The sequence below is a fragment of the Bubalus kerabau genome, chromosome 6 (genome assembly GCF_029407905.1).
Source record: "Bubalus kerabau isolate K-KA32 ecotype Philippines breed swamp buffalo chromosome 6, PCC_UOA_SB_1v2, whole genome shotgun sequence".
In the NCBI taxonomy this organism is placed as follows: domain Eukaryota; kingdom Metazoa; phylum Chordata; class Mammalia; order Artiodactyla; family Bovidae; genus Bubalus; species Bubalus kerabau.
In genome coordinates this window covers 103,911,965-103,983,377 of record NC_073629.1, presented here as the reverse complement: position 1 = coordinate 103,983,377, position 71,413 = coordinate 103,911,965, and the positions used below count along the sequence as shown (strand labels likewise).

Below are 71,413 nucleotides of genomic sequence, written 5' to 3'. Positions count from 1 at the left end.
TCCATGGGGATGGTCTTGATCCCTGTCTCCTGTACAATGTCACAAACCTCATTCCATAGTTCATCAGGCACTCTATCTATCAGATCTAGGCCCTTAAATCTATTTCTCACTTCCACTGTATAATCATAAGGGATTTGATTTAGGTCATACCTGAATGGTCTAGTGGTTTTCCCTACTTTCTTCAATTTAAGTCTGAATTTGGTAATAAGGAGTTCATGATCTGAGCCACAGTCAGCTCCTGGTCTTGTTTTTGTTGACTGTATAGAGCTTCTTCATCTTTGGCTGCAAAGAATATAATCAATCTGATTTCAGTGTTGACTATCTGGTGTGTCCATGTGTAGGGTCTTCTCTTGTGTTGTTGGAAGAGAGTGTTTGCTATGACCAGTGCATTTTCTTGGCAAAACTCTATTAATCTTTGCCCTGCTTCATTCCATATTCCAAGGCCAAATTTGCCTGTTACTCCAGGTGTTTCTTGACTTCCTACTTTTTCATTCCAGTCCCCTATAATGAAAAGGACATCTTTTCTGGGTGTTAGTTCTAAAAGGTTTTGTAGGTCTTCATAGAACCGTTCAACTTCAGCTTCTTCAGCATTACTGGTTGGGGCATAGACTTGGATTACTGTGATATTGAATGGTTTGCCTTGGAAACAAACTGATATCATTTTGTCTTTTTTGAGATTGCATCCAAGTACTGCATTTCAGACTCTTTTGTTGACCATGAGGGCTACTCCATTTCTTCTGAGGGATTCCTGCCCACAGTAGTAGATATAATGGTCATCTGAGTTAAATTCACCCATTCCAGTCCATTTTAGTTGGCTGATTCCTAGAATGTCAATGTTCACTCTTTCCATGTCTTGTTTGACCACTTCCAATTTGCCTTGATTCATGGACCTGACATTCCAGGTTCCTATGCGATATTGCTCTTTATGGCATCGGACCTTGCTTCTATCACCAGTCACATCCACAGCTGGGTTTTTTTCTTCTTTGTCTCTATCCCTTCGTTCTTTCTGGAGTTATTTCTCCACTGATCTCTAGTAGCATATTAGGCACCTACTAACCTGGGGAGTTCCTCTTTCAGTATCCTATCATTTTGCCTTTTCATACTGTTCATGGGGTTCTCAAGGCTAGAATACTGAAGTGGTTTGCCATTCCCTTCTCCAGTGGACCACATTCTGTCAGATCTCTCCACCATGACCCGCCCGTCTTGGGTTGCCCCACAGGCATGACTTAGTTTCATTGAGTTAGACAAGGCTGTGGTCCTAGTGTGATTAGATTGACTAGTTTTCTGTGAGTATGGTTTCAGTGTGTCTGCCCTCTGATGCCCTCTTGCAACACCTACCGTCTTACTTGGGTTTCTCTTACCTTGGGCGTGGGGTATCTCTTCACAGCTGCTCCAGCAAAGCGCAACCACTGCTCCTTACTTTGGATGAGGGGTATCTCCTCACTGCCACCCTTCCTGACCTTCAATGTGGGATAGCTCCTCTAGGCCCTCCTGCGCTCGCACAGCCACTGCTCCTTAGACATGGGGTACCCAAGTCCGATGTCAGGGGCGGCGGCCAGGAGGAGCTACCCCGCATCCAAGGTCAGGGGCGGTGGCCAGGAGGAGCAACCCCATGCCCAAGGCCAGGGGCAGCGGCTGGGAGGACCAACCCCATGTCTATTACCTCATACCAGTCCAAATGGCCACCATCAAAAAGGCTACAAGTAATAAATGTTGAAGAGAATATGGAGAAAAGGAAAGCCTCCTTCAGTGTTGGTGGGAATGTAAATCGTGCAGCCACTATGGAGAACAGTATGCTAAGTCGCTTCAGTCGTGTCCGACTCTGTGCAACCCCATAGATGGCAGCCCACCAGGCTCCCCTGTCCCTGGGATTCTCCAGGCAAGAATACTGGAGTGGGTTGCCATTTTCTTCTCCAATGTATGAAGGTGAAAAGTGAAAGTGAAGTCGCTCAGTCCTGTCTGACTCCGAGCGACCCCATGGACTGCAGCCTACCGGGCTCCTCTGTCCATGGGATTTTCCAGGCAAGAGTACTGGAGTGGGGTGCCATCACCTTCTCTGATGGAGAACAGTATGGAGGTTCCTTAAAAAGCTAAAAATAGAGTTATCATATGACCTGGCAATCCTATTACTGGGTATGTATCTGGAAAGGACAAAAACTAATTTGAAGAGATACATGCATCCCAATGCTCATAGCAGTACTATTATTATATACTTGGTGTATTATTATATACCAAGACATGGAAGCAACCTAATGTCCACAACAGATGAATGGATAGAGAAGATGTGATATATATATACATGATGGAATATCACTCAGCCATAAAAAATGAAATATTGCCATTACAGTAATATCAATGGACCTAGAGATCATCACACTAAGTGAAATGTCAGACAAATATCATATATCACTTATATGTGGAATCTAAAAGAATGATACAAATGAACTTATTTATAAAACAGAAATAGACTCACAGACATTGATGACAAAGGCATGGTTACCAAAGGGGAAAGGGCAGGAGGAGGGAGGGGTGAAGTAGGAGTTTGAGATTAATGCTATACCCTACTATATATAAAAGAGATATACAAGGTCCTACCGTATTGCACAGGGAACTATGTTTAATATCTTGTAATAACCTATAATGGGAAAAATCTGAAAAAGAATATGATATAAATACATATATGAATCACTTTGCTGTACACCTGAAACTAACAACACTGTAAGTCAACTCTATGTCAATAATAATAATAAAAAGAGAGAGAGCCAAGAATACACAGGGGCAAGGATAGTTTCCTCAACAAATGGTTTTGGAAAACTGGGTATCCACATATAAAAATAATGAAATTGAACCCTTATGAATTGAAGACTCAAATATAACACCTGATAAACTCCTAAAATAAAAAATACGGGAAAAGTTTCTTGGCATAGGTCTTGGTAATTTCTTGGATATGACACAAAATCATAGGTAACAAAAGCAAAAATAGACAACTGTAACCACATAAAACTAAAAAGCTTCGGGACAGTAAAGGACACAATCAACAAAATAAAAGGTAACCTACCTCTTACTGGTAGGAAGAAAATATTGCGAACATTATACTTAAGGGGCTAATATCCACAATGTATAAATAAGAAAGCCATACAACCCGGTTAAAAAAATAAAAATTTGATTAAAAAATGGGTAAGACTTGAATAGATATTTCTACAAAGAAGACATGCAAGTGGCCAACAGGTATATGAAAAGGTGCTCAAGAGCACAAATCATCAGGGAAATGCAAATCAAAACTATAACGAAACGTTACCTCACATCTGTTAAAATGGCCACTATAAAAAAAGAAAACAAGTGTTGATGAGATACAGAGAAATTGGATCCTTGTACACTGCTGGTAGAAATATAAATTGGTGCAGGCGCTATGGAAAGTACAATGGAGATTCCTCAAAAAACTAAAAATTGAACTACCATATGATTAACAATCCCATCTCTGGGCGTACGTCTAAAATAATTGAAAGAATGATCTCAAAGAGACTCTACACTTCCATGTTCATTGCAGCATTATTCATAATAGCCAAGATGCAGAAACCACTTATAAATATACATCAGACTACAGAAAGAAAATGCAATATATAATACAATGACTATTGATCACCCTTAAAAAAGAAGAAAGTCTTGCCATGTGCAATAATATGGATGAACCTTGAAGCCATGCTAGGTGAAATAAATCAGTCACAGTAGGACAAATATTGCATAACTCCACTTATCTAAAATAGCCATGCTCATAGAAACAGAGAGTAGAATGATGGTTGCTAGGTGCAAGGGAAATGGGAGGTATTGTTCAGTGAGTATAAAGTTTCAGTCCTGCAAGATGAACAAGTTCTAAAGACAACAAGTGCCCGTAGTAAAAATAGTACAACCTAGTGTTACCTGTAAAACACAGTGCTTAAAGGAACAACACTGTACACTTAAAATTTAAGAGGGTAAAGCTCACATTAAATGTTCTTACCACAATAAAAAATGCATAAATAAGATTTAAGAACACAGAAAGAAAGTAAAGGAATTTAAAAGATATCCCAGGCAATTACTTATCAAAAGTAAGTCAGTGTGTAGCTACCCTCATATGAGAAATCAGACTCTAAGGGAAAATGTGTTGCTAGGGTTAAAAAGGGTCACATAATGATGAATTGTAACTCATCGGTAACGTATAATGATCCTGAAGCTATAAGAATGTAGTAAAACCTCAGAAGTTGGGTGTGGCCTTGTTACTCCTGAGTGGAAGCTCTAAGAATTAGCATGTGCTTTGCCACATGCTCGTTCCCTCCACCATGGCAATCAGGACTGTCCAGATGGTAGCTTCTCCATCAGCCTGGGACCCAGAGTGAGGAAAATGAAAATACGACACGCGATTCACGATGCACATGGAGCATGAGTTAAGAAACAAACCTTTACTGTGCTTTGTGTTTCTTCTGTTGTTGTTTTTGGCTGCATCGGGTATCTGTCGCTACCTGTGGGTTTTCTCTAGTTGCAGCAGGTGGAGACTACGCTCTGGCTGTCGTGCGTAGGCTTCTCACTCTGCTGGCTTCTCTCATGGAGTACGGGCCCTCGGGTGCGCAGGCTTCAGAAGTTGCCACTTGCGGGCTCTAGCTGTTGTTGTTCAGTCGCTGAGTTGTGTCAGACTCTTTGTGACCCCATGGACTGCGGCATGCCAGGCTTCCCTATCCTTCACTATCTCCCAGAGCTTGCTCAAACATACGTCCATTGAGTCAGTGATGCCATCTAACCATCTCATCCTCTGTCACCCCGCCCCCGCCCCCTCCTGCCCTCAGTCTTTCCCAGCATCAGGGTCTTCTCCAATGAGTCAGCTCTTCACATCAGGTGGCCAAAACAGTTGTGGTGCATGGGCTTAGTTGCTCCATGGCATGTAGAATCTTCCTGTATCAGGGACTGAACATTGGCATGTGGATTCTTAACCACTGGACCACCAGGGAAGTCCCTGGGCTGTTTGTTTTTGACAGCTTTACTGAGGGATAGTCAACATGCAATGGCGCTGCAGCTAAGACCTGGAACAATCATATAAATAAATAAAAATAAATATTAAAAAAGGAAATATTAAAAAATGCAATGAATTACACATAGTTAAGTCTATAGTTTGCACCTGTAAAGCCATCACCACAATCGAGATACTGAATGCATATATCATCCCCAAATTTCTTCATGTCCCGTATGATCCTCCCTCTCATCTTCTCCCTCTACTTGTTTCAGGCGACCACTGGATTTGCTTTGGTCATTGTAGATCACTTGCATTTTTCTGGAATTTTATATACATGGAATTACATAGTATGTACTCTTGTTTTGTTTGCCTTTCACTTGGCATAATTATTTTGAAATTCATGTATGATGAAGAGTTCATAAATAGTTCATCTATTCTTATTGTTGAGTTGTATCCCATCATATAGCTGTACATTTATATATTTATCCATTCACCTCAGTTCAGTTCAGTCACTCAGTCATGTCTAACTCTTTGAGACCCCATGGACTGCAGCAGAACAGGCCTCCCTGTCCATCACTAACTCCCAGAGCTTACTCATGTCCATTGAGTCGGTGATGCCATCCAACCATCTCATCCTCTGTCATCCCTTTCTCCTCCTGCCTTCAATCTTTCCCAGCATCAGGGTCTTTTCAAATGAGTCAGTTCTTCACATCAGGAGGCCAAAGTTTGGAGTTTCAGCTTCAGCATCTGTCCTTCCAATGAATATTCAGGACTGATTTCCTTTAGGATGGACTGGTTGGATCTCCTTGCAGTCCAAGGGACTCTCAAGAGTCTTCTCCAACACCACAGTTCAAAAGCATCTGTTCTTTGGCGTTCAGCTTTCTTTATAGTCCAACTCTCACATCCATACATGACCACTAGAAAAACCATAGCTTTGACTAGACGAACCTTTGTTGGCAAAGTAATGTCTCTGCTTTTTAATTTGCTATCTAGGTTGGTCATAGCTTTTCTTCCAAGGAGCAAGTGTCTTTTAATTTCATGGCTGCAGTCACCATCTGCAGTGATTTTGGAGCCCCAAAAGATAAAGTCTGTCACTGTTTCCACTGTTTCCCCATCTATTTGCCATGAAGTAATGGGATCAGATGCCATGATCTTAGTTTTCTGGATGTTGAGTTTTAAGCCAATTTTTTCACTCTCACTTTCATCAAGAGGCTCTTTAGTTCTTCTTCGCTTTCTGCCGTAAGGGTCCATTCACCTATTAATGGACATTTTGATTGTTTCCAGTTTTTGCCTGTTACAGATGAAGCTACTATGAACATTCCTGTAGAATTCTTTGTGTAGACACATGCTTTTCATTTCTCCCTAGGAATGGCTGGATCAGATGATAGACATATATTTATTTACCTTTTGAAGAAACTGCTGAACTGTTTTACAAAGTGTACTATTGTGGTCTTAATTTTCGTTTCCACAATAACTAATAAAAATCTTTTTATGAGCTTATTCGTCACCCATTTATCATCTTTGGTGAAGTGTCTCTTCAAATATTTGCCCATTTTTCATTGGGTTTTTTGTTTTCTTTTTCAACCCCCAACTTCTAACCTTTGGAAGACACTGTTAAGAGAATAAAAACACCAGTGAGGGTGGGTTGTGTGACTATAAACAGTAGAACAAGGGAGATCTTTGTGGTAATAAAATAGTTTTGTATCTTCATAGTGGTGTGGTAACACAAATATGCACATATTATAAATAATACATAACACAGTATCAATGTTATATTCCTGGTTTTGATAGTATATCATAATTATATATACAGCAGCTGCTGCTGCTGCTGCTAAGTTGCTTCAGTCGTGTCTGACTCTGTGCGATCCCACAGATGGCAGCCCACCAGACTCCCCGTCCCTGGGATTCTCCAGGCAAGAACACTGTATAATGAACTATATAATAACTATATAATATATAATGCTAGATAATAGAAAATATATATATTAGTTTCTGCCCCTGGTTCCTGGCACAGAGCTCCTAAAACCTTTGCTATTTCCTAAGAGATAAGAGTACTTGGAACATCTTTTGTTTCAGTATTTGGCCTTTGACACCATCCCTGATACAGGGTGCTAAGTCCCTTGGAATTTCCTAGGTGATAGAAGCATCTTTTATTTTAATGAAGTGACTCCAGGGGGACTCCTGGATAGCTCTTAGGTAGGGGCTGGTCATCAGAAGGACCAAGCCATGATTAGAAGCTTGGAATCCTCCCTTCCACTCGGCATAACCCCTCCCCCATCAGAGAGGTTGAAAATGGAGTTAATAACTGATCATCCCCACCTGAGGAAGCCTCCATAAAAATCTCAGCAGAAGGGGTCTGTGGCGCTTCCAGGTTGGTGAACATGTCCACATTCTGGGAGGGTGATGCAACCTGACTCCACAGGGTCAGAAGCTCCAGTAATTGGGACCCTCCCAGACCTCACCCTCTGTATCTATCCGCTCATCTGGCTATTCATTTATGTCATTCATCATATCTTTTCCTAAACTGTTAAACATCAGTCAGTGTTTCCCTGAGTTCTATGAGCTGTTCTAGCAAATAACTGGAGGGAGAGGAGCTCATGGGAACCAAGTTGGACAGAAGTTGCAGCTAATCTGGGGTCCTGCTATTTGCTATTGGCCTGTAACTGTGTGTGTGTTGGGGGGAAGTGTTGTGGGACTGAGCCCTTAACCTGTGGGATCTGATATTTTCTCCGGGAAGATTGTATTAAAACGGAGTTAGGTTGTAGGACACTAGCTGGTGCAGAGAACTGCTTGTGAGGAACCTCCTTACTCCCACATTTGGTGTCGGAAGTATTGTGAGTGTGAGATGGCGTGTGTGACGGTGGTGTGAGAGTAAAGGAGAAACACAGGAGGAAGACTGGGTTTTTCTAACTCAATAACCATTCAGGGAAACGGGGTGAAGGGTATAGGGGGCCTCTGTACTATTTTTGCAACTATCTGTGAATCCAAAATTATTTAAAAAAAAACCCCACAGACATTGTAAAATAAATGGTGCTTCAACAACTGATCATATATTAGGGAGAAAATAAAATTGGATCCCTATCTTACAGTATACATAAAAGTCAATTCCTAGAATATGAAAGGCCTTAATCTGAATAGAAAATTATTAGAGAAGAAATATGGAAATTGTCTTTGTGACTGCAAGATAGGAAAATATTTCCTAATGTTCAAAAAGAAAAAACCTGATGTTCAAAATAAAAAATGTTCAAAAGGAAGAAAATCAATAAACTTGACTACATTTATATTAAGCATTTAGAGTCACATAAAGTGAAAAGCTAAGCTACAAACTGAAAGAATAAGGGCAACACATAAAACTGAGTAAGATTTAATATCTAGACTATATAAATTACGTCTATACGTCAATAAGAAAAGACAACTCAATCAGTAAAATGGACAAAGAAATGAATGGTATTTTCACTTAGGAGAAAGCATAAATAATCCATAAACATGAAAAAATTTTCTGGTTCATTTGAAATCAGTTCAGTTCAGTTCAGTCACTCAGTCGTGTCCCACTCTTTGCGACCCCATGAATCACAGCACGCCAGGCCTCCCTGAACATTAACAACTCCCGGAGTTCACTCAGACTCATGTCCATCGAGTCGGTGATGCCATCCAGCCATCTCATCCTCTGTCGTCCCCTTCTCCTCCTGCCCCCAATCCCTCCCAGCATCAGAGTCTTTTCCAATGAGTCAATTCTTCACATGAGATGGCCAAATTATTGGAGTTTCAGCTTTAGCATCAGTCCTTCCAAAGAAATTCCAGGGCTGATCTCCTTCAGAATGGACTCGTTGGATCTCCTTGCAGTCCAAGGGACTCTCAAGAGTCTTCTCCAACACCACAGTTCAAAAGCATCAACTCTTCGGCGCTCAGCTTTCTTCACAGTCCAACTCTCACATCCATACATAACCACTGGCCTTGACTAGATGGACCTTCGTGGGCAAAGTAATGTCTCTGCTTTTCAATATGCTATCTAGGTTGGTCATAACTTTCCTTCCAAAGAGTAAGCGTCTTTTAATTTCATGGCTGTAATCACCATCTGCAGTGATTTTGGAGCCCTCAAAAGTAAAGTCTGTCACTGTTTCCACTGTTTCCCCATCTATTTCCCATGAAGTGATGGGACCAGATGCCATGATCTTCGTTTTCTGAATGTTGAGCTTTAAGCCAACTCTTCTCTTTCACTTTCATCAAGAGGCTTTTTAGTTCCTCTTCACTTTCTGCCATAAAGGTGATGTTATCTGCATATCTGAGGTTATTGATATTTCTCCCGGCAATCTTGATTCTGTGCAATCTGTGCTTCTTCCAAGCCCAGCGTTTTGTAAGTTGAAATCATAATAAAATCCAATTACACAGCCACTAAATGCAAAAGTTAGAAATACCAAATTTTAGCTAGAATATGGAGTAATGGGAACTTTTACATATTGCTGATAATGGTGTAAACTGGAGAAATTCCCTAGGGAAACAGTATGTTATTACCTTAATAAGCTGAACCATGCATATCCTCTGCAAGTTAGGAATTCTACTATGAGGTATATTTCCTAGAGAAGCTCTTGCAGCTTGGCACCAAGAGACACGTACAGGAATGTTGATAGCTGCATTGCCTATAATAACAAAACTGATGGCTTCATAGTTTTAAGATTTTTCTGTTATTTCATGAAGATGTATTTGATTTTCACCACTCTGTTGTATGAATATTATTGTATTAGGGAACACCACAACTTATTTAACTACTCTCTTCATTAAAAGCACTAAAGCCAGACAGTTTTACTGGTGAATCTTTACTAAGCTTTCAAAGGAACAGATAATTCTTATCTTATACTTGTTATTCCATGTGAAATCATCCAGCTTATTGGGAGAAATTATCCAACTCATTTTTAAGAGGTTAATATAATACTGATACTAAGACCACTTTAAGGGCAACCTCATTTGTGAACATGAGTGTGAAATTTAAAATAAAATATTAAAATTTAAATCCAGCAGTAAATTTCAAAATAATGTATTAGAATCAGAGTACAGCATAATCTAGAAATATAAGGATTTTTGAAAATTAGAGACTCTCAGTGCTTTTGACTCCCTAACCTAGTCCTATGACTTTGTAGGCAAGAAATGGCACAAGCAAGGAGAACAATCCAAGCCGTACGTCACTACAGTTACTGTGATCCAGACCAAATTATACGGGGGATGACAAAGTGAATGTCTGGGGTTCATTCATACAGCAAGGCTACTGATTCCAACATACAGATAAAACAGATGTGCAACTGCACGATTTGTTAGCTTAAACAGACTAGATTCAAGTTGACAGGAAAGACACCTGCTTGATGGATCCAGAACCCAGAAGCTCTCCTGAGTGTAAAGGCTCAAGATTGTTTTCTTTCAGGACCTCCTGTCTTTATCTTCTACATAAATCCCCTGTAGGTGCCTCCCCAGATCTTCCCCCAAGGTAGAGTTAACACCTCTAACTTATTCCATCTCCTCTAATAACATCGCCACTTATTTCATTTGCAGCTGGTATTATTGCCTTAGAAGATCACTCTTCTATAGCCATAATGTAATGAGCAGATTCAGGTAGGGATCATCAATGGATGCTAAAACCATTGGGCGAAAGACTGCTTCAGAGCAGAATATTTACATGGTTTCAAAGTATCATTCCATAAGTTACTTGGTTAACTACAAAGAGGAAAACGTGCCTTTAAAATGGAATTCTGATGGATATCACTTGAAACAAATGACCAAACTTACCATCACCAATAACAAGACAAATTGACATTAGGTACCTTTTGATGGGATATAAGGTACACAACATCACACATATAGTATTTTTGCCAAAAAATGTTTAACCTAAATCTAATTGTGGGAGGAAGGTGACCAAATCCAAATTGTGAGACATTCTAAAAGAACTTCCCTGGACTCTTCAAAAACAGTAGATTCATGGAAGACCATGCATGTCTGTGTGTACTGTTCTTGATTAAAGATAAAGAGTAAAGAATATGCAAAAGGCTTGACAACCAAATGCACTGTTGGATCTTTCACTGGATCCTAGATCAAATAAGAAAAAAGTTCTAAAGGAAACTCGTGGTAATGATGAAATTTTACTATGTTATTGTATATTAAATATATTAATGTTAAATTCCTTGGATGTGATAATGGTTTTGCAGATATTTAGAAGAATGTTCTGTAAAAAGCTATAGGTTGAAGTATTCAGGCATAAAGTCTCATCATGTCTGGAACTTTTAAATGGCTCAGTAAAAAAAAGAAAAAAAAATACACAGATGTATCTTAGATAAATAAAATGTGGCCAAATGTTAATAATTGATGAATCTAGGTAATGGATCAACTATTAATTCATTATATTAATACCATAATTCACCTTTTCTGGGGATTATTTTTCAAAAAAAATTTGGGGTAAAAGAAAACATAAAAAAAAAGGGCACCTACTACTGTTGGAAAAAGGCAAGGGCCGCAAGGGAGAAAAGATGTGCAGTGCTAAATTACAGAAACTTGAATCTTTCTTGGTTAATCATCCACTGTGTTCTTAAAACCTTCACTTTTGTGGTCACAAAAGTGGAAACATTCCATACTTGTTGTTTCTCTCCTCTCCCCTCATAAGGTCTGACTCATACGAATAGCTTCTCCTGAATTTACTTAGTGAATTTATTACTTCTGAGTTAAACTTGCCTTTCCCACCTCTTATATAAAACATTCCCCTCTTCAGTTCCCCTCGTTAATCAATGTTGTCCTTTCAAAAAGTGGAATTCACCTTAATAGCTTCAGCTCAGTTCAGTTGCTCAGTCGTGTCCGACTCTTTGTGACCCCATGAATTGCAGCACACCAGGCCTCCCTGTCCATCACCAACTCCCAGAGTTTACCCAATCTTATGTCCATCGAATCGGTGATGCCATGCAGCCATCTCATCCTCTGTCGTCCCCTTTTCCTCCTGCCCCCAATCCCTCCCAGCATCAGGGTCTTTTCCAATGAGTCAACTCTTCACATGAGGTGGCCAAAGTATTGGAGTTTCAGCTTAGCATCATTCCTTCCAAAGAACACCCAGGACTGAGCTCCTTCAGAATGGACTCGTTGGATCTCCTTGCAGTCCAAGGGACTCTCAAGAGTCTTCTCCAACACCACAGCTCAAAAGCATCAATTCTTTGGCACTCAGCTTTCTTCAGAGTCCAACTCACATCCATACATGACCACTGGAAAAAACCATGGCCTTGACTAGATGGACCTTTGTTGGCAAAGTAATGTCTCTGCTTTTGAATATGCTATCTAGGTTGGTCATAGCTTTCCTTCCAAGGAGTAAGCGTCTTTTAATTTCATGGCTGCAATCACCATCTGCAGTGATTTTGGAGCCCCAAAAAATAAAGTCTGACACTGTTTCCACTGTTTCCCCATCTATTTCCCATGAAGTGATGGGACCGGATGCCATGATCTTCGTTTTCTGAATGTTGAGGTTTAAGCCAACTTATTCACTCTCCTCTTTCATCAAGAAGCTTTTGAGTTCCTCTTCACTTTCTGCCATAAGGGTGGTGTCATCTGCATATCTGAGGTTATTGATATTTCTCCTGGCAATCTTGATTCCAACTTGTGCTTCTTCCAGTCCAGCGTTTCTCATGATGTACTCTGCATATAAGTTAAATAAGCAGGGTGACAATATACAGCCTTGACGTACTCCTTTTCCTATTTGGAACCAGTCTGTTGTTCCATGTCCAGTTCTAACTGTTGCTTCCTGACCTGCATATAGGTTTCTCAAGAGGCAGGTGAGGTGGTCTGGTATTCCCATCTCTTTCAGAATTTTCCACAGTTTATTGTGATCCACATAGTCAAAGGCTTTGGAGTAGTCAATAAAGCAGAAATAGATGTTTTTCTGGAACTCTCTTGTTTTTTCCATGATCCAGCAGATGTTGGCAATTTGATCTCTGGTTCCTCTGCCTTTTCTAAAAGCAGCTTGAACAACAGGAAGTTCACAGTTCACGTATTGCTGAAGCCTGGCTTGGAGAATTTTGAGCATTACTTTACTAGCGTGTGAGATGAGTGCAATTGTGTGGTAGTCTGAGCATTCTTTGGCATTGCCTTTCTTTGGGATTGGAATGAAAATTGACCTTTTCCAGTCTTATGGCCACTGCTGAATTTTCCAAATTTGCTGGCATATTGAGTGCAGCACTTTCACAGCATCATCTTTCAGGATTTGAAACAGCTCAACTGGAATTCTATCACCTCCACTAGCTTTGTTCATAGTGATGCTTTCTAAGGCCCACTTGACTTCACATTCCAGAATGTCTGGCTCTGGGTGAGTGATCACACCATCGTGATTATCTGGGTCATGAAGATCTTTTTTGTACAGTTCTTCTGTGTATTCTTGCCATCTCTTCTTAATATCTTCTGCTTCTGTTAGGTCCATACCATTTCTGTCCTTTATCAAGCCCATCTTTGCATGAAGTGTTCTTGGTATCTCTAATTTCCTTGAAGAGATCTCTAGTCTTTCCCATTCTGTTGTTTTCCTCTATTTCTTTGCATTGATCGCTGAGGAAGGCTTTCTTATGTCTCCTTGCTATTCTTTGGAACTCTGCATTCAGATGCTTATATCTTTCCTTTTCTCCTTTGCTTTTCACTTCTCTTCTTTTCACAGCTATTTGTAAGGCCTCCTCAGACAGCCATTTTGCTTTTTTGCCTTTCTTTTCCATGGGGATGGTCTTGATCCCTGTCTCCTGTACAATGTCACAAATCTCATTCCATAGTTCATCAGATACTCTGTCTATCAGATCTAGTCCCTTAAATCTATTTCTCACTTCCACTGTATAATCATAAGGGATTTGATTTAGGTCATATTTGAATGGCCTAGTGGTTTCCCCTACTTTCTTCAATTTCAGTCTGAATTTGGCAATAAGGAGTTCATGATCTGAGCCACAGTCAGCTCCCGGTCTTGTTTTTGCTGACTGTATAGAGCTTCTCCATCTTTGGCTGCAAAGAATATAATCAATCTGATTTCAGTGTTGACCATCTAGTGGTGTCCATGTGTAGAGTCTTCTCTTGTGTTGTTGGAAGAAGGTGTTTGCTATGATCAGTGTGTTTTATGAGCAAAACTCTATTAGCCTTAGCCCTGCTTCATTCCGTATTCCAAGGCCAAATTTGCCTGTGACTCCAGGTGTTTCTTGACTTCCTACTTTTTCATTCCAGTCTCCTATAATGAAAAGGACATCTTTTTTGGGTGTTAGTTCTAAAAGGTCTTGTAGGTCTTCATAGAACCATTCAACTTCAGCTTCTTCAGCATTACTGGTTAGGGCATAGGCTTGGATTACCGTGATATTGAATGGTTTGCCTTGGAAACGAAGAGAGATCATTCTGTCGTTTTTGAGATTGCATCCAAGTACTGCATTTCATAGACTCTTTTGTTGACCATGATGGCTACTCCATTTCTTCTAAGGGATTCCTGCCCACAGTAGTATATATAATGGTCATCTGAGTTAAATTCACCCATTCCAGTCTATTTTAGTTTGCTGATTCCTAGAATGTCAACATTCACTCTTGCCATCTCCTGTTTGACCACTTCCAGTTTGCCTTGATTCATAGACCTAACCTTCCAGGTTCCTATGCAATATTGCTCTCTACAGCATTGGACCTTGCTTCTATCACCAGTCACATCCACAACTGGGTATTGTTTTTGCTTTGGCTCCATCCCTTCATTCTTTCTGGAGTTATTTTTCCACTGATCTCCTGTAGCATATTGGGCACCTACTGACCTGGGGAGTTCTTCTTTCAGTATCCTATCATTTTGCCTTTTCATACTGTTCATGGGGTTCTCAAGGCAAGAATACTGAAGTGGTTTGCCATTCCCTTCTCCAGTGGACCACATGGACTATACAGTCCATGGAATTCTTCAGGCCAGAATACTGGAGAGGGTAGCTGTTCCCTTCTCCAGGGGATCTTCCCAACCCAGGGATCAAACCCAGGCCTCCTGCATTGCAGGTGGATTCTTTACCAGCTGAGCCACCAGGGAAGCCCTTAATAGCTTAAGGGAGGAAAATTATATGATTGTTACCCTCCATGCAAGGAAAGCATGCAATAAACTTCCATGCCTTCTCAAAAGTAAGAAACTAACTTCCTTAATGTGAGAAACAGCATTACAGTACAACCTCTATCAAACCTCATATGTTTAAGTACGAGTATCCTTATGGACCTCAGAGGCATTTCCTTTAACACTGGTAATGCAGGAGACCAATAAGATGGGGGGGTACCTCTATCACCACTAATGCATGATGTTGGAGGCCCTGACTGATATAATAAGACCAGAAAATGAAGGAGTAACTATAAGGACTGGAAAGAGAGAGATATATTTGCAGATTATATGATTATTTGTATAAAAATAATGATAAGAATAGCTAACATGCATTGAGCACTTAATATATGCAGAAGCTGTTCAGTAAGCATTACATGTATAAATGCCACTTCATCCTATTTTAAAACAACCCTAGGAGATAGGTATAACTATTATCCCCATCACTGCAGATGGTGACTGCGGCCATGAAATTAAAAGACGCTTACTCCTTGGAAGGAAAGTTATGACCAACCTAGATAGCATATTCAAAAGCAGAGACATTACTTTGCCCACAAAGGTTCATCTAGTCAAGGCTATGGTTTTTCCTGTGGTCATGTATGGATGTGAGAGTTGGACTGTGAAGAAGGCTGAGCACTGAAGAATTGATGCTTTTGAACTGTGGTGTTGGAGAAGACTCTTGAGAGTCCCTTGGACTGCAAGGAGATCCAACCAATCCATTCTGAAGGAGATCAGCCCTGGGATTTCTTTGGAAGGAATGATGCTAAGCTGAAACTCCAATACTTTGGCCACCTCATGTGAAGAGTTGACTCATTGGAAAAGACTCTGATGCTGGGAGGGATTGGGGGCAAGAGGAGAAGGGGACGACAGAGGATGAGATGGCTGGATGGCATCACTGACTCGATGGATGTTGAGTCTCAGTGAACTCCAGGAGTTGGTGATGGACAAGGAGGCCTGGTGTGCTGCGATTCATGGGGTCGCAAAGAGTCGGACACGACTGAGCGACTGATCTGATCTGATTATCCCCATTTTACAGATAGTGATACTAAGGCATAGAGAAGGTAAGAAATTTGCTCAAGGTCAACCTAAGCAGTCTAATTTTAGAGCTTTAAGTTTTAACCACTCTTTGATAACTTTACTGTGATCAACACAACTTGCGACAGACAGAGGTATTCAAGAGCCAATGTGATAAAATTAACATATAGTCTTCCAGTCTTTACAGCTGGAAGAGAAGGTGCAACAGTGATTTTCAATGTTGGCTGCATATTAGAATCATTCCGAGAGCTTTGAAAAATCCTAATGCCCAGGCTGCACCCAGAGCAATTACAACTGAATCTTGAAAGAATGGTGAAGTCTCAGGAGTTTTAAGGAACAGTTGCACTAACATGTCTTAAGAGAACTCAAGAATCCACTCAAATTGTGGTGTAAATTTCCTTTCTTGCACCCTTGCACCTTTCACCTTGGGTGAAGCTGCTTACTCCAAGCAGATGAATTACAGAGGGGTGTAATTTGAATCCAGGAGAAGGACAGGGACTTGAAGTGCCCCGATGTAGTGGAGACTATAAAAAGGGCTCACTGTATCCATATGTGGCTCAGGTGGAGTCATCCTGGAAGGAGGTGAATTTGGGTTGTAGTCCCTAGGGTCAAATCTCAGACTGATAATGACCTTATTGGGCTAATAAATTGTCAACCCAATAGCATTGACTTCTTTAAGGTATCAACCTCAGCCAGATCCTAAGAAAGTAACTATATCATGGCCTGGATTGTTGAGCCAGTCACCTCAATGTTGCCCTGCTAGATGCTAACTCTATCATGATTGTGAATTGTTGACTCAGTAATCTGAACTCCCTAGAGATGTTAGAACTTCTTTCTTGGTGAGTAAGTGGCTTTTCAAGTCTGAAAAGGTTTAGAATTAAATTTAGACATGATAAATAAATCAAACCCATCATTTAAATACTTCTGTGTTTAAAATAATTTTGAGTGTCTGGTACTTAAAATGTAATTTTGAAATAATGTGACATATTGAAAAATCGGAGAGGTTAACCTAATTTGATAGATTAGATTTATTAAATGCAAGGGAATTTAATTGTTTGTAAATAATATTATTAAAAATATTTTTTTTGGCCACTCCACATGGCTTGTGGAATCTTAGTTCCCTGACCAGGGAATGAACCTGGGCCCTTGGCAGTGAGAGTACAGAGTCCTAACCACTGGACAACCAGGGAGCTCCCATGTAAATAATGTTAGAATACTAGATTATTTAAAGAGCCTCTTGATGAAAGTGAAAGAGGAGAGTGAAAAAGTTGGCTTAACATTCAGAAAACGAAGATCATGGCATCTGGTCCCATCACTTCATGGGAAGTAGATGGGGAAACAGTGGAAACAGTGGCAGACTTTATTTTGGGGGGCTCCAAAATCACTGCAGATGGTGACTGCAGCCATGAAATTAAAAGACGCTTACTTCTTGGAAGGAAAGCTATGACCAACCTAGATAGCATATTCAAAAGCAGAGACATTACTTTGCCCACAAAGGTCCATCTAGTCAAGGCTACGGTTTTTCCAGTGGTCATGTATGGATGCGAGAGTTGGACTATGAAGAAAGCTGAGCGCCGAAGAATTGATGGTTTTGAACTGTGGTGTTGGAGAAGACTCTTGAGAGTCCCTTGGACTGCAAGGAGATCCAACCAGTCCATTCTGAAGGAGATCAGCCCTGGGACTACTTTGGAAGGAATGATGCTAAAGCTGAAACTCCAGTACTTTGGCCACCTCATGTGAAGAGTTGACTCATTGGAAAAGACTCTGATGCTGAGAGGGATTGGGGGCAGGAGGAGAAGGGGACGACAGAGGATGAGCTGGCTGGATGGCATCACTGACTCGATGGATGTGAGTCTGAGTGAACTCCGGGAGTTGGTGATGGACAGGAAGGCTTGGCGTGCTGCGATTCATGGGGTTGCAAAGAGTCGGACATGACTGAGCGACTTAACTGAACTGAACAAATTTTTGTTAAGTACTTGGGAAGAATTTGCTTATTAGAAATGAAACTTGATTAAGCATGCATATGATAGGTATAAAATGAAAAGAGAATATATGAAATTTATATTTGGTTTACAATACTTAATGAAATTACATTTTATAAATTTTAAAATGGGATTAATTGTTTAACAGAGTTTATATTGTTCTGCCTGAGTACTCTGAACAATAAGATCCTCTTAGGTCTAATCATTAGTTTTATATAAATATAATCAATTTATAAGTAGAATAATACATTTATAAGTTGAACTTTCAAGTCTTAAACAAAACCAAAGTTTTGAGTTTATAGATGAAAAATTTAATATTGATTTAAATTCAAGATGCTGTCATCTTTTGTGGCTCACAAAATCTGCCTTTAGACATGGAAAAAAATATACCAACACTATTATTATCTGCATTTAAGTGATGCAGAAATGGAAGCTCAGAAAGGTTAAGAAACAAGGGATCCACTCCATGCATGTGTGTGTTTAAAAACCTGTGCTCTTAACCAGTATGCATGTGGTTTCCTGATGGACCAACCTCCTAAAAAATCAAGTGACTTCAGAATAATTAAATATTTTGAAGTGACTTAATCAGTGTCTGCTTACGTACATTTTAGGTCGACTTCACAACTAAGAGTCAGGTCAAGGAAAGAGACTTTACTGGCTCATATGACAGAAAATTCTGGCTTCAGGCAGGGCTGCTACAGACTCAAACCCTGCTTCTCTCTGTCCATCTGTCTGTGTTGGCTCCTTTCAGACACAGGCTCTCTTTTTCCTCATTGTGCAAGATGACTGGCACTGTACCTCTGGGCTCAAGGATAACTAGAAAATGTGGCTGCCTCTCTTCCAATGTTCCCACAAAGGAACCAGGGCATCTCACTGACTCCGATTAGCTCATAACTATTTTGGAACTAATTACTGTGACTGAAGAAATGTGATGGTTTAACTGACTATGCCTGAGGTCTCAGGTTGACCACAAGAGTTGGAGGTGGAGTCAGATCCACCACAAATATGTGGGCTAAGAGTAGGGAAGGGGCAGTCCTCCTCAAGAAGGCTGAATGGATGACAGGCAGCAAAAACAGATGTCCACGGTGGCATCTTCTTAGTTAAGTACTTCACTATATCATTCAGAGGTACTGCTGACATAGACTCTTCCTTTCAACCAGGAATCATGATACAACATTATAACTAAAATGGGCATCCTTTATTCTGCCCATTATTTCAGTTTTCAGGCAGGGATCTCTGTCTTGCTTTTCTTCAGTGACTGACATAAAAGTTGTCCAGGGACTCGTCTAAATGAATGAAACCCAGATTACAGAAGCCTGGGTTTGTTACCCCAGAAAAGAAATAAGGAAGATGGTAACATGTTTTTATGGTATTGTGGGGTGGCTTCCATGGTGGGTCAGATAGTGTAAGGAGGTAAGTACAATTCACCAGACACTTACGATAACCTCTTTGTGTTAGGCTGATCCCTACTGGGGACAGTGTTCCAGTGGCCCTCAAGGAGCAACCAGTCTAGAGGAAGAGACACGTGGAAGGTGTTGGTTACTGTGATTTGGTTTTGGCCCAGATCCAGGTTAGAATGGGCCACCACAGAGCCCTTGGTAATGGGTTGGGGTTATCATGTGTAATGTTGGTTGGGTTTAGGGTTTTTAGTTTCCATTTATTTGAGCCCCCCCTATTAAGTTCCTGCTATCCAAGGCCTGGCACTTGGGGGTAGGCAGGTCAGAATCTCCCAGAATAGGCCCAGATCCTGGCTTAGGGTTAAAACAACCACTTCAGAGTGTGAAGAACCTAGCCACAAATGGACCCAGATGCCCACGAAACCACAGACATGGGGGGCAAATTGGGCAAAGCAGAGACCATGCTTCCAGACACCCATGGGAATGGAGCATTGTCCCAGAGATGGCATGTCTAAAGATATGGAAATGGTACTGACTAGTTCCAGAGGGAGGGTGTGCAGGGTGCCTGAGCTTGAGACTCTGTGAAATGCAGTTGGTTACACTTTTCACCTTGGCTGTTCAGAGGAAGGACATCTTTGCTAAACTGCGCCCATTCAGAAAACCTGACTGTGGTCTTTCAGAAGCCAAGGCTTGTTTAGGAAGTGTGGGAAAACGGGAGCAGAGCTGGAGAAGGAGTCATTAGGCTCTATGAGAGTGTAGCTCATTCCTTTGCCCTCTTACTTTCCTGGAGGGAGAGGCTAGTGATAAAAGGCCTACCATGATACTCATTTCTCAGTGTCTGTGGGTCTGAAATAAACACGGAGGGCTTCTTGAGAAGAGGGAGTAGCCTGTCCTCCAGGTCAAATGGAAACCCTGCTGTTGCTACACATGAGCCCAGGACAGCTACCCAACACTCATCACTCGTTGCCAGACACTCCCTTGATCCAGATGCCCCAGACAGAGGATAGAAGAGACCCTGGATAGGGAGCTGGCACCCTGTTGGCAAAACAGAGGCAGAGTTAGAAAACAAAACAAGGGAAGCAGGGGAATACTAATCTGGACCCTCCAGAAAAGTGGTCTTCAGACTTGGTATGCATACTCCTGGCGGTTCACAAAAACTTTCCATGAGGATGTGAGCATATTTAGTTTAAAGGGAATCAGTGTAAAGATCCTCAGCTTCCAAGTGTACTCTTTACAAAAATGGATCTAACAGGAGTTATGTTAGCAAGATGGTATAATTGGAAGCCCATTCTTTCTTCCCCAACAGAGACACTGACTTAAAAACAGTATTCAGTCCAAAAAGCCTTTATGAGAATTCTAGAAACCAGTTAAGAAGTCACAGTACCCAGGCAAACTAAAAGCCAAGAACAGCTGCATTGAAACAGATAAGAGGAACCATTTCATTTCATTCACAATAGCCCTTCTCCCAAGCTGGCACGGCTTAGGACACTCAGGAGCAGAATAGAAATCATGGAGTGGGTGCTCTCAGACCACAGTGGAATTAAACTAGAAATCAACAGAAAAGTAGCTAGACAATCCCCAAATACATGGAAGTTAAAGTATTAAATAAACTTTAAATAACACAAAACTTCTAATGTGGGCCAAAGAAGAAATATCAAGAAAAACTTAAAAAATATTTTGAAGTAAGTGAAAAACACAACTAATCACAATTTGTGAGATGTAGCAAAAGCAATGCTTTGATGGCATTGAAAAGAGGAAAGATCTAAACTCAATAGTCTAAGCTCCACCTTTGGAAATTAGAAAAGGAAGAGAAAATTAAATCCAAAGTAAGCAGAAAAATTAGAGCATGAATTTGAAAATGGGATATCAACAGAAAAAAATTAACAGAGCCAAAAGCTGGTTCTTTGAAAAGATGAATAAAATTGATTAACCTCTAGCTAGTAATAAATAATGATAACTAATAAAATAGAAGACATAAATTACTAATATCAGAAGTGAAAATAGGGACATCTGATCCCATGGACATTAAAGGATAATAAAGGAATATCATGAGCAACTCCATGCCCACAAATTAACAGATGAAATGGACCAATTCTCTGAAGGACATAAGCTATCAAAACTCATGTAAGAAAAAACAGACAATGTGAGTAGGTTTATAGTTATTAAAGAATTCAATAAATATTTAATAGCTTCCCCAAACAGAAAGCATTAGATCCAGATGGCTTCACCGGTGAAGTCTATCAAATATTTAAGGAAGAAATTATATCAATTTTCTACAATTTCTTCCAGAAGATAGAGTCAAGAAAGACTATTTCCTAACTCATTCTATGATGTCATCATTAAACTAATACCAAAACTATACAAAGGCCTTACAAACAGAGAAAACTACTGAAAAATATCTCATGAACACAGATGCGAAAATTCTCAAGAAAATATTAGTAAATAGAATCCAACGATGTATAAAAAGAATTACAGAAGGAGGATTCTGGGAAGATGGCAGAATAGGAAGCACCTGGGATCTGTATCCCCACCAAGACAACAATCAAACTGGCAGAATTGGTCTGATGTAACTTTATATTGGGGAGATCTGGAGTCTACTGAAGGCTTGCAACTTCCTTGGGAAGGCTTAGGTGATAAATAGTTAATTTCAGTCAGTTTCAGCTCTCATACAGCAGTAGGTTCTCATCCTCCACTCTAGCCTCATGGCAGGCAACACACACATTTCTTGAGTAACCTACACACAGCGAGTGGGAGCCATGGTGATCAAAAAGGACACTGTCCTCCAAATACTGGGGATCTGTGCTCTGATTGCTGCTGCTTCTTTTCATTTTTATTATAGTTGGTTTACAGTGTTGTGTTAGTTTCAAGTATACAGCAAAGTGAATCAGTTATACATATCTATCTATCTCGATATATATCGCTCTTTTTTAGATGCTTTTCCCATATAGGTCATTACATAGTACTGAGTAGAGTTTCCTGTGTTATACAGTAGGTCCTGTTTTATATCACTAGTGTGTATATGTCAATTCCAATCTCCCAACATATCCCTCCTCCTCCTTTACCCCCAGTAACCATAAATTTGTTTTCTATGCCTGTGACTCTATTTCTGTTTTGTGAATAAAATCATTTGTATCATTTTTATTTTTTAGATTCCACCTATAGCAATGTCATGATATTTGTCTTTGTCTGACTTACTTCATTCAGTATGACAGTCTTTAGGGCCATCTATGTTGCTGCAAATGGCATTGGATTGCAGTTTCTGCTCACAGAGGTGCAAAGAGGAGGGCAGCTTTTGTTGCTTCTTCCCTTACTATTATAAGCCATTCTCCCTCTGGCTCAAATGACTCCCAGGGGATTTAAAGGACCAGTACTCTTTTTCACACCATTTTTCTCTCTCTCCTTTTGGGGCCAAAACATTAAAGATTAGGACACTCAAAAACAACTGCATATATGGGGAAAATTAGAATGTGACTGCACATACCCAGGGAAAGATGAAGGCCCAGAAAAGACCTAAGGAGACCTTAGATTTATATCTCAGGCTGATGTTTGGTAGAAAGATAGCCCATAACAATAAAACAAACAAAGAAAGGAGCAAGTCCTGGGCAGGGGGAGAATATAATTTCCAAAGTTAAGACATTATTAGATTCAAATGTTTGGTTTTCAACAACAACAACAAATCACAAAGCATACAAAGAAACAGGAAACTATGGCCCATTTAAATAAAGTAAATAAATAAACTAACAGAAACTATCCCTGAAAAAAGTCTGATGACAACTCTGCCAGAAAACCCTTACAACAACTGTTTTAAAGATGCTTAAAGGAAGATGCGGAGAAAGTCAAGAAAATAATGTATGAACAAAACAGAAATATCAGTAAAGGGACAGAAAACCTATAAAGAAGCCAAAAAGAAATTCTGGAGCCAGAAGGTACAATAACTGAAATGAAAAATTCACTAGAGGATTCAAAGGCAGATTGGAGCAGGTGGAAAGAACCAGTGAACTTGAAGATAGGACAATAGAAATTATTAAGTCTGAGGAATAGAAAGAAAAAAGATGAAAGAAAAGTGAACAGAGCTTAAGGAACCTGTGAGACAACATCAAGCAGACAACATGGAGTATGCATTGTGAGCAATGCATACTCTCAAGTCCCAGAATGAGAAAAGAGAGAGAAAGGGGCAGAAAGAATTATCTGAAGAATGTTAGAGTACTTTCCAAATTTGGTGAAAAATACGAATATAAACATCTAGGAAGCTTGATGAATTTCAGGTAAGATGGACTCAAAGAGGCTCATGTTGAGATACAAAAGCAGTGGGACAGAAGCAAATTATTACACACAAGGGATCCTCAATAAGATTTTTGACATATTTCTCATGAAAAACTTTGGAGGCCAGAAGGCAGTGGGCCAACATATTCAAAGAGTTCAAGGAAAAATATTGTGAACCAGAACCTTATAGCTGGCAAACCTATCCATCAAAAGTGAGGGGGAAATCAAGATATTCTCCAACAAACAAAAGCTGAAGGAATTTGTGATCTATAGACTTGACCTGCAAGAAAGTCTCCAGGGAGTCCTGCAATATGAAATGAAACAACATTAGACAATAACTTGGAGCACAACACATGGGCAATTACAAAAGCTAGCATTATTGTAACAATGGTTTGTAACTGCATATTTAGTTATCAACATGATTTGAGAGACTAACACATTTAAAGGAAAAAAAACCCATTTATTAGTCTAAAAGCTAGTACTGTTCTAACTTTGGTTTGTAACTCCAAATTTTGTTTTTGACATCATTTGAGAGACTAATGAACTTAGTTTATGGTTTTTCCAGTGGTCATGTATGGACGTGAGAGTTGGACTATAAAGAAAGCTGAGTGCTAAAGAACTGATGCTTTTGAACTGTGGTGTTGGAGAAGACTCTTGAGAGTCCCTTGGACTGCAAGGAGATCCAACCAGTCCATCCTAAAGGAGATCAGTCCTGGGTGTTCATTGGAAGGACTGATGTTGAAGCTGAAACTCCAGTACTTTGGCCACCTGATGCAAAGAGCTGACTCATCTGAAAAGACCCTGATGCTGGGAAAGATTGAGGGCAGGAGGAAAAGAGGACAACGGTGGATGAGATGGTTGGATGGCATCACCAACTCAATGGATATAAGTTTGGGTAAACTCTGGGAGTTGGTAATGGACACAGAGGCCTGGGGTGGTGCAGTCCATGGGGTTACAAAGAGTCAGACACGACTGAGTGACTGAACTGAACTGAGGTATTCTTTCTGAAGTGTGCAGTCACTAAGGTCATCCAACCAGGGAGGGGTTTAATCCCCGACCTGAGTGTGAAGAATGAAATGGGAAGAGCACTGAGAAAGTGAATTTGGTTGAGATATTTTAGTTTACCTAGAGAACAATACACCTTTTCCCATAAATGTCTTGATATAAAATATTCCTAAATAGGGCCTGCCTCTGAAAATATGTCTCAGAGTTAGACATGATTTTTGAAAGTATATGATGAAAGGCTAAAGTTTGCCTAAGTTCCAGAACCTATTGGTCCAAAATAAAAAAAAAAACAAATTTATAGATTTTGACCAAGTTGCTTTGAATCTAATTGGTTTTTAAGAGAACCAGCATAGTTTGGCTGTGTGACAATATAATAATCATAAAACTAATACAACACTATAAATCAACCATACCTCCATTTACAAAAAGAATTAAAAACAAATAAAGTGAAAAAGTCGCTTAGTCATGTCTGACTCTTTGCGCCCCCATGGACTATACAGTCCATGGAATTCTCCAGGCCAGAATACTGGAGTGGGTAGCCTTTCCCTTCTCCAGGGGATCTTCCCAACCCAGGAATTGAAACCAGGTCTCCCACATTGCAAGCAGATTCTTTACCAGCTGAGCCACAAGGAAAGCAAAAACAAATAAACAACAAAAAAATTATAGTAACCACTGAATGAGCGCTTGCTATGAGCCAGGTACCATAAGTCTTTCCTCTTTCAATACTCACAGCAACCCAGTGACAAAGATTCGCTTATTATCCTCATTTCATAGATAAGGAAACCAAGTCTAAGATAGGCCTGAGTCAATACACAGCATCACTTGGATTAAAATGCTGTGCTTATTTCAAAATCACGTCTTTACCCACTGCGGTTCATGTACCTAAGCACTTGTGCTTGGCAGGAGCATATAGCACTACCCCCAAGGATGATGACGTGACAAAAAAGAACTGCTTGACTTCTCTATGTTTGATTTGTTCAGCAATAAGTGCAAATAATAACTGCCTCTTTAACAGGCAGAGTAATGGGAGATAAGACTGGTTTTCCCTCTTGGTTTGATTGCAAAGAAGGCAGCTAGGCCATGTCAGTTCATAGCTGTGAATGGAAATTAGAGGCCACTTACAGAGTGTGGTTTATGTTGGTGGCCCAACTGAAGTTGCCTCATCTATACAATGGGTATAATAATAATAGTACCTACCTCCTAGGGTGTTGCTAAGGATCTAGTGTACTAATATATGTCATAGATTTAGGACAGTGCTTGACAAATAGCACTCACTATCTAAATATTAGCCATTGTTGGTATCAAAAATAGAAACTTGGCTACCAGGGATCCCTGTGGCCATAAATATACGTAACCACCAAGCAGAGATAGGGGAGAAGTCCCCTCTCACCCTGGCTTTTTCTCAGTAAGCATTTAGTCAGGATGATTGGCTAGCTATAATCTTGGCCAATGGTAAGCAGAGCTCAAAGAATATGACAGGGATGGAGAAATAAGGTTATCAGAAAATAATAATAGCTCTTAATCTTTACCATTTTTATAATCAAGCATCACATTAAGAGTATCCCAACTTGGGGAAACGGAGAAGGCAATGGCACCCCACTCCAGTACTCTTGCTTGGAAAATCCCATGGATGGAGGAGCCTGGAAGGCTGCAGTCCATGGAGTCGCTGAGGGTCAGACATGACTGAGTGACTGCACTTTCACTTTTCACTTTCATGCATTGGAGAAGGAAATGGCAACCCACTCCAGTGTTCTTGCCTGGAGAATCCCAGGGACGGGAGAGCCTGGTAGGCTGCCGTCTATGGGGTCGCACAGAGTTGGACACGACTGAAGCGACTTAGCAGCAGCAGCAGCAACTTGGGGAAAAAAAAGAGTATCCCAACTTGGTCTTGCCTAATCCTCACAGTTCTGTTAGGGTAGGTTTTCGTAGCTTTTCCTTGTCAATTTCCACTTCTACCTCTGTGAAAAGACAATAGGAAGTGATGGGAGAGGTGGGGGGTGGGGGGTGGGGTGGGGTTCCTGCGGGGTTCCTGGCTGCACTGCTTTTCTACACTCCCAGGCAGTAAGTGCCTTTTCCAAGGACATCAATGCAAGCCTGAATAAGAAAAATAATTTCTCCCTCCTAAGCCCTGGCACATCAGCTGTAGAAAAATACCAGTATGGGAAGCAGTCTTTGGAAGAGCCTCAATGAGCTCATACTGTCTAGACACATTACCCCCCAACTTGCCCTTCAAGTTCTACTTCAGTTTGATAAAGCTGTAAATTCAACACTGGCACAAAAGGTCAGAGTCAAGTTTCAGGCCTATGTATGTTTGGCTACCTTCCCTGAAGAGTTACTGAGATTTCAAACATCTGAGACATTATCTGCAGGACTGAAGGGCTCTCTAAATACACACAGATTCTGCAATAATGTGTAGACTTTTGAATTGAATGATGTTGAATTCAGAGAGGTGACAGAATTTATTAAATTGGATAAAGTGAAAATTGTAGCCTGTAATGGTAAAAACACTGGCTCCAGTACTACAGAATGAATAGGGAGAAATGGCTTTTTAATGACATCCTGTTACCATTCATGGCTTTTTGAAGAAAAGCATAGAAAACATTTTAAAAAATGTATCCTAGCATTGAGGAAATGACTATACTGTGCCGTACTATCAGATAATTCCAGTAGAAAGAAGCTTATCACTCTGTACCCTCTTATATTACCTTTATTATATAGCACAAAGAAGTAGAATTTTTGTTAAAATGACAAATCAAACATTGTTGCCTTCCTAAGACCATTCTTTAATAAATTCATTTTAAAACTCAAAAAAAAAAAAAAAAAAAGTGATGAGGATTCCTGCCTGGGCAATATGACACATCATAATTACATCACAGGTTTGTGGAAATAGATTATAGGCCCCCCAAATACTTTGAGTTCCCTCCTTTAAAATTAGATTTTAAACCCTAGGCCACAAGAATCAATGGTACTCTGAGAAACTCTGAGTGAAGCCTGTTGACACAAGTGCATTTGAAAGTTCAAACACCAACAGATTTGTACTCTCTGTTTAGAAAGAAAGGAGGGAGGAGGAAAAATACCTACCTCCCAGTTTTTATAAAGTTTAGGTTAAATTTATACTTATTTTTTTGCTGTTGCTGTTTTTTAATTGCTTTATTAACTTTACATTTTTCCATGCAAATGGTGAAACTCTACTGTTGACAGAAACTTAATCTCTAATTATAAGCTGGTAACACAGAACCCACCTGACACTTAGAAATTACATAAGGTTCACAGCCAATGTATCAGTAAAGGTGTATCAGGAAAATGCAAGGAAAAAGAGGACAATAATGGGAATCACATTATTAATCTCATGGAACATGGCAGGAGTCAAGGCATAAGGCAAAATTCCTCATGGTGGTCAGGGTGATTAGAGAGCTTCCCCATAAGAATACGCAGACAATTCCTCAGCTGCAGCTGCCTTAGTTTTCTCATCTCTGCTATGAATATTTCCATATCATCTCTATCTCCATCATCACTGGGTATGGTCTGTTGGAAATTAGGGGCAAGATGGCAAGCCTGTCCTCCTCTATTATTTCCTGCTGGCTGGTGGCCCTAGCCCCTGCCCAAAGGAGAGTCTTCCTCTCCAATCTGCATGGGCTGTTCCATTCCTTTGTTTTCCTGGGCCTGTCCTCATTGTCTCCTGCTCCTCTGATTCTCACCACAAGTGCGCTGCCACACCACTTAATCCTGCAGACCTGATCCTCTGCCCCTGGCCTGATGCCAGCCCACCGTGCACAGAGCAGTAGGGAGTTGGTACCCAGGTAGGAGTCTGTGCTTATTTTTTATACTTATTTCTATCTTGGAGAGCTAAGATAAAAAATTAATTGAAATTTCTAACACTTGTTACTGGAAATGCCAATGAATTTTCTGTAAGAGTCAGAAGTTTGTTTTCATAATTATCTTTATGGGTTGTTTTCACCTTACAACTATATTTTTGTTATAGAAAACTAAATGTGTTACAATGTAGGTCCTCTCCAAAGTTGTAAAGTAGGTCATAGGAAGATGGATTTGCTCACTAACCCTATGATAACTAACCTGCTGAGCATAACTGCATATTATAATGCATGCAAACAAAATATCAAAACTGGGAAGTTTCTTCTTATATTAAAAAAACCCCAAAACGAAACCCAAAGTCCCCAAGTGACATATGAGGCCCCATAGGGTCTAGTGTCCTGCCACCTCTTCGCCCTTATCTCCCTGTTGCCCTGGTCCAGTTGTCCTGACCTCCCTGCTGGTCCTTTAACACATCAGACATGGTCCTGCCTTTGTACCTTTGGACTTGCTGTTCTATTGGCTTAGAAAAGCCTCTCCCCCAAATTAAGGGTCTGATTTGCTCCCTTACTTCATTCAAGTTTGTTATCACTTCTTACTTCATTCAAATTTATTATCACTTAACACTCCTTCAGGGCGACCTTCAAATGATCTCATCTAAAATTGACCCACCCACCCCATGCTCACATCTATCATCTTCCATTCTTCGGTTTGCCTTTTCTTCCCCATAACACAAATCACCATCTGATACTTTATTATATACCTGTGGATTGTTGATTGCTGGTTTCCCCTACCAGAATGTAAGCTCCATGAAAGCAAATCTTGGTTTTGTTTACTGCTGTATCCCCAGCACTAGAACAATGCCCGGTGCCCAGCAGGTACTCAGTAAATGAATGAAGTGAAACTAATCAAAAGATCTGGGTTCCATGACAGGAAAGAGCTTGCTCTGGGAACTCTGCACCAGGTAGTTTAGGGGCTGCAGATCATAGAGCCAGACATGACCTTGAAATCCCTGGGGATTCACAGAAACCTTGGGGTGAGTACCAGACTTTATGAAAGGAGTGGAAGGGGAAATATGGAGTAACTCTAACGGACATCTGTCTCATACATACATTGTCTTATTTCATCTTAGTATCACAACAGATGAGGAAACTGAAGATCAGAAAGGTGAGGTGACTTACCCAAAGATTTTCAGCTAAGTAGCAGGGCTGGAATCTGAAATCAGCTCTATCTGACTCTAGAAACCATGTTCTTTCCAAGACACCACACAGCTGAGGAGAAAGTTTGGCAGAGTATTTGTTCAGTTAAGTAACTGTTGAATAAATGAAAAAATGCTTCATAGAGAAAGTGATTGTTCATTTGGTCTTTTTTGATATCAAACAGACTTATGGAGAGACCAAAAGCAGACCAAGAGAAAGAAGAAGCTTGGACAGAACATTTTAAGATTAGGCAGTGAGGTGAGGGGCTGTCCAGGTAACACTGAGTATCTCAGCTTAGCTGGGTCTTAAAGTGTTGAAGGAGCATTTGGGAAGATCAGGTCTCCAAAGACCTGAATGTGAAAGATCTTGACAGCTTGGTTAAGGAATTTGAGCTTTACCACAAGACAACAGGGAGCATTAAGCTGTAATGTGGTCAGACACTGCTCTAGGAAGTCACTCTGGGGTGCTGGGGACAGGTGAAAAAGCATCTTTTGTAATTGTCCCTGTGAAGGGTTATTGCCAAAGAAATCAATTCTCTCAATCCATGAGAAGTTGAGGTTAAAACCAGCCCCCACCTACACATTCACACAATAGCCACTAGTTGGCAGCAATGTTCCAAGAAATCAGTGAGCCAACCCCTGCAAGTAGCAGCTTCCTCAGCCAACTCCTTGGGCTGTCCTGGGATATGGTGGAACACAGTTAACTGGAGGATCAGTCTTTGTGGAGGGAACCCCAAAGGTACATAGGGGAAGGAGTATGTGGAGGTCAGAGGACAGACTGATCAATGCCTGAAGGATGGTTGCGGTGGGGCGGGGGTAGGGGGTGGGGGCTGGAGGCAGTGGAGAGAGAGGAGGCTACATCTGAGAGCTAGAAACACTGAAAACGGCCTTGAGTTCCCAGGCTAAGAAAGCTGAATGTTACCCTGAGGGAAATGGGAGCCCAGGAAGGGTTTTAAGTAGAAGAGAAACATGCCGAGATTTGCCTTTTAGAAAGATCACAAAGATTGCTGTGTGGAGAATGAAGGGAAAGAGACAGGAAGTAAAGAGAGCAGTGAGGAGGTGCCGCAGCGATCTCTGTAGAGAAAAGTGGTCTGAACCAGGGCCAGCAATGGCAGTGGACAGAACAGGTCAGCTTTGTAAGAGACTTACATAAAAACCATAGAATGAGAAAGAGGGCATCAAAATGTAGTTTTCACAGAAGAGAATGAATATTCTCTCCCTATTATTAAGAACACATTATGAATTGTTGGATTTTCTCCCTAAAACTGCATTGGGAGAACTCAGATCGTGGAACGTTTAAATTCACTCAGCTATCCTGATCAGTCTGTGGTGGGAACTGGCAACAAAGGAATGATTTAGCAGTTGCCTCCCCAGTCTGGGGGAATAAGTCAACTCCTGTACAGCGTGGAGGGGGCTTTGCTGAAGGAAATACAAGACGCTGTGAGGTCCAGCGGGGGAACCTGATACAGGGATCCAGGGAGAATAGACTTTTGAGCCTGAGACATCAGATAAAGGTTCTCACAAAACTGTAAGCTAAGCACTGGAAAAGAAGGGAGTTTGGGAGGAGCCCCGTTACCTATTTACCCCTTTTCGTCACAAGGCGTCACCTCTTGTGCTATAAGGTATCCCAGGTGAGCTACATTCCTCAGGATGCCAGCGCTAACCCAGCCACGGTCGCCAGCTCTTAGAGCAAACGCACCTCCCTGAATACATAGCACCATAGAGTCCCTAACGTGATCCTGGACCACCGCCCGGAGCAGCCAGGCTGTGATTGGTGGGAGCCTGGGGCCCGACCCTCACCAGCCCAACATTGCTGTTTTGATTGGTGAAGACACTGCGTAGCCCCGCCCTCCCCGCGTAGACAATGGAGGCTAACCACGTGGGTGCGCGAGTGCCCAGCCGGCCTTGAAGCACCAGTGTTAGGGGTCTATGGGGAAGATGAAAGATCGCCCTGGCACCAAATCTTCTACACTCGCGATGGATTGCGGCCTCTAGAGAACAGGCGTCAAGGGACTGGAAACTGTGCCTCCTTAAGAATTGTGGACCCAGGCTGGGGCGGGCCGGGACTCCAGGCGCCTACGTGCACCTCGCAGTTTGGGAAATGGTGGCATCCAGCACGTTGGTGCAAGCCTTGTGAAGGGCGGGAACCCGGGAGTGGATTCACGGACCTTTTCAAACCAAGGTCTGGAGCCCTGGGCTGTGGCGGGGCTAGAGTGTTTCCGGGCTCTGCCCTATTTCGGCGCCATCTGCTTTGCATCCCTAAGTTCTGGCCGCTCGTGCCTCTTCGGCCCTAACCCCACCCCTAGTCCGTTTCCTTCCATCCAGTGGGACAGCCAGTGTCACCATAGGTTTTTAAGAGCCCTGAGTGCACACCTGGCAGCAGGGGTCTCTGACTCTGCACTAACCCTCGTAGGGCCCCTGCGAACTAACTCCTTTCAACAGAAGACTTTTGAGGACATGGGTATGTGATAACGTCCTCCTTCATGGCACCTGGCCCCTGCCCTTCATTGGTTCACCACCCTGCCCCCCTGCTCAGGCAAAGCACACCCCTTCTCTGAACTTCTCTTTGTGAGATGATGCCTAACTCTTCAGATTCTTTATACCTAATGATAATACAGATAGGCACTGCCAACTAGCATGTACTTTCTTTCCCTTCTTGCCCTCTCCTTACAACCCCTCTTCATGCCAAGCAGATTTTACAGTTTCACCTGTGTGCAGTTATGAAAGCTTCCACAGCTATAGCGCCCCCCCCAACCCCCCCCCCCCAAGATTTTGTCAGATGAACCTCTAGGGACAAATATCTTTGGTGCTTCTATTTCATCAACTGGAGACCCAGAAGAATCAAATTGACTTCTTTCTGTGAAATTGAGGCTAGTGGAAGAAATAGGAACTTGTGATAAAGATATAGTGCCACAGGAGAGAAACAAAGTGCTCTTGAAATTCAGGGATTGGGAGAAGGGCATGAGAAATCTTTCCAGAGTGTGCAGTAGCCTATAAGCTGTATCATACAGGGCATTCTGAATTAAATAGATGGAAAAAGGCAGCTTAACAGCTCACTTGGCCCATGCAGTGAACATGGTTCTTTGAAGGGGATGGGAGTTTGAGGGGAGGACTGAGGTATAGAGTAGGGGGTGTGCAGTATAATTTTTTTTTTTTTTTGGCCACACCATGTGCCTAGCAGGATCTTAGTTCCCCTGACCGAGGACTGAACCTGGGCCACCACAGTGAAAGCATCAGGGAATTCCTGCAGTATAACTTAAAAGCAGGGGTTTTAGCATATTTGCTGTGAAACTTCAGGCACGTTAACTTCTTTGAGCCTGTCAAACGTAGAGAGATAGTACCTACCTCACTTTCAAGATAATACATATCAAGGCCTGAGCATCAAGGTCAGCACATAGCTGTCATTCTTTTGAACACCAGCTATCATTTGTGAAGAAAAATGGGAATGCCGCAAATGCCACAATTGTTAGGTAATCTCTAGGTAATAGAGATCAAACAGATTTTTAAGCAGTAGAGGGTGTTGACCAATGGTGCTTGGAAATAACTGGATCTTGGAGTCAGAAAGTCTGAAGCTGTTCTAAGAGTGGCTTCTCTCCCATTCCCATCCAAATCTGCCTACCCTCAATCCACACGCATTTCAAAACCATGTTTCTAAAAACCAGCCATTTATATCTGCTTAGGTAAGTTACAGAGGGAGTAAGGCGGTGTATTTACAAGTTGGTTTGTCCAGATATACTATAACTTAGTGTCTGTATTTAATATTGACAACCAAAAAATATATATAAATATCTTCCAACTATACACAGCAGGGCAGGAGTGTCCAGGTCTTCTTGAATAGTGAGTTCTCGGTTTCCCATGGCCCTCCTCCTCTCATGGTGATCGTCTGGCCCTCAGTGCAAAGGAGACTAGCACCTGGCAGCCCAGTATGGCCCTTCCCCTCTCCTCCCTGCACTCCAGTGCTCCCAACTGGTCTCAGGCAAGGGAAGGTTAATTTGAGTGGTTGGATAGGAAGAGACGGGAATAGGCAAAACCTAAGGGAGCCTGACCTGTAGGTTTGGGAGACCCAGGCCCACAGAAGGGTAGCCATAGCCACCTCTTGGGGTAGAAGACTCATAGTTTGCAGTTCGATTAGTGTGTCCTTAGGTCATAGGTCCGGCCCTACAGATTAGCTTGGCAAAGAAGGCAAGTGTCTAGGCAGGGCTTGGTCCCCACCCTCAGGCACTGAGCCATTTAGGGTGAAGCCAGGGATGTGGGTGAAGGAGACTCTGGCTGATAAAAAAATAATAACAAAATCAGTAATAAAAAATTATAAAACCTGTTGCTTGTCTGAATAGATCTGAGCAACAGTCTTTTGTTAAAATCCTGGAGCCGTTAATGTCCTGAATATTCTTCTGGACATCACTGCTGGCTGAAGGAAGGAGGCCCCAGGCCCGGCTCTGCTGAGATCTATCAGTTTGAGAGTCTCATCCAGCTGCCTGTGCTCTGAGAGATCCTTGGGCCACTGGGAGCAGACCGGGCTGGCGGTGTGGGGCACCTCACACTTGGGAATCAGCTCCCAGGGGGTGGAACAGCTCCTCAGGTGTCTTGTCACTTTGACTTGCTCCTCCCTGCCGGAAGCCGGAAGCAATCTCATCGAAGGTCCGGCCTTTTGTCTCGGGAACTTTGAAGTAGGTGAAGATGAAGAACAGAACCAGGAGCACGGTGAAGATGATGAAGACGTAGGGTCCGCACAGTTGCTGAAAGACACATAGAAACACTTGGTTGGAGACCTGCCCCTACATCCTGACCTTAAGATGGACAGTCACTTTACCTTTGGGTCCTTGATCTGAAAAAGGGAACACCCACCTACAACCCAGTAGCACTACAACCCAGGACTCTGCAGCACCTGGCATGTGATAGAAGCAGATTCTGATGGCAGAACAGAATAGACAATTCAAAGCTAAGGGAAGAACCCTGGAGTGGAGGTCAGGGTTCTGAGCCCATAACCTGGCCTTCTGAGCCTGTTTCCTTCCCAGTGATTCCAGTAAGGATAGCAGAGACAGCATTTTGCACAGCACTATGGGGTCCTGTGTGCAGGAGAGAAACGCTGAGGTGTGGGGACTCTGGGGCTCTCACCTCCACATACTGGAAGCACATGCCCACAATGAAATTCGAGGTCCAGTTGGAGAAGCCAGCGACGGCAATGGCAGCAGGGCGAGGGCCCTGGCTGAAGAGTTCAGCCACGATGAACCATGGGATGGGGCCTGGGCCCACTTCAAAAAAGGCCACGAAGCCAAAGATGGCCACGATGCTCAGGTAGGACATCCAGGGCAGCCGCTCCTGATGAGGATGAGAGGGGAGGCAAGTTAGGCTGGGCTGTGCTGGGTCCTCAGAGGAAACCAACTCCAGGGGCAGCCCAGGGCAGGCAGGAGGCCTCAGGCTGGCCCTGGATTTGCCATGTGACTTAGGCACCCGGGGCCAGCTCTCAGTGTTCTCATCTGAACAAAACAGCTGAAGCCCCACATGGTGGTTGTCAGCTTGCATCTGCGTCCAGGAACGGTCACGTAGCTGCACACAGGAGGTGCTAAGAAGAGGTCCCTGTGGTCCCCTGGCTCTGGCTATGGAGTAGTCTGCTTATGGCTGGAAGATGTGGAAGAACATTCCTGGGGGTGGCTGCCAGAGGCTTGTAAGGTACCCAGCTCAGGACCAGCATTGGGCAGGCATGAAGTTCCACAGAAAGCCATTCTCGAGGAGACCACAGTAGAAGAGTGATATGGTTTTGTTTCAGATCCCAGATCCCCTGCTTATCACCTGTGGCATGCTGGGCCTCTCAGTCATCAACGTACTCTCTAAGCCTTGGTGCAGCTGTAAAATGAGTGTCCTGGTGTTTTCCTTGCCCAAATACTGGATAAGTGAGTGGTGTGTGAAGTGCCTGGGATAAGGTTATCATAGCGGTTATAGTCACAGGCTTGGGGCCAGCAGGCCTGAGGTTGACTCCTGGCTTTATCTGCTGCATTACTGACCTCACTGGGAAAGGGGGTGGGGGGACATTTCCTCACTGGAGAAGTGGAAGTATTGACTGAACTACTCCTGTGCATCCTGAGGACTGAGTGAGATAAGGCATGTTTCCACGCCTCTGTGGTAAGGAGGCCATTGCTTTCTAGGGCTGTTTACAAGAAGAATTAAGGCTGCGGAGGAAGACTTTGCAGAGCAGCTCCAGGGGCGAGGGAACTGGTGGGGCTGGAGGTGTGGTGGTGAGAAAGCATCAGGCAGGGAGGAGCTGATTCAAGACCAGGTAAGAGTGGAAAGAGACAGCCCAAGGAAGCCGAAGGTCCGGCCCAAGCCCGGGGCTGTAGGTGGGGCAGAACGAGGGGGAGGGCAGCCCCATCTGGGGTCCAGATGCCATTGGCCAGCCTGGGGCTGAGATGAGCACCTTGGGATGCCCACGTGAGCTCCCCCTTTCCCCCTCCGCCCCCCCCCGCCCCCCCTCAGAGCATGGCAACTCACCAGCAGTGCCAGCGCGATGGTCATGAGCACTGCACAGCCGGCCATGCCGGCCAGGCCTATGAGGTGCAGGGTCCGCCGGCCGGCTCGTTCCACCACAAATAGCTGTGGGCAGAGAGTGTGTCAGTGCCTGATGCCCCTCTGAACACACCCCTTCCTCCAGGCGGGTCCCCCCAAGTGCTGGGAAAGCCACAGGACACTGCAGAGATGGAGTGGCAGATGGATCACCTCTTCCCTGGGGCAGGGTTTGGGGACTACATAGGATCCCAAGGGGTGAGAGCTGCCTGCGAGAGCCAGACAGCTGAGCATTCTGGCTGTGGCCTTGGGCCAGCCGTTGCACTTCTCTGACAATCAGTGTCAACTGTTTGATCCCAGTAATGAACTTGACAAGTTGTTGAAGATGAAATGAGAGAGCACTTAGGGAGCACGTGATGCCTCTGGCTTGCAGTAAAGACTGCTGTTCAGTCACAAGGCCCCGAGGCCCTGAGACTGACCACAAGCTGGACCCCAGCTGCTGGCTGGCTATGGGCAACGACGAGGAAGACTCACCGACACGACAGTGAAGGCTGTGTTGACGATGCCGGAGCCGATGGTGGCATACACGGGCTGCTGCACCCCCGCCTTCTCGAAGATGCTTGTGGAGTAATAGAAAACCTACGGGACACGGAGGTAGTCGGGGCTCAGCTGGGTGCCATGGCTCTTCCCCGGCCTCTGTCCCAGTGGGTGCAGGACACACGGTCAGTAAAGCATGAAGAGGACACTGCCCCAGGGCCCTTCTGAGTTTGCGTTCTAAAGGAGAGCTGCTCCTCTGGCAGGGGTCCGTCTGCTGTTTCAGGTGTGGGATCTGTCCACAGCACGCCTTGGGCCCCAGGGATTGGCGGGGGGCACAGGAGAGGGTGGGTACGGAGCACTTACAGCGTTGATGCCGGACAGCTGCTGGGACAGCTGCAGCACCACGGCAATGAGGATGGGCTGGCGGTAGGCGGCCGAGCGGAACAGCTCCAGGATGGTGACCTTCTTCTCCCGCATCATCTGCCGGCTCTCCTCCTTCATCTCCTGCAGGTCGCGGGTCACGTCCGCGGTCCCACGCAGCTTCTTCAGCACTGAGGGGGCCGGAGGGAAGGCAGGGGTGGCTCAGCGCGGGGAGGCGGGGGCCAGGGGCGGGGAGGGGCAGGGCCCGCCGTACCGCTCTTGGCCCGGTTCTCCTCGTTGCGGTTAATGAGCAGGAAGCGGGGGCTCTCGGGGCAGAAGGGCAGCAGGATGCACTGCAACAGGGCCGGGATGAAGATGACGCTCAGCAGCAGGGGCCACAGTTCCTGGTTGCCCATGATGGAGTCCAGGCCGAACACCTGGGGGAGGCAGGGGTGGGGCAGCGGCTGTGAGCCATCGACTCAGGGCTCGCTCCTGCCCCGCTCCGCCCAGGGGCCTTTCCCTGCTTTAGAGAGAGGGCTCTAGTTCTGAGTCTAGTTGTGCCACTAATGTGAGGCTTAACTCCTCTGAGGGGCTTCCCTCATAGCTCAGTTGGTAAAGAATCTGCCTGCAATGCAGAAGACCCCGGTTCGATTCCTGGGTCAGGAAGATCCGCTGGAGAAGGGATAGGCTACCCACTCTAGTATTCTTGGGCTTCCCCTGTGGCTCAGCTGGTAAAGAATCCACCCGCAATGCCGGAGACCTGGGTTCGATCCCTGGGTTGGGAAGATCCCCAGAAGAAGGGAAAGGCTACCCACTCCAGTATTTTGGCCTGGAGAATTCCATGGACTGCATAGTCCATGGGGTCGCAAAGAGTTGGACCCAACTGAGCAACTTTGACTTAACATCTCTAAACCTTGGTTTCCTCATCTGTGACAAGGAGGAAGCAGGACCTGCTTAACAGCATTGGTTGGGGGTGGGGGGTGCCTAGTGGGATAAGATAGAAGGATGGTAAATGTGTCTGGCAGGGGGCAGGGGGACTGCTAGTCTGCCACAAGATGATTTGGGGATGGAGAAGGGAGAGCCCTGAGAGAGGGGAGCGCATACGTATATACAGATATCAGGGCCCGGAGGTGTGAGAGAGACGGCATGTTGAGAAACCAGTAGGCTGCCCTGTGCTTGGGTCCCCAGGGTGAGAAGAAAGGATGCAAGGCTGACTGGGCAGGGATGAGAAGGGCCAAGGCAATTGGACTTGCTCTCCCACCAGGAACGGGGAAGCGGGGAGGGTGATGAACGTGGTGTGTTCTTGGGACCTGTGCCCCGGATGTGTCCATGAGGATGTGCTCTGCAGGGCTGGAAGGCTGGGCGAGGAGTCGAATCTGGACACACACCCGGGGAACGGAGCCATGGGTGGGTGCTTACCTGGGCGATGAGGATGCCGACGACGATGCCTAGCTGGTGCAGGGTGCCCAGGGCCCCTCGAAGCTCTGTGGGGGACACCTCCCCCACGTACATGGGCACAAAGCCAGTGGTCAGGCCACAGTACACACCGATGATGAAGCGACCCAGGATCAGCATCTCAAAGGACTTGCCCAGTTTTGAGAAGCCCATGAGCACAGCGGACACGAAGGCCAGTAGGTTCATCATCAGCATTGAATTCCGCCTGGGGGGTGCAGGTGAGGAGTGGAGGAGGTCACAGGTCAGGCAGGTCCCTGGAGACCCCTGGAAACCCCAGGGGCTGGGTCATAGATAATTCCCTAGGACAGGCAGGAAGGGCCCCCTCACCCCCTGACTCCAAGCTGGGACTCCCTGGGCAGGGCCAGAACCCCTTCTGCTCACCGGCCGAAACGGTTAACAAAAAGGCCCACGGAGAAGGAACCAATCATGCCTCCCACCGAGAAGATGGCCACGGACAGGGACCAGAGCGTGGTCAGCGTGGCGGGCGGGATGGGCTCCCCATAGCGCTGGACCCACGTCTGGTTGTAGAACTCTTCAATCACCTGCAGGAGAAGCAGCAGCCTGGTGGGTCAGGCCAGGACCCAGTCGTCCTCTTCTCTCACACTCCTCCTCAAAGAGGACCATTTTACCCCAGGATGCTGGAAGGGGCCCAGCCCCTGGTCCCTCCCCTTCTGTGGGCTTCAGTCCCCCCACCCCCACCTCCTCATGAGAAACAAGGGGCTGGACTCTGTCTGCGAGGGAGAGTGGTGCCAGCTCTCACATCTCCCCTAGGTGCAGGTCCCAGGGCCCTGTGGTTTCTGGTGCTCAACAAGATTTTCTGGGGATGATGGAAGTGACCAGCACTGGGAGTTCAGGCAGTGCAGAGGAGCTCAGAGACAGTGCTTCCGCCTGCATGCCCCCTTTTCCTTCAAGGCGCCTAAGGCCACTGGCCACTCTGGCTCTCTCCCCAACCCCCCCTTCCTGGGGAGGAAATACAGCTGAACAGAGGCCCTGGGAGGAAGGGAAGAGCAGGCCCACTTTGCACTCAGGGCCTGGTTGTGAGCACCTTGCACCCAAATGCTCGTGACACCAAGCTGCTGCTTTCTATCCACCAGGCCCAGCCCCTCCCGGCTGGCCTGGGAGATCCCCCCTGAAGGACCCATGCCTTGTCCTCTCTCCCAGCTGGGAGGTTCGGGGAAAAGCTACAGACAAGGAAGCAGTTCCAGGAACTGGAGACACCTGTCCTAGAGCAGGCCTGCCCGCTAGCCCTGCCCCCACCAAGGGGAGGGCCTGGCCGCCCAGGCCCAGGAATGTGGCAGGCGGGCAGCGCCGGTTCTGCCTGCGCACACTCAGTCTACTCTCAGGTGGCGCAGATACGTGCCCAGGGCCTCAGGACTGGCCAGACCCACCCAGCCATGTGTGGAGCTGGGCACAGGGCCAGTGTACGCAGAAACAACTTCCTGTGTACCCATGCCATCACACACTCACACACACTCATGCTCACATAATCTGAGTATTTCCGGCTTCAGCAAGTCACAAACCTGCACGCCCCTGCGGCCCTCACCACCTGCAGCTCAAACTCAACTCCACACCAGCCCATCTCAGGCGCACCCCTCGCCACCTCAAGTTTGGGTACACTGGGCAGTATGCAGTCTCTCACACAGTACGATTCCCGTCGACACTGCTCTTTGACTGTCCCTAACCTTCCCAAGCCCCACGGTCCCAGGAATGCCCACTCAGTGATCTATTCATCTGTCCAGGGAAGCTGGACTCAACCAAGTTCAGACTCAGCTCTACCCCTCATCTCCAGGGCAAGTATCTGTATCTCGAATGATGACATTAGCAATACCCACTTCATAGTGCTGTGGGGAACTAACGAAACACACTTGCAGTGCTCACACGGCGCTTGGGACCACCGCTGAGCCGAGGAGCCCGCCACGTTTCGGTTCTGACTCAAGGGCAGGGCAGGCCACTGACAGGCTGGCGGAGCCTGCCCATGGGTCAAAGTCACGGCGCCTGGTGGTATGTCTGCCTTTGGCCTCTGTGCTGTTTTCCCACCTTCCGCGGTTACTCCCCCTGAGGGCCCGCCCTGCCTTACCACGCCGAAACCTTTTGAAATCCAGCTCAGAGGGTTCCAGGAGTCCGTCCTCCCTGAGGGCAGGGACCCCAGCGGATTCTCCCCAGGACCTGTCCCAGGGCTCACGCAGGATGAAGGAAGCCATGAAAGGGTTTAGGCTCTCCTCCTAGCAGCCCTTACTTCTACCAGGGGCACAGAAAGCAGATTTCAACCAAACAAACACAAAGTGCTTGTGTTCTTCAAGGGACAAACCCAACCCCAGAGGAGGACTGCTTGGGCACAGCAGTGCTCCATTTATCAGGCTCTGCAGAGAGCAAGCTGTCCTGGATAAGGGAACTGCCCAGATAAGTGACCCTCACCCCTCGGGGGCCCATTGTCAGGGTGGAAATCTCTCTCCCTCCTATCCCTTACCCTCTGCTGCCCTGAGCAACTGGACGTACAAGCAGGGCTCGAGGGCACTCCTGACCTTGCGGCTCTGCAGGGCCAAGGTGAGATGTTTGCAGGTGGCATTTAATTTTTGCATTCTGTAGTTTACCCCCACCCTCTGTGGTTCAGATGCTTGTCTCACGGAGCTCTCTACACATCCGTTTTAAAATCTGCCAAGCCAGTTAATGAAGCTCGTTGGAATTGTGTGTAAAGAGTCAATATGTATAGTATTTAAGTACTAAGTGCTTACTGTCTAAATGGGTTTAAGGGCATGAGGCTGAGGTCTTTAACCTTCTCCTTGGGGTTTGGCTGGAGATGTTGAGGACCCATATGTAAGTGAGGTGTCGCCAGAGCCTCCCCAGTTACATCTCCTGAATGTGGTGACAAGTCAGAGGGACCAAACCCTGTCCTGGGCTCGCTCTTTCTTAGCTCTTGAGCCCCTTGCTGCTTTGACCACTGTATGGGGTTGAGGGAGGCTGAGCAGCCAGCCCCTTCCACCCTGGCCCCAGGTTCATCCTCTTCACCCCCAGCAGTACCTCCTGGCCGAGTGGAGGCTGCCTAGTAGGTTCTTGCCTCTGGACCTGGTGCTTGAGATTTGTGGGAAGAAGCCAAGTGAGGTTTTCCTTTCCCGCATGTGGTGTACAGGCTCTCTGTCCTCCCCTGCTGGGGGTCCATGCCCTATGTAGGGGGTGAAGCTGACCCTTGGCTCAGGAAAGGCAGAGGATCCCTCAAGAACAGAAGAACCCTACACGGGGAGAAGTTCTAGGGTCACCTCTCCCACCCAGCCACTGCCCTCAGCATCATCCAGCAATGGCTGGGTGGCCCTCAGGGAAGAAGAGCCTCCTTAGTGTTAATCACTCAGTTCTATCTGACTCTGTGCAACCCCATGGACTGTGGCCTACCACGCTCCTCTGTCCATGGAATTCTCCAGGCAAGAATACTGGAGAGGGTTGCCATTTCCTTCTCCAGGGGATCTTTCCCGACCCAGGGATTGAACCTGGGTCTCCTGCATTGCAGGCAGATTCTTTCCTGTCTGAGCACCTCCTTACTGCTTTCTTTAACTGGGTCCCACAGACCCAGTCTCCACATTGAGGCTCCTGGCAGCCTCCTCAGCCCTGGCTCACATGTACATCTTCTGAATGCTCCAGCCTCACATTCTGGTTATGAGTCAGGGAGATACCCTTGGTCCTGCCACTGCCCTACCTCCCACTCAGCAGGTCCTGTCCCCCAAATTCACCTCCTAACCTGTCCTCCTCTCTACCCACGCAGCACCTGTCCTAGGTCTCACCTGGATTCCGCTCCTGACTCCTCCCACCCACTGAAGCCAGATTCCGATTCCCACCATTACTCCCAGACTTGGCAGTCAAGCCCTGGATGTCAAGTGGACCATGCTCAGCCCTGCTTGTCTCTGCTCCCCGTCCCAGCTTATTCCCAGTCCTTTCCCACTGTGTGCTGAGGAGAAAGGGCGGGTCCTGGTCGGCCCTGGTGCCAGACTCTGTGTCCAGGCATCCCCTTATTGGAGCCAGAGGGCAGGGCTCACTCGGCGATACTGTTGGGGCCAGCGTGGAGAAGCAGGATGCCCTGGGCAACTGCCATCCCTTTCCAGTAACAAGCTTTTCCTCATTCCAGCCCTTCTCCTAGGGGTGAGGGTGGGAAGAGGTTTGTATCACATCTGACACCCTCCTCCCTTCCATGCCTGAGTAACTGTGGGTGAAGGACCACACATCTGCCCGTCTAGAGCGGAAGTTCTGACTTCCTCTGTGTCAGGGCAATGTCTGTAGTGAGGCTCTGGGCGTGAGGCAGAACCCACTGTCTGGCACTTGGAGTAAGCTGTTCCACGTGTCACTGTTGTCTCAAGGAGAGAAGCCAACTCCTTGAGAGGAGCATTAGGGACAGAGTTTTCCATTTTTAAATTGCTGAAAAACAAAGCATTATCCTAAGGAACGTATAGTACGAGAAAGAACTTGAATAACTAGGCGCTTGCCTTGGGGAGTAAAGTTCTATCTTCAGACCTTGCTGGCAGCCCCAGGTCGAGGGACCCAGCAGGTCTGCAGAGCCCCAGGGCACAGACTTCATCTGGGGGTGGGCTGGGGGGATGGTGAGGAGAGCTTTCAGGTAAGATTACCCATGTTACAGGTAGTGAGTCCCCTGTCAGCAGGAGCATACAAGTCAAAATTTGGATCAGGGATTGGCATAAACAACACATATAAAAGGCTAGATAGAAAATATTAGGGTCTGCTGACCACATATGGCCTCTCCTCTGTTGCTTATTTTTCTTCCCTTTCTCTTCAAACTTCTAAACATGGGAAAAACCATTCTTAGCTCACAGGCCCTACAAAAACAGGGTGCTGGCTGGATTTGGTCCCCCTGCCAACCTGTGTTCTAGAATTCCAGACTACTGCCAAAAGAAGGGGTGTATGTTTTGGAACTTCTGGCTGGTCTCAACTTCTTCCCTGGAGAGGCCTGGTCTTCTAGATCATCCGGAGAGGGAAATCAATGCTCTCTCAACCCTTTCTTCTCTCTTTTAGACGTACTGTCAGGATGAGGGGGGTTAAACAGCCACTCAGTCTTTGAGCTCCAGTTAGAAAGAAGAAAGGACTGGCTTGTCCAGTTCAGTCCCTATTTCCTATTCCTTCCCCACCTCTCCCCCACATCTGGGGCTGCCCCCACCCCTCAGCCCAGAGGGAATGTCTCCACAGCCAGCTCAGCCATGCCCCAGGGTCAGCTGGGAGTTCAGAGACAGATGCTCCAGATGGGGCTGGACAGATAGCTTCTGGGTCCCCCAGGGCCTCTCCCTGGGGCCTGGGGAAGAGGTCCAGGCAGCCAGATGGAGCTAGAAGCTGGGCCCCACCCCCAGAGCAGATGACTGGACCACCCAGGTTGCTTTTCTGGAAGAGTCCTGACCTGGCTTCTCTCCAAGTCTTCACTCTGACCTCCTCACCGGTCCTTGGCCTCTAGGGTCTCCCCTGCAAACACATCTTCATCTCCCCTGCTCACAGCTCACACCCTCAGGATGAAGTGTCTCTTCCCACCCCATGTGGCCACACCCCCACGTGGCAGTGCCATCTGAGCACCCCACACCTCTGCACCTTCACCTTGCCTCTCCTTTGCCTTCTGCCTGGTAAGCTGTTGGGCACTTTCCCTCCTCTGGAGAGCCTTCATAATCACCTCCTCATTACTGCAGTGGTTCCCAAACAGGGGCAACTTGGTCCCCCTCCGCCCTGGGAGCAGGTGATGTTTGGAGGCATTTTGGGTTGTCACCCTGGTGGGGATAGAGGCCAGGGATGCTGCTAACCATCCTACAATGCATGGCACAGCCCCTGTAATGCCAAAGAACGATCTGGCCCCACATGTCTACGATAGTGAGAAAAACCCTGCTCCAAGGGCTGGTACCCTCTCCCTCCCCCTTGTCTGCTTCCACCCGTCTGTCTGCATTTCCACTGCTGCCCTGGACAGCTAACTAGGACAGGTAACCGTGAGGCCCTGTGTCCTCCCTCTACACTAAATTTCAACATGGGCGCGGCCTGACTCATCTGGGTCCCAGCGCAGGGCTAGAGGTTGAAAGCACCATCACTAATTGAAAAACAAGCCATGAATCTGAGGGACTTGAGAGATGACGGAGCTGTGACAGGCTGTCATGGTGTAAGAGGCTGTGCAGCTGTGTGTGGGAAACGGAGACGTCTGTGCGTGACTAAGCTTGACTCGGCCTGAAGTCGGAGCGGGGAGGAGCAGCTGGGTAGCAGTTGTCGGCATGTAAGAGTGTTTAGGCGTCTGTAGTGCAACTGCCTTTTCTTCTACGGGTGGTCAAGAACGCAGGCTGGAGCCAGGCTTCCTGGATTTAAATCCCAGCTCTATCGCTAGCTGTATGTCCTTGGTTTAATTGCTTAACATCTCTGTTCCTCCGTTTCTTATAAAACAGGGATTACTGTGTCTACCTAATGGAGTTATTGTAAGTAACAATTAAATCACTATTTCTAATGCATTTGGAACAACAGCTGGCACATGGTAAGTGAGCTGTAAGCTGTGAGAGTCTGTGTAAGTGGAGACGAGCGGAGGGGAGAGGGGCCCAGAGCTCTTTGGATCCAGGAGGAGATGCTGCCTGGAGCCTGGGCTGGGAAGCCCATCTTGCCTCCAAGTACTTTCACTCACCAAACTGGGCTGTCCTGGGCAGACCTCGCCTGCTCTCTAGACCAAGTTCCTCCTTTGGCAAACAAGGAACGTTGAGCCAACGGCCTGTCAAGGCCCCTTCCAGCCCAAACGGTCTGGTTTCTGAGGGTGCCTCAGACTGCCTGACACTGTCCCCTGGCCAGGAACTCAAGGTTCCTCAATGGCCTTTAGTCATCCCTGTTGGCAGCTCGGCCATGTGGGGAGGCGAGGCGGTCCTTTCCACCCAGTGCGGTGGTCAGGATGCCCTCGCTCGTTTGTTTGCTCTCTGTGTGGCTGCGCTCCCCTCCGCCCCAGGAGAGACAGGAGGCCTGGCGTCCATCTGTAGTTCAGTCTCTCACTCCCTGGGTGCCTTCAACCCAGCCTCCCAGGCCTCCTTTATGAGCAGGAAGATAACCTTGGCCCTACCCACCGTGTGGGGCTTCTGTGGGGAGATAATTTATGAGAAGGTGCTTTGTAAACATTTAAGATAATGTTATGATTAATTAACCACTTCCAGGAGGAAGCCCTCTGGGGCCTCTTTTATGGGGGAGACCGAGCTCCTGGTAATTAACAGCAGCACTGGCATTCTCGGCTCTGGTGGGGCAAGGTCTCCTCTGCTGAGCAGGCCACCCCGGCCAGCGCAGCAGTTTCCCAAGAGAAGCGCTTCTACGAGTGGCCGGCCTCGTGGCGTGGGCCGTCGGCGGGACACCACGCCACCGCATCTCTGCACAGGCCTGCGATTCCGCCCATCTGTCCCCTGGGGCTGGTTTGCCCTCCAAGGTCTAGCACAGCTGCCAACTCCTTTGCTAAGCCCTTCTTGTCTCTCCAGTCGGCCCTACCCCCAGCATTAGTCATTCCTTTCTCTCTGTTCCCATAGCACCGAGGAGCCCTCCACTATTAATACTCTCGCTGTTCCCAAGGAGTCTCCCCTCCCCGCCCCACCCCTGCCCTCTGGATGGTTTTGGAGGGCAGGACAGGGCTCAGCTCTGACCGTGTGTCAGGCAGCTTCCTGAGGGCTGGGAGGTCTCTGCTGTGTTCACAGCTCATCCCGCCTCAAGTCTAGAACACTGCCGGGTTCGTCCCTGTGGAATGAAGGTGTTGGCAGAAGCACTGTGCCGTCCTAGAATGATGGCTTTAGTGCCTCCCGAGGCAGGACCGTTGCCTCTGAGCCCCGCTGTCATCTCTCACTCTGGTGTCATCCTCTATCCCCTCTTCACTTGTTAAGTTTATCACATTTGCTCCTGGTTGAGAAAATCTATGGCCAGGCTTATGAGAAGTTGTTTGTAAGGCGCACGAGTAAACAGGCAGAATGCCCAAGAGCACGCCCCCTGGAAACACCACGCAGGTCTCTCGCCTGGGTCCCCAGAGGTTGGCTGCCCAAGTAATCTTTGGACAGGTGCCTGCAAATGCTCCCGTGAACGTTTACAACTGGGCCTCTGTGCTGCCCATTAGGCTTCCAGATTCCCTGCCCACCTGCCACTGAAATTCTCACCTTTCACCAGTAGCTGATTAGATGGGAGGCCCCGAGAACAGAGGACATCACGCTGGGTTTGTCCACGCTGCGCCCTTGGAAGTGTCTTAGTCCCTTCAGGCCAAGTGCAACCCCACAGCCTCTGCTCCACCACCACCTGCCTCCTTAAGGACCCCCCACCCCCCGCCCCAGCTTCACCCTCTCCTCTGCCGATTCCTGACAACCCCTTTAAAAATGAAGTTTTTGTATTAAAAAAGAAAAAGATCCTAGCCCCACAACCCCTCTGGTAACCACTCCTTTCCTCCTCCTCCACCAGTCCCTGGGAAGGGCCATCTCTGCTCTTCCTACCTCCCTTCTCCCTCTTCAGCCCACCGCAGGGGGCTTCTACCCACGGGACTCCGCTCCATCAGCCTTGGCAATGCAAGGTCACCATCGGGTCTTCTACATTCAGCCACACCGGGCTGCTGTGCCCGGGTCTGCCTCTGGAGCCCGACAGCATTCCCTCAGTTGTCCACATCTGAGTGCCTGTTCTTACCAACGGGTACTGCTCTAGGGACTGTGGACCCTCGTCCTCAGGCGCTTCCATTCTTTCTCTGGCTCAGGAGGATCTTGTCTCCCAGCTTAGAGGGGCCTGCTCTCTTCCTCCTCCTTCCCAGGACCTTCTAGCAGTGGGGCTGTGATCCAGGGCTTGACCTTCACTTCTCTTTTTCACTCACAGTCTCTCCAGGAGATCCTTCTCTACCACTAGTTGGATACCAGTGACCCAACTGTTGGCTTTCTTCCCCTGGCTACCCTCCGAAGAAACAGACCCCTGTGTCCAAGTGTTTGTATGCTGTGTCACCAAACCTCAGTTCCTGCGTGTCCCACAGCCCCTACCTTCTCTTTCTCCAGCCCCAACATCAGTCAAAACTAGAAGCCAGTTTTAAACTCCACTCTCTCATCCTCAGGCTGAACCAATGACCAGCTCCTACTCAGTGTTTGTTTTTCTAACCCTCTTACAACAGCTGCCTTCTCACTGTTGCCTCGTCTCCAGTCTCACATTCTCAGACCCAGCCCACTGCACCAGACGCCTGAATCATTTCCCTAAAATGCAAATCTGACCCCCTCTGTCCTCTTCAATGGGACCCTATTGTTCCCACCCTGAAGGCCTTCCTCCCCAGCTCGGCCTCCGCGCTGGTGCCCGCGTGCCCATTCTTACTGTGCCCTGCCATGCCGGGGGCTGGAGATTCTGCATATGAAACTGCCGACCACAAGGGCCCTCTGTGGTCTGCTTCTGGCTCACCTCGTCAGCCTCCCATCCTTCTGCCTCCTCCCATTCTACCCTAGCGACACACAGACTTTCTCTCCTCTGGGCACTTTCTTCCCACCTTTGTGGGCCCCTGCTTACTACAACCTTGTTCCGTTTCTGGAAAACTCCTCTATCCTCTACTCCTGCCAGAGTCCTGGTTCTGTCACTCCGTGTAACTCCCTGTGTGATCACAGTCAAGTGATCACTCCTGACATAGTGTCATCACTTAACCCAGTGCTGCTCATCTCTGACTGTACACGAGAACCAGCTGGGGAGCTTTAAAAATTTGATGCCCAGACAGCACCCCAGACCAGTGAGATCAGACGGTGAGTGTCCGGGGACTCCGGTGTGCAGTCAAGTGGAGAACTCAACCTCCCTCTTAAGACAGTACACACTTTGTATCTGAAAGGATTCCCAAAGGGAGCCGACTCTGGGGCACACACCTCAGCATTCTGCTCAGAGCACTTAGCAAAAGCAGGCTTGGGACTGTTCCAAGCATGGGCCTGAGGTTGCCCATGGAAAAGCCCCATCACTTCCACTGCAGCTGAGCATGACTCAGCAGGCCCAGACTTCCTGGTGACCTGCTCCCGAGCTTTGGGCGTGGCCCCCACTGCCACCCTCCGCCTCTTTGGAGGAGGCCCCACTCTGACTCCTGGTTGCCACCCCACTCCCCCAAACAGGCCCACATCATCGGGAGCCAGCCACACTCACTTTCTGGCCTCACCCGTCTGGACCGTGAACGTGTTCAGAGGACTTGTCCACTCTCACTTTGTCCTGCCCGGGGAAGGTATGGACTTTTAAACTGACGAGGTGGTTGGTCAGGAAGATGGCCCGAGATTGTATAAACAAGAGAGTTTGGCTTCTGACTCCACATCCCCTAGCTATGTGACCTTGAGCCCGCTGGTCATTTCATCTGCCCTGAGCCATGATTTTCAGGTCTATAAAGTGGAAATCACAGCCCGATGTTATGAATGTACACAGCAAGCCTGGTATAGAGGAGGGACTTGTCACAGTCTCCTCTCCTGCCCCCTTCCTCTCCCCTCCTCCCTAAAGCAGTGGGCTGGCTAGGCTGGAGGTGCTCACTGGGGTCCCTCCCTGTCCGGACACTCAGGTGAACAAGTGAGGACAGATCTGGGTGTGTTGTGGGAGAAGGGAGTCAACAGATATGTACCCCGCCCTGGTTCCTAGGACAAGAAGCCATTTTTGCTTTGCCTGGCCCTGGGGCCTGCAAGGAGACAGGCAGTTTCAGCCTAGAGTGGGCTCCCTTACAAGGGAGCGTGCCACGTATGGATGGGTGAGGGCACGGGTTCAGGGACCACCTGGCAAGGAGGCCACCGAGGCAGACTGATGTTGCTTCCTGGCTCCATCTCTTACTAGCTGGTGATGCCGGGCAGGCTCTGGCCATTCCCCACACCTGCAGGGTAGGAGTGGCAGTGGCTACCTGCCTGCCTGCCTTACAGTGTGGTGTGAGCAGCAGGTGAGAGAATCACCAAGGCAGCCTCTGTAACCCAAGGGCCACGTGAATGCAGCACTACACGGAGCATGGCTGTGTTGGGTGGGAGGTTGGTCGAGGTGATCTGTAAAGATCCCGCGACTCTGTGGGCCTTAAGATTCCAAGGCCAAAGCTATGAGTCTGTAACCCGTTCAGGGTCAGAATATTCGCTGGTGATGTCTCCAACAACCAAGAGGCAGGGTGAGCGTGTATGTGGGGCGGGGGGGGGGTGGGGGGGGGGGTGTGGCGAGGGTGCACAGCAGAGCCTGCTGGTGTTGAGAAGCCAAGGACGGGACAGCACTCACCTTCTGGGGGGCATTGATGACTCCAGTGTTGTAGCCAAACTGCAGGGAGCCGAGCACTGCCCCTCCCACGGCCAGCATGAGGCGGCCCGTCAGCTTCTACAGAGGAAAAAAACAAAAACCCACACTGTTACAGGCATGTCAGGGCCCAGGTTACTAGAGGGCAGGGCTTGGCTGGCAGGTTCCCATTCAGATATCTTGCCTGATTCCTGGCACCACACCAGCCTTCTCCCAAGAAACTTGGCCACTTCCTGACCTCAGGTGCCCAAACCAGCCCTGCCAACTTCTAGACACGGGGCTGGCCAGACTCATTCCTGGGGAGAGGGGAATTAGGGTCTTCTCCCTCTCTGTAGCCAGGGCCTGGCATTCACCTCATTGCCCTGGTGAATCCTGGGGTTGAGGTGGCCCCAGATTCTGATTAAGAGGCCCAGGAACCAATGCAAGGGGGTGCTGAATGATGTGGGAAGAGCAGCATAGATGGATGGGGGACGTACCCTGGATTTGGAGATGAGGATACAGGCTTCTAATTCCAGCCCACTGACTTCCTTGCACTGTGAATTCCACCAGGTAGATCCCTGTCCCTACTCCTCCAGGGCCCTGTTTGCTGCAAACACTTGCCTCTAGTCACAGGGCGGATACCGAGGTGGAGACCAGTTCCAACTCACTCAGGGGGTTGCAGAGAACCAGGCTGAAGTTCAAGACAACCATCCCGAGACCACAAGCTTCCCGGGTTGTTTGGACACAGATGACATACCAGCCAGGAATGTGCTTTGCTAAAGTAACACAAGGTGAGTAAGAGTGCTGGGTCAAGGTGTTTCCAATGGGCAAAGGACTGGGGCAGAAAAAGGGCGGGGGTTTGTGTCTCCTGAAAGCCAAGGGCAGGAAGGTGGCAGGCAGGGAGGAGGCCAGCCGGCAGGAGGGCCTGGGTGAGTGAGGTGCCTTGCTAGAGAAAGGGAGAGAACTTTTTTTTACCCCTTGTAAAAATGAAGAAGCCAGTTAAGGCAGGCTCTTAACTAACCGAAAGAACGGAGCCTGGGGGTGGGACGCCAAAGAAACAACGGGTATTCACCAGGTGCATCACACACCAAACTTGGCACTGGAGGGGACGGGTGGAGGCACAGATCCGGAGCCACACCTACCTGTGGAGGGGAGAGCCTCAGCTTGGCCACAGCCTTGCTATGGGCCTCGGCCTCCCCTCCTCCCCCCCAGAACCCAGAAGCAGCCCTGACTTCAAGATCCTCACAGATATTGCTGGGTTTAGGTGTTAATAAGACACGTTCCTAGTATGGTCTTTTCATTCTCTAGAAACTGTCAGACCAACGATTGCAAAAGCCAAGGTTCTCACGTCAGAGGCTGAGAAAGAGGAAGGAGGTTTCGGCCAGCCAGAGTTCAGAGCCCATTTCTTGTTGGGGCGGCAGGGGAGAAGCTGGGTCCTTCCTTCCCACGGCCCCTTTCTGGCCAAACTCTGGTCACTCATCCTAGACGGTGGGGCTTTCCTCCTGGCAGGCTGCACTCCTTTTCAATCCGGCCCCTCACGGCCCACCCTAGCACTCCCAGAGCCTCCTCGCAACTGCCTAGGGAGTCTTTAGACCCTGGACTGTCGGTTCCAGTGGGTGGTGACCACCCTACAGACCTCCTCTGGGAAGGGGCCCGGCCGAGCCCAACTCCCAGGGTGACCACTGGGACTAAGTAAGAGGAAGATATCCCAAGGACAGGAGGGCTTGACAGTGGCTGTTGAACCCCACACATGGGAGCTTTCTGCCTGTGAGTCACAGGCGTCAGCTTGGGGCTGGCCTTGGGGTTGGCCATCATCTGATACTAATGGTATTCAAGATATGTATTTTCCTGGTACACACAAGAATAAACAGGAACTAGCAATGCAAACCTATGATTTGAAGAAATGTGGCATGGCTATATAATAGGGTCCCTAAAAAAGAAAGCTCTTTAGGTAGAGATGTGGCATATTCCTCTTGTTATAATTAAGTAAGAAGCAAGGCTTCAGAACGGTGTGTTGTATGATATGCTACCTTTTGTGTGGAGGAAAAAAAGGCCGGGGTTGGGGAGACTATACATACCTATTTACTTAAAAGAATGTACAAGAAAGGTAGCAGTGTACCTTGGGGATCTGGGTGGCAGAGGCAGGGTAGAAGGAACATTTTCATTTTCCATCCTTTTGTACATTTTGTCATTTTGTAGCCCATGAATGTATCACCTATCCAAAAATATTTTTTACAAGTCTTGTGGTTTCATATTATTTAGAACACAGCAAATGAAACAAACCTAAGTGAAAAATGATACAGATGATATGCAGATCTGGTAAAAATCGAGCCCTTGCCTGAATGACACCGCAGGAGGGGCTCTGTGGGGGATCAGTACTATTACTACAGGCCCTGTCTCAGTCTGGCTCTAATGTGCCAGGGGTCTCTGGGCCTCTGAAGTCAGGCTTGGGGGCCCCACTGAGCAGCTGTGGCTCTGGGAGTGGGGGCTGCCACCTGTCAAGGTCAAACTCTGCTTTAGAAAGCCTGCCCACCCAACCATGGGGTTATATGCACTCTACCCAGGCAGGCGGTTGCATCAGGACCTACTAAAAGGCTCAGTGATTCGTGCGCCCGGCCCTTTCCTGACATCAAGGAAAAGCTTTAGGTCCATTGGGAAGGGGGAAACTGGTGTGATCTGAGCTTCATCCAGGGCACTACGGGAGCCCTGCAGGGACAAACTTCTAGTTTCACCTGGGATGATCAATCAAAGGTGGGTTCCTGGGAGGTGACACTGGAGTTGGGCCGTGAAGGACATGCAGGGAGTCTGCCAAGGGGAGAAGCGGTGGCAAGACTGCATTCCAGGTAGACAGAACAGTATGTGCAGGGGGAAGCTGGGGGGCCCGGCACAGTTGGATTCATGCTCAGTGTGGCTGGATGCTTGATGCAGGGGAGGAGCATGGCCCTGCTCCTGGGTAGGCACACAGCGCCCATCTCTGCCCCTGCTGCTCCCACCACACCCAGCGTGATCACTACTGGACTAGGAACCAGGAGACCCAGGCTGAAAGGCAGAGTGCTGTTTCCCTTCACCTTGAAATTGGTCTCTGTGGTAGCTTTGACTCTGGGTCTCAGTTTCTTCACATGGGAAATGGGGTAAGAGTGCCTTCCCTAAAGGCTTGCTGTTGAGTTCTGGGTCAATGCCCATCATGGAGCCGGCAGAGTTCACTTGACAGGTGTCTGCTGAATCAGGGAGGGATGCGAAGCCATCTGCCTCCACCAGCCCTGTGGCTGGAACTGAAAGGCAGCAATGCAGTCCATTCATTCAGCGTGTATTTATTTAGATGCCAAGCTGATGGACTAGTTGATGAGAAGGGTTCCAAGTTCCACAGCTCATGGCTTTCTCATGGAAGCCTTTTATACAGGTGGAGGAGCAACACAGAGCCCAGAATCTGAGAGCCCTGGCCACCTATGACCACCTCTGGGGATGGGGCTACCTTCTAGAACACCCGTTGCCATTCCAGACCTTTGCCTTTGCTGTGTCCTCTATAGTCTCCAGCTTCTGCTCCAAGAAGTTGGGGAATACCCAACTGCTGTTCCCCCATGACACTGGGAACTGAATGGGACCTAGAGTGCCCAGAGTAGGATGCAGAGCTGAATGTTTGTACAAAGGTAACCGATCACTTTTGAAATTAGTGTTTTGGGCAAAACTGGCTCTGTGAGTATCTATTCCCCTCAGCACAGCATTCATCCTAACAGATTCCAACTTGATCATGTAGCAAACCCCTGATGAGGACTGGAACATCAGCTCTGAGGGCTGGAAAAAGCCTAATAGTAGCTCTCCAGCCTCCACCCCACCCCACAGGGAGGTAAAGGCCTCTGAGTTCAAACCCTGATTCTCTGAGGGGTGCCCCAGGCAAATGCCTGGGCTCAGGGCCCTGCACAGAGGCGGCTCTCACACCCCCATCCCTCGCCATCCCCACCCCAATTCTGGGGGTCCTGAGGCCCACTGAGAGCTCTCCCTCTCCCAGGAAGCCACCCATGAGGTGCCTGCCAGCTTTGGGACCTCTCCTCCCACACACGGAGATGCCGGGGGGCCTGGCCAGGTCACATAATTTGCCGAACATCATGCATGGCCTTTTGACCTGAGCCTGTGGGCCGGGCCTTTCCCTGGCACACACTCCAGCCCTGGGCTCTCCTGGTCAGTACTGGCAGAGGGAGGGCATGTGGCCACGCCATTGAGGTAGGTCACTCCGTGTGGGAGGAGGGTCTGTGGGGAGGGTCCCAGAGCCGGGATGAGCCACAGGTGGCTTGTATCTCTTCCTCCTCCCACAGCTCCCACATGGGGTACACTGGAGCAAGGAACAATGACTGTATGGCCCCCAGTTCTAAGGAGGGTGGGGCAGGGGCTTATTGGATCCATGACGGCTCCTTTTTAATTTATTTTGTGTACATTTCTTTTCTAAGATTTCATTTGAACAAAATTCTGGTCAATACAAAAAGAAGCCCAAGAAATTGCAGAATTGCTGTAATGCTCTCCCGTGATAGATGGGGAGCCTAAGGCCAGAAGGTAGGGGCCAGGATACTCAGCAAACAGAAGCCAGTCCCGGGACTTGAGTTCTTTGGATTCCTGGACAGACATTTTACTCTTTGAACTCTTCCAGCCTTCCAGGTCTTTTCAAGAAGTGTGATAACCCTGGGAAGTATGACCTTCAGGTGACCTGAGGCATTTATTTACTCCTCTCCAAACCCTTTTCTTCAAACCTTCCAGGGATGTCAGGACTTCTGCGTGGCTGAGCCACCCCTGCACCCCGCGGTGGCCCTAGAAGCAAGAAGGTGTTCATCAATCTTTAAAGCAGAGAGTAGAGGAGGGAGCTGCTGCTTTTATCAGCGCCGGCAGCACCAGCCAGGCCCCGGGCAGCATGCCAGGGCTGCTTCCACATCCTGATTTAACCACCACCACCAGGCTCTGGGGGAGAGATTGCTCTCGCTTCACAGAGGAGAGCACTGGAGGCTCAGAGAGGGAAAAATGGATGGCCAGAAGGCCTTTGGCTGCTGCGAAGCCTCATTTCGAGGGGTCTCTGCTGCCAAATCCTTCCTGCTCACGTCCTCCCTCTGCTTCCGGGTACTGGTGCCCGAAAGGAAACAAGGTTTCTACCTGGTGCTTCCTTCCTATGTAGGTCACATTTCATCCCAGCAACTTGCTGTGCCTTGCCCTGTCTGAGCCAGGACAGCTCAGACCCACACTCAGAAACCTCTTGGCCACTTGGGTTGATTTTGCTCTAAGCCCAGGTTAGTCAACTACGGCCCGTGGTCATGGTCAAATCCAGCCTGCCAGCTAAGAATGGGTTTTACGTTTTTAAGTGGCTGGGGGTGGGGGGCGGGGAGAGAAGACCAAAAGTTTGCGATACATGAAAATTATATTAAATTCAAATTTCAGGGGAGTTCTCTGGCGGTCCAGTGGTTAGGACTCAGCACTTTCACTGCTGTGCACCTGGGGTTCAATCCCTGGCTGGAGAACTAAGATTCTGTAAGCCACACGGTACAACCAAATAAAAAAAAAGGTTCAAATTTCAGTTACCATTAATAACATTTGATTGTAACACAGCCTTACTTGTTTGTGAAGACTGTATTGTTTATGGCTCCCTTTGTGCTACAACAGCAGACCATGCGGCCCACAGAACTTATAATATTTACTTACTATTTGGCCCATTACAGAAAAAATTTGCCAATCTCTACTTTAAGTCCCAGGTGCTCTGAATGGCTGTGTGCAAACCCAACATATGATAGCTGCGCAGGATTTTTCAAAGCCTTCCAGGCAAAACCAAATCACCTTTCAAAAAGATGTTAAGTGCAAACAAACAACTGACTCCTTGAGCCAGCACCTGGGCATGTAGAGAAGCCAACATCCCAGAGAGGGACCTGTTCAGTGGGGAGGTGTGCCCCTATTTGACTATGAAAAGATTAACTTGATAAGACTATGGGAATATGCAACCCCAACACTCTCAGCTGACAAGGTTAAGTCACAGCTCCCCTACTTGTATGACCTTGAAAAAGTTCCTTCTCCTAAGATCTCCTGTTCTTCATAAAAGAGGCTTCCTAAGAATAAGAAGTTATATTACTAAGGAAAGGCAGTACTTGAGGGCAGGTCCCCAACACTGTTCTGGTCAATGGAGATTCAGCAACAAACTAAACTGAATCCCTGCTTCATGGAAATTGATATTTTAGATGGGGCAGCAGTGGGTGGAGTGGAAGGCAGAATATAAATACCTAAAATATATTAGGTAGTGAGTGGCATGAAGAAAGAAAATGATGGGGACAATCACTTAATTAGGCAGGACATCTTATAATGGAATATTATGCAGCTGATGGAAAGAATAAAACACACCTATAGGTACTTGATATGAAAAGAGTAGAGTGCCAGGGAAGAAAGAAAAGTAGTAAGCAAGAATAGAATGTACACTGTGTGTAAGTAAGGAGGAGATAATCACTTTATATCACAGCAAGTGCTTAAATGTGCAGAGACAAACACCATAGGTATTGGTGGGTGAACAGGATGGAATGCACAGGGCTACACAGAACTATGTAGAAAGTGTGATCCAAGTACACTAAATTCCATTTATAGGCGCATATATACACATGCACAAAAAGAGGTCTGTGAGGGGTAAATACCCAATGATTACAACTGGGAGAAGATGTTCACTCTTACTTTGCATGCTTCTCTATACTTGGCTCCATTACTTCTGTAACTTAAAAAAAACTTGCAACCTGACCTAGAGAGGTAGGTATTATTTCTGTTGTTGTTTAGTTGCCAAGTTGTGTCCAATTCTTTGAGACCCCACGAATTGCAGCCCACCAGGCTCCTCCCATGGGATTTCCCAGGCAAGAATATGGCAGTGGGTTGCCATATCCTTCTCCAGGGGATCTTCCTGACCCAGGGATTGAATCTATGAGTCCTGGATTGGCAGGCAGATTCTTTACCACTGAGCCAGTTACAGTTGGGGAAAAAAGCTCCAGCAGGAGGAATGGCTGGCCTGGGGTGAAATGGTAGAGCTGTTTCCAGTGGAGCCCTTTCCTCCTCACTCCCCAGTGAGCTCTGGGCTAGGTGATTTGGGCAGATGTCCTGTCCAGCAGAGGCCTCAGTAGCCAAAGGTTCTCTAAGCTGGGGTCTGGCAAGAGCTCTCTCCCCTTCCAGGGTGCCAAGGCCCTAGGGAAGCAAAAGCCAGCAAAGCGTTGGTGCTGAAGTCTTAGAAAGGGTCAACTGTCCTCAGTCTACCAGAGTTCAAGGTGTGGGAGCCCTGCTCAGTTACTGCAAAACCCCAATGTTTATGCATTACCTACTGCTTCCCTGGCCTGGAGGTTGGACAGTAGAGCCTTAGGCTCCACTCCACTCCTCCCATGGATGAGGTGGGTAGCAGCTGGAGGTTTGTTGTGGTGGCCAGGCCTAGACACAGCCTCTCTGAGCCCAGAAGTCCAACCAGGAGGCTTCTCAGCCTCCACTATTCTGGGGATGCTGAGTGACTTTGTTACCTCTCTGCCCAGGAGTGAGGTGGGGGAAGGGTGAGGTTGCAGGTCCCAAGCCAATGCTGCACAGTTCTCCTTTGTCCTAGGCCTCCCCAGCTCTGCCAGCTAAGGTGGGGTGGGTTGGGAGTTGGGGGAGAACTGGATGACTGTATCCCTGGAGCTGGAGCAGAGCTCTAGGCCCTGACATCCTGTGATCAGGAGGCGCTGGGTAAAGCTGAGCTCCTTGAAGTCACAAGCTGATTATGGGAGGATTTGGGGTTGACCCAGCTCCAGGCCAGTTAGGGTTGGTCCTGAAACGGCTCAGCATGGGACAAGGATCATCATAGAGATGTTTACAATGTCTGCACACCCAAACTGATGTGCAAAGGGTCCTTCCATTTAAAATAGCCACCACCCTGGTTTAGGGCACTGGACCAGTCTCACCACAAGCACCATGGGGAGTGAACCTCCATTTTATGGGGAAGAAACCCAAGGCTAAGGAGAGTCACATCCCCAAGGTCATAGTGTTGTGAGGATGTCTTGTTTCCTTTCACAGAAGGCTTTCAATTGTCAAATTATATCTAACCCAACTATTAGACTGCACCCAGAAAGAGCCTGGAAAGTCCTGGAGTCTGAGAATTCCTGCTCATTTGGGGTGAACAGAGGGTGAAACAGAAAAGATGGGTGTGGAAGAGGAAGTATTTTAAAAAAAAATTAGCGAAGAACATCTCAAATTTTTGGACAGCTATATCTTGGTTAAGCTTCTTTCCTTCTCTGGCCTCCGTTTTCATCTGTTAAACAGAGGGTTGGGCCATGCACTGGAAGGTCCCTGCTGGGGACTTTCCTTTATCTTCTTGGGCCATCCCAGAAAGGCTGGCAGTGTGTTTTGTGGTGAGAGGCTAGTTTATGACCTTAGAAAAGTCATTTTCCATTGAACCGTGATGTCATCATGTCTTGGAATCACCCTCACAGGGAAGCCAGGGCAGCCCCATCAGTGGACCCATCTCGGGGCTTGGCACTCTCACCCATGTTCTGCTCTGCAAACCAGCTTCCTGACAAACCCCAAGTGGAGAAGAACTGGCCAGTTGGAACTTTAAGGATGTGCCTGAACAAGTGATACAGCCCTGGTATGCTGGGGCTCCCCAAAGGCTCCAATTGCCAGAATGCCAGACTTCTGGACAGAGGCTGCAACCTAGGTAACCCCAGGTCACCTAGGGCCCAGGTAAGTGCAATGCATCATGGGAGTCCAGAGAAGCAAGGGATATTTATGGAGCATCCATGGGGACAGACAGACACATTTATTTCTGAGTTCTTGCAGACACTCTAATGATGAAAATGACATCATTCTGTGGACGCGGTAATTGAGCTAAAGCTGGAATTCAAAACCACAAATGCAGGACTTCAAAAGCCTATGCTCTTTGTACCTCTGAAGGGTTGAGGAACCCCGCAGATTTCTCATTTCTCCTTTGTATGGAGGGTGGAGTCGGCAGAGGTCCTGGCGTGTGATTAGGGTGCCAGGAAGGACTAGTTGAGGGGTCTTCACAAAGGGCTGGGCGAGATATCTGGGGGCAGGACTCACCCTTGTCTGCTGCCCAGTAGGGAGTGTGAGCAAACTCCCGGCTGGAACAAGAGGGTCTTCGACTTGTCTCCTCCCTACTTTTCACTCAGGTAAACATCACAATGAGCCACAGAGAAGCACCACAAAGTGCAGGGAAGTCAGATGAGTCAGTTCCCAGTTCTAAGGAGATGAGGAGGAACACAGCAAAGCGAACTTCAGAATCAGACACCCCTAGATTTAAGACCTTGGGCAAGAGATATATATATAACCTCTCCAGGCCTCAGTTTAACCTCCTGCACAAAAGGACTGGGTGTGCTGATTGAGTCAGCAAATCCAAAGGGAAGGGCTCTTTTCTAGAATGTATACAGGATGGTCTGTAGAAGGTTTAGCAAAAAAAAAAAAAAAACTTTTTTTTTTTTTTTTACTATAATTGCTATCTGTATTTACCTTTTGAAATTTCTACTTTATGTTCTCATATAATCAATTATTATAACAGTGCACGTATATGAATTTATGTGTGCATGCTCAGTCGCCTCTGACTCTCTGTGACCCCACGGTCTATAGCCCGCCAAGATCCTCTGTCCATGGGATTTCCCAGGCAAGAATAAATGCAGATAAACCACTGGAAAGGAGGCACTCCAAAATTATTTATTGATGGAGCAGGTAATCAAGAGTTTGGAGGGTACTGCATGAAAAACACCCACCTGCTACAGCATTTAGAACTGGCTGGCACATGGGCAGCCCTGGAAGTCAGGCAAACTCTCTCCCCTCCATTCAAAATTCAAGCAGGCTCATGGTGAAAAGGAACAGTGTACACTGAAAGCCCTTTCTGATTAGCCGGGGTTCAAATCCAGTTCAGCCACTTACTAGATGTCTGACTTCAGGAAAGTTACTTCTCTTCTCTGAACTCCCTCCCTGAACCATATGGAGGGTCAGTGATACTGAAAAGCATTTGAGCCCAGAGCCTAGTAAACTATTAAGCAGCTTTGAATTTCTCCTCCACTTTTTTTCTCCACTCAGAATATTCACTTATCCACTCAACAAATAAACACCCAGGTCCTGCATCATATGCTGAACAGACATTTCTTTCCCTTGAAGGAGTGAAAAAGATATCCTTCTCTTACAGACAGTGAAACTGAAGCCCAGAGAGATTAAGTGACCTGCTAGAGCCCTGAGCTAACACAGCAAGCAAGTATTTAAACTTTGCAGTGGTAAGTTCTTACCATTAGCTAAAAGAGCTTCTCATTTTATTTGTATTTTGTTATACCCCAGCATAACGGCTCACCTATGACTGTCGGGAAATGTGTTCTGGGCTCAGCAGGGTCTCCCTTCAGGCCAGGGCGGGCTGGTGAAGCAAGTTGTCTGGATTCCTCAGGCACAAAGGAGCCTTTTCCCGCTGAGGGTATAGCTTGGCCACACTGTCACGCACCTCTCTGCCCAGTCAAAACCTTGCTCAGTTCCACCGGACACCTCCACCGCCCATAGGAAGGGTAGTGCGCAATTCAGTGCTAACCCATACCAGGTGAAAAAACGTACACCCTCGCGCCTTCCATGCCGAGTTTCCAAAAAAAAAAAAAGTGACTTGAAATATTCTACAGAAGGGGGAAGGAGGGAGGAAAGAAATAAAGCCCTACACAAAAGGTGGGGCCCAGTAAATGTTGGAAAGGAGTCATTCTGGGAAAGTCACAAAGAGAGAAAAAAAGAGATCGTATCGAGGCAGTTTGCTCCCGCGGGAAGAGTCCTCATCTATTCAGTCCCGTGTCCCCCAGCTCCCTGGCGCGAGCTCCTTGCACTCAAGCCCGGGGCCCCTTCCCGAACCCCTGTCCCCCCCGGGATCGGGGCGGCGGCCCCTGGTGTACACTCTCCACGCGGCCCTCATCAGCCCCGCCTGAACAGGGAAACGTGCCACCTCGGAGCACATCACCCCACTTGGCTAAAGCTCTGGGGCCTGCCCTACGCGGAAAGAAGGGCCTCGTACGCGGGTTTTTCGCCTCAGCCCTGCAGCCAGACATCCTGGGGTTAAAGCCCGGGCCTTAGCAGACTGCCTTCCGCCTCGGAGCCCCAGAGGGCTGGCGCGGGGACCACGCGGGGAGGCGAAAAACGCCCAAAACCAGGCCGCGCGCCTAGTGTGGCGCCCGGGAAATGAGAGCAGCGGTTCCCAGCCCGCCGAGCGGGGGCGGGTCCCTCCTCCTCCGCGCTCAAGGGCCGGGGCCCGACCGGGGGCTCGGCCGGCTCAGCCAATGGGTGCCGCGCTCGGACCCCTCCCCCGCCCCGGGAGGAGCCGGCGCGGGGCCGCAGCCGGGGAGGATCGTGAGCGACGTGCCGTGCCCGGACCTGGGTCCCCGGGCCCCGCCGGGCCGCGTGGACCTCGCGGCTCCCCGGAAGGAAGCCAATTACTCAGTGGGGGCGCCACCTACGCACGCGGCGCCCAGGCGCCCGCCAGATCCCGAGCCCATCCCTGTCACCGTCCCCCGGCCCGGCAGGGCGCTGCGCTGCCGGCCGGAGGAGAGGCCCAGGCCGGCGAAGCGATCAGCGGGGGTCCGCGCCTTTGTTCCCGGCAGGAAGGGCCCGCGGGCGCGCGGACTCACCTTGCTGGTGGGCTCCATGGCCGCGCTGCGCTGGAGGCTTTCGCGGCACCGGGTGCGCGGGCAGGCTGCGCTCTGTGGATCCCGCTTCGGCTTCGGTCTCGAGACTCCGTCTGCGACTCGCTTGGCCTCCCTCTGCCTTGCGAGCTAGTTGCTGAGACCTGCGGCCCACTGTCTGAATTCTCGCATTGGTTACCTTTGAGCACTCCGACTGTCGCCTTTATAGGACCCCAGCCATTGGCTAGTGAAGCTGGGGGGCGGGGCGGAGGGGGTGGGTAGAGCCTGGGGGCGGGGACTGGGGCACGTCCGGGGCGGGGCTCCGCGAGGAGGGGTCCAGGCGAGTGAGGGGGTTGGGGAGGGAGGGCGCCCGCTGGGTACCTTGTTCTGGCTGCGGATCTCCACTTCTCCCTGAGTCCTGAGAATTCTCTGGCTGTGTGACTCTCTGCAAGTGTGCGCACCTCTCTGGGCTTCAGGGCCAGGAGCAAAATGGAGGCGCTTGTACCGGCTGTGAGACCAAACTCGGAGCCGCACACGTAGCGCGTGGGAGTGAGGACTGGAGTCCTCACTTCGCCAACGGATAACTTCGGGAAACTAGCTGTAATAATTGTACCACCTCATAGGTTTGTTATGAAGATTAAGTGAGTTAAGTGTTTAGAGCAGCCTCTGATATGTGGTAAGTGGTATTTAAGCATTTGTTAGACTACGGGAGGTCTCGCTCCGTGATTTTCTCCCTTACCCTCTCCAACCCCACATTCCTGTTTGTAAACCAAGCCTGGCTTTAGCACAGGCTGGGCCCTCTGCCTGAAAATCTATGCCCACCTCTTCTTAGGACTTAAATATCACCTCCTCTGTGAAGCTTTTCTCTACTCCTGAGAGTACATGTGACTCTATGGTGACAGGTAAGTGTGAAAAATATGAATGATAAGAACATAGAAGAACTTGGATTTGAACCAACTCCGCTGTAGACCAGCCCTGGTATGATCCTAGGCAAGGTGCTAGCCTATGAGGCTCTGCTTTCTTCTGGTTAACCGGGAATGAACATGCCCACCAACTTCAGGTGCTAACATGAGAGAGACATTGTCGAGATCAGCCCATGAAGTACTTAGCGCATGTTGACTTGCATGTAAGGCCCCCTTTAGTGGCAATGGTATTTTTTCACCTTATTTCATCTGATTTCACCTTATTTCTTCTTCTGGAGTCGTGTCTTACTTGAGACACAGTGAAGGGAAAGACCCCTAGTCCAAAGGTCTGGACAAGGTCTGGACAAAATCTTGAGGTTAACCTGAGGGTCCCTTTCTCTATGGAAGGGGTCAGGAGGGGCTATTTTCTCTTGGGAAGGAGGAGCCTGGGCATGACCCCTGGAGTCCTCTGTCTGGGCTGTGGGTCCAGTGCTGGCCAAGGGAGGGGGCTCCCTGTCTGGGCAAGAAGCCCTGGCAGGGAAGGCAGGCCCCTTCTTGGTGCACTTCTGCCCATGGCTCCTATTTCTATGATCTCCCAGTTGCTCAGCCTGGAAAGCTTGGGGCCACCTCTCTCTTCATCTGGTGCCCAAGCCCCTAAGTCCCGTCGATTTCACCTTTCTGTACCACCTCGTCCTCCTTCTCTTCTGCTGCCTGCAGGGCTTCTGGCTCCTCTGGCCCTCGTCCTCTAGTGCTGACCATCATTCTTCTGTTTGTATGTCCCATGTTGCCATAGAGGCAGCAAGGTCCAGCCTGGCTAGCAAGGCCTTCAGGGCATTCGTTTAAAGGCTTAGCCTCACCCCTCACACTTGCACTTGCCACATCTGTACCTTTGTTCAGATTGTTTCCTCGGCCTGACTCCCTCCACCCCCACCTCATCAAGCCAAAGTGCTTCTGATGGCACAAAGCAGCTCTAGAAGGGGCCCCTTCCAGGAGGCGTGCCTGAGTCCTCCACGAGGGAGTTGTTCTCCCTTTTACCTTTTGATGTTTCTTAGTGTGCTGCTGTGCTTTCTCTCTTCTTCCAGGCTGAGCACCTTGAGGATGGCTTCTATAGCTGAGATACAGAGGTGAAGGAAGAAGGCAGAAATGAATGAACACATGAGCAGTTAGTCTGCTTGTTTCTTGCCAACACAAGTGTTCCCTGAAGTACCTTTTGGGTTTTGCCACTTCCCTGCTCCAAGTCTCTCCATTGCTCCCTGTTGCCGAATACATTCAGTCGACTGTGTATACCTCTTCCCAGCTGTGGCTATGTCCCACCTAGCTCACGGGGTACCCTTGCTATCAAGCTCTCTTTCCTTCTCCAGGCCAGCCCTGTCTGTGCTGGCTGCTTCTCCAGGGACAGAGACAACCAAGCCTGTTGCTAACCTTATGGATTCCCCAGACTGGAGAGAATGAAGAGGGGAGGTGCACAGCAACAATACTGAGTTGGGTGTGCATGGTTAAGAATGTGTATTGGAGCAGATCTTGTACTACAAAGGAAGGAGAGGGAGTAGAGAGAGCTTCAGGATAGGGAGAAGGCAGGCTGAACAGGGTTTAGTAGGCTAAATATGAGTTCAGCAGGTGGGTCAGAGAGAAGGCAATTTTTGGCAAGGGGAAGATCACCTGCAAAGACAGGAGACAGACAGAGAGTAACTGCTGAAGGGAAGAAAGAATCTCTTGACCACATGCCTGGTGGTGGAGTCCTGGATTCAGTTTCCTGAGTCCCAGTTCTGCTGTTTCCCTGCCAAACATCGCTGAACAAATCCCTTCTCTCTGTAACCTCAAGACCTACATCTGTAAAATGGACATAACAATCCCCTCCTGAGTTGGCCAGAGGAAAAACAGATTATGTACAAAAGTTTATGCTAATAATGTATGACTTCCCTGTAGCTCAAAAGATAAAGAATCTGCCTGCGAGGCAGGAGACCAGGGTTCGATCGCTGGGTTGGGAAGTTTCTCTGGAGAAGGAAATGGCAATCCACTCCAATATTCTTCCCTGGAGAATTCCATGGAGAGAGAAGCCTGGCGGGCTACAGTTCATGGGGTCGCAAAGAGTTGGACACGACTGAGTGACTAACACACACACACACACACAATTTGTGATGTCAGAAATTCAATCAAACGGCCTTGCAATGGTCAGGGTGGAACTTGAAGACAGAGGAGAGTAGCTAGAAAAACAGCTTTGCCTTCACCTTACCCCATCATACTTGCCCCAATAGACCCCTATCATTTGCTTGAAATTCCATTTCTAAATATTCCCATTGTAAAAGCTTTATGATCCCTAGAAGGTACTGTGTAGAGGTAAACTCATCAGACACTATTGACACTGGCCAGATATTAGATTCGCAGGTTGACTAGTTTAGTTTTTGGATGGCTGAGTCCTCCGCGACCAAATTTAACTCCAGCCAGGGAGGGAACATCAGAGAAAGCCTAAGGAAGTGAGCCTGGAAGGTTGGGTTGCCTGGGGAGACAGAGCAAATGCCCATCACCAGGTCATAGAGGTGCAGCTTATGGCAGATGGAGCCAGGCTAAGTAGCCCCTGTGGCGGGAGTGCAGAGGGTTGGGAGCGAGAAGGGGATGAAGTTTGAGGAATCTGAGTGGGAGAAGAAGCTGAAGAGGCGGGGTCAAATGCTAGGCATAGGAGTTAGGGCTTTATTCAGTGGGCAGTGGGGAGCCATCGAGGGTTTCTGAGCAGGGAAGGACCTGAGGAAGTCTCAGCCCTTTCTCAAGGCTACCCTACACCAAAGATTTAAAGGGGAGTGTAAGGAGGCGGTGAAGCCCTAAGGCTCCTCTTGGAAGGACCAAGTAACCCCTCCCCAAGCTACTCTCACACTGGCAGCTTTGTTTGCAGGAGGCTGCATTTAGCCTTGGAAGGAACTCGAACTTTTGGATTCCAGAGAGTTCTAGTCCTAGCCAGTCCAAGCTCCCTGGAACTGGCGGGGCGGCCTGGTGCGTGCCTGCGAGCACGCTAGCACGCTGCTCTGACCGCTGTGCGGGGGCGGTCTTAGCAACTCCGGAGTTAGGAGTGAGTAAGGCCGCCCGGGGAAAGACTTTTTTTTTTTTTTTTTTTTTTGCCTTTAAAGGCAAGCGTCCTTGGCGGCCAGGAGAAAAGGCTTTGCTGAGTCAGCTGCCGCTGACGCAAGTGGGGCTGACAGGGGCTGAGACGGGAGAGCCCCCAATCCGCGGGATGTCCTGCAACCCCGATCCTCCCAGGCTGCAGGTAAACACTGTCTTGGACTCCTGGAAGGCCTGATGCACCAGGCAGGACAGTCTGGTGTGTTTACTATTTTCATTCTGACTTGTGCACCTGTTCACACCGCTGCTCACAGAGCACTTTTCAGCTCCTCCTTCTTTATCCTTACACCTGCCTCTCCCCAGCCCTCTGCTCTCAGCAGGGCCACCACCTGCTCGCCAATGCTGGGGGATATTGAGGGGACACTTCCCCCGTTGTCTCCTGCACCAGGCTTGTCTGTCCAGGTGCCTCCAAGACAGCCGTTTGAATGCCCCACAGGTCCCTAGCCACAGGTAACTAGCCTTCACCATGATTAAGTCTAAAATCATCAGCCTCTCCCATCTCTCCTGCTCCCCACCGAAGAGACGTTCCTCTATCCATCAAATAGCCCAAGCCAGAGATCTGACATCTTCCTCAACACTTCTTTCTCCCTCCTCCTCAATACCCAGTCAACCCTGTGGACTCTACCTTTCCAAAACAGGCACTGAACTCCATCCCCTTCTTTCATCCCACTGGCCCGGCTATAGCTCTGCTTGTTCGTCCTCCCACCTGCCACCTCTATGGTCTCGCAAACACTCAGCCAGCACATCATCATTTCCCTTTTTAAGCATCTTTCCCTGGTATGCAAGAATGTGGCTACGGCTCACAGATGTGAAAGAAGCCAAATGCAAAGGAGTGTGATTTCATGCATGCAAAGTTCAAAAACAGGCAAAACTTATCTATGGATTAGAAGTCTGGATAATAGTTACCCTTGGAGGGATGGTAGTGACCATTGGCGGGGCTGGGGCTATGGTGAGGCAAATGAGGCAGGATCGGCCTTACAGATATTTCCCTTTGCCCTAAGCTTTCTTTTTTTTTTTTTTTTTAATTTTATTTTATTTTTAAACTTTACATAATTGTATTAGTTTTGCCAAATATCAAAATGAATCCGCCACAGGTATACATGTGTTCCCCATCCTGAACCCTCCTCCCTCCTCCCTCCCCATTCCATCCCTCTGGGTCGTCCCAGTGCACCAGCCCCAAGCATCCAGTATTGTGCATCGAACCTGGACTGGCAACTCGTTTCATACATGATATTTTACATGTTTCAATGCCATTCTCCCAAATCTTCCCACCCTCTCCCTCTCTCACAGAGTCCATAAGACTGTTCTATACATCAGTGTCTCTTTTGCTATCTCGTACACAGGGTTATTGTTACCATCTTTCTAAATTCCATATATATGCGTTAGTATACTGTATTGGTGTTTTTCTTTCTGGCTTACTTCACTCTGTATAATAGGCTCCAGTTTCATCCACCTCATTAGAACTGATTCAAATGTATTCTTTTTAATGGCTGAGTAGTACTCCATTGTGTATATGTACCACAGCTTTCTTATCCATTCATCTGCTGATGGACATCTAGGTTGCTTCCATGTCCTGGCTATTATAAACAGTGCTGCAATGAACATTGGGGTACACGTGTCTCTTTCCCTTCTGGTTTCCTCAGTGTGTATGTCCAGCAGTGGGATTGCTGGATCATAAGGCAGTTCTATTTCCAGTTTTTTAAGGAATCTCCACACTGCCCTAAGCTTTCATGTGACTCATCACGGCATTGTTACTAATCCTGTCTTTACCTAACATTTTGATACTCTGTCATCATGAATTTTTTTTGCATTAGTTTTGCTTTTTAAAAAATATTGCATTAAAACGTTATTTGTCTTGATGACTGAGCTTTTTGGCACCCCCTTACATTGTACTCAGGAGGTGAGCGTCTCACTTGCCCTGGTCCTGACCCTGCCGGTGGAGTTTTGCAATGAGTGCTGGTTTCGTGTGTGTGTTCAGTTTGTGACAACTCATCAGGTTGGACAGTTCCAATTTTTACCATTTTTACTTTATGCACATTATGCTTCAATTAAAAAAAAATTTTTTTTAACTTAAAAAAACCTTTCCATGATTCCAAGGAAATGATTGTTTTCTGCTTCTTCTAGCATCCCCAGGACCCAAGATGGTATCTGACACACTCTGGGATGTGATACATAGTTGTTGAATGAATGAATACAATATTCTTCCAGTTAATCCCAACAAGAATTCAGTGAAATGAATCTTTTTTTCACTCCATTTTCTAAAGGAGAAAACTGAGATTTAAGGGAAGTGAAATAATTTGCTCAAGTTGACATAGGTAGTAGTGTGAGTTCTAGCACCTCGATTAAAAAAAAAATCAACAAAAACTCCGACCTGTAGCACCTGCTCGGGCACCTGATCCAGCACTGGCACGAGTGGTGCACCAGCCTGGCTTTTATCCCTGAGATTACAATTCTTTGAGCCGTATCTCTCTGCAGATGACCTCCTTGGGATAGGGGCTCAGGCATACCTGTCTTCTCTCTGTCCGGCTAGTACTTAGGACAGGGAAGAGGCTCTGAATATTTAATAAATGAACAAAGCAAAGAATGAATGAATGAGGAGATGGACAGTGATAGACAGTGAGTGGAGCACAGGTTGGGGAGGAAGATCTGCTAGCTGTGTGTCTTTGGGCTTGTTACTCAGTCTTTCTCAGCACCAGTTGCCCCAACTGTAAAAATGGGAATAATATCAGTACTTACCTCAAAAATGTAATGAAAATATGAAGTGAGGAAATGATCGTTGGGGTGACTGGTATATAACACATGGAAAATGTAACTGCAGTAGGATTCTTTCCAGTGGTTCACATTCTCAAAGTCTGGTTTACTGCAGGGTGTCAGGGATCTACCTCTTTTGATTTCCATGTATTACTTTCTTGGGGGTCTCTGAAGTTGGAAGGAGGGGACCTGATGCGGTTCCCCAGGAGCTTTCCTCCTTGAGCTCACAGAGAAGACCAGTGCTGAAATTTTCCAGAAGTCTGGTAGCCCAACTCCATCCTGCTGGTGGTGTCATCTGTGATGAGTTGCTTCTTTGTGAGCCTCACTTTCCTCTCTGTAAAATGGGACTCAGAGTAATCTTGACCTTGTGGGGCTCTGGGGAGGATTCCCCAGAGTCTCACATGTTCCTTTAAGGTTGGCACCCTGGGGAAGAGCCAGGAGACTGGAGGCTCTTAGAGACTGTGGGAACTCTAAGGACTGATGGGAAAAACAACTAAATAGCCTGGCTGGGCTCTGTTTTGGTCTTAGAACCTTATTACTCCCAGTGAAATAATACCATTTATGCTGGTGCAACTTTTTAACCGTGCCAAACACCTTCTCGCATGTCATTCCTCGGGTCCTCCTCACACCTCATGAGGAGGTCAAGACCAGATTTATTCATGCACCCATGGCACAGGTGAATAGACTGAGGCATACCAAGGTTAAAGCCATTTGCTTGAAATTACACCAAAGGAGGAATTGGGTAGCAAATGGAAGGTGAGAGATGGAGACCTGGACCTCTTAACCACCACCATGCAGCAATTTGGAGTCAAAAGAAAGCAGAGAGCTCACCTTCTGAGTGAGAGGCTATGGCCCGACCGATGTATGGCTGTGCCCGCTTCCCCCACTCCCAGCCCCACCTGGATGCCACCTGGCAGTCACACGTACATTCATCACCGAGGAGCTGGCTGACTCACCCTATTATACCGGAGCTGACTCACACTTTAGAAGATGGAAAGTGAGAACCTGAAAACCTGGAGAAGCTCTCCCTTCCTCAGGAGGCTTTAAATTAATGTCCCAAACCCACAGCAGTTTAGCTGTTAAGAAAGAGAAAGCACTGTGCTCTGCCTGGAGGCGGACATCCCTGAACTCAGAGGGCAGTGGTTCACGCCACTCTGGGAGGTTACAGGCTTGCTGGGTGACTTCAGGCAAGTCATTGTCCTTTTCTAAGCCTCAGTCTTTTTGGTTTCATAATGAAGGGGTTGCAACAGGTGACTTCCAAGGCCCTTCTAGCTCTGGGTTGACAAGCCTTGTCATGAAAAGTGGTGTGTGTCAATAGTTTGCTGTGTGCCAGGGGCAGAGCTGAGTGACTGATGTAAAATTGTCACTTTTAACCCTCATTACAAGTCCTAGAAATACTGCCTCTATCCCACTTCATAAAGGAGGAAACCAAGGCACAGTTTCAGGGGCATTTGCCCCAGGTCAAGCAAGTAAGCCCGTAGCAGATCTGAGAATTTAACCCCATCTGTCCACAGAACTCGCATAAGTGGGTTTATTCTTACTCCTTTTATCGTGCTAGAGCTCGGTTTCTTCATTTAAAAAATTGTGGCTAAGTATACACAACACGAAATCTACCATTTTAACCATTTCTAAGCTTACAGTAATTCAGTGGCATTAGATCCATTCACACTGTTGTGTAACCATCACCACCATCCATCTATGAAACGTTTCATCTTTCCAAGCTCAAATTCCTTACTCATTAAGCAATAACTCCCCACTGTCTATCTCCCCAGCCCTCTGGCAAACACCATTCTACTTTCTGTCACTATGAATTTGACTACTCTAGGTACCTAATATAAGCTTTCCTTGTCTTTAAAACTGTGGCAACAACAAAACTATGACAGCAAAGGTCAAATAATCCTTCCGTTGTGGGCAGTTGGCTTTGAATTGGATTTTAAGTTCCAGTTCTTCCATTCAACAGCTGTATATCCTCAGGCAGATTGCTTAACTTCTCTGCCTCTTCATTTCCACATCCCTATAAGTGGCCTACTGAGTCCAGCCCTGTAGGGCTGTTGGCAGGCTCACAGAAGACAATGGATAGGGAGGTGTTTGGAAAGTCTAATGCCACTTCTGCACCTTGTTATATATGCCCTCTTCCTGGAGTGCTGGGATGGGCTTAGATCAGTAGATGTGAGAGCTGGAGAGATTTTAGAGTTGTGCTGTTCAACCCTTTTACAGATGAGAAGACTGAAGCCTGGAGAGGTGGATATGACTTGCCTAAAGCCACCTATGGAACTTTATACATCCACGGGCATCTATATGGAAGGTGCCCAACAGATGTTAGCTGCTGAGGCTGGAAGGTGGGGGCCATGGTCTCAAAGGAGGCCCTGACTGCTCGGCTCTGGAGCCCTCCCCTCGAGCAGCTGGCATTCCAGCCTGTGTCCCCCAACTTGTAACGTGGCTTATAGAAGGTGCTGGGGCAATAGTCTTCTATTTTGTCTATTCTTTTTTTGGTTTCCAGAGACCTGGTCTTGTGGCTGAGAGTCTCATCTTCTTTATTTCCTTAGAGTAATGATTGCTAGGAATTTTTTGGTTGCCAGAGTCAATATATTTAAGGCAACTTCAGCTAATAAAGGAGACTTTATTAAGGGATACAGAGGTGTCCCACAAACAGTGGTGGGGTGCAGTCAGATGCTGACTAAGCTCCGGACTCAGAGTACACTGCTGCCAGGATGGTCGGCATCCCTCCTTATTGCTTTATTTCTCTTTCTCTTCACAGACAGGCATGTCTTGTTCCACGTGGCAGAATATGACCACCACACAATGCCAGAATTTACCTGGGACCATTTCAAGATCTTTCTGTGTTGTTGGGTGTTGTCATCATAGACATGTCTGAACCGGCTAAGTCTGCTCCTGCCCCTAAAAAGGGCTCTAAAAAAGCTGTGACCAAGGCCCAGAAGAAGGACGGCAAGAAGCACAAGCACAGCCGCAGGGGGAGCTACTCCGTGTATGTGTACAAGGTGCTGAAGCAAGTCCATCCGTACACCGGCATCTCATCCATGGCCATGGGAATCGTGAACTCCTTCCTCAACGACATTTTCCAGCGCATCGCTGGCGAGGCATCGCTCCTGGCGCATTACAACAAGCGCTCGACTGTCACATCCAGGGAGATCCAGACCGCCGTGCGCTTGCTGCTACCTGGGGAGCTGGCCAAGCATGCCGTGTCCGAGGGCACTAAGGCTGTCACCAAGTATACCAGCTCCAAG

At 47.4% G+C, this 71,413-nt stretch overlaps 1 protein-coding gene, 1 non-coding gene and 1 pseudogene across 2 annotated transcripts; all 3 read right to left on the bottom strand.

Moving 5' to 3' along the window:
• Positions 1-17,220: 17,220 nt before the first annotated feature.
• On the bottom strand, positions 17,221-17,293 carry TRNAE-CUC (transfer RNA glutamic acid (anticodon CUC)). Its single transcript has one exon. It is a non-coding gene; the product is annotated as a tRNA-Glu (tRNA).
• Positions 17,294-26,821: 9,528 nt separating this feature from the next.
• LOC129655585 (protein BEX3-like) lies at positions 26,822-29,140 on the bottom strand (annotated as a pseudogene).
• A 4,266-nt stretch (positions 29,141-33,406) lies between these two features.
• SLC2A1 (solute carrier family 2 member 1) lies at positions 33,407-61,620 on the bottom strand. The gene is made up of 10 exons (XM_055586158.1): positions 61,411-61,620; positions 49,793-49,888; positions 38,990-39,150; positions 38,573-38,813; positions 37,428-37,590; positions 37,157-37,344; positions 36,791-36,895; positions 36,245-36,346; positions 34,874-35,077; positions 33,407-34,494 (listed from the first exon to the last, which is right to left on the bottom strand). Exons 1-10 carry the CDS (start codon positions 61,426-61,428, stop codon positions 34,294-34,296), a joined length of 1,479 nt encoding a protein of 492 aa, XP_055442133.1. The 5' UTR covers positions 61,429-61,620; the 3' UTR covers positions 33,407-34,293.
• Between the last annotated feature and the right edge of the window lie 9,793 nt (positions 61,621-71,413).

What these genes read in the sequence shown, in the direction of transcription:
- SLC2A1 (XM_055586158.1), bottom strand. An exon ending in TTTGTTAACCGTTTCGGCCG is followed by an intron (nt 38,814 to 38,989) that starts GTGAGCAGAAGG and finishes TGCACCCCCCAG; the next exon opens with GCGGAATTCAATGCTGATGA. An exon ending in TCGGCATCCTCATCGCCCAG is followed by an intron (nt 37,591 to 38,572) that starts GTAAGCACCCAC and finishes TGCCTCCCCCAG; the next exon opens with GTGTTCGGCCTGGACTCCAT.